The 72,089-nt window shown below is 36.8% G+C and overlaps 2 protein-coding genes, 1 long non-coding RNA gene and 1 pseudogene across 3 annotated transcripts; all 4 read left to right on the top strand.

Annotated features, from left to right (window-relative positions):
• The first annotated feature begins 29,686 nt into the window (after window positions 1-29,686).
• LOC107637927 (uncharacterized) lies at window positions 29,687-32,412 on the top strand. Its single transcript, XR_015880788.1, has 4 exons — window positions 29,687-29,831; window positions 29,931-29,984; window positions 30,073-30,210; window positions 32,351-32,412. It is a non-coding gene; the product is annotated as an uncharacterized LOC107637927 (long non-coding RNA).
• A 9,116-nt stretch (window positions 32,413-41,528) lies between these two features.
• On the top strand, window positions 41,529-43,364 carry LOC107636773 (protein FAR1-RELATED SEQUENCE 5-like). The gene is made up of 3 exons (XM_088484793.1): window positions 41,529-41,673; window positions 42,135-42,654; window positions 42,968-43,364. The coding sequence occupies exons 1-3, from the start codon at window positions 41,529-41,531 to the stop codon at window positions 43,362-43,364; spliced, it is 1,062 nt and encodes a 353-aa protein (XP_088340919.1).
• Window positions 43,365-45,125: 1,761 nt separating this feature from the next.
• On the top strand, window positions 45,126-47,164 carry LOC110271543 (zinc finger CCCH domain-containing protein 64-like). The gene is made up of 8 exons (XM_088484792.1): window positions 45,126-45,247; window positions 45,304-45,326; window positions 45,392-45,423; window positions 45,765-45,829; window positions 45,921-46,212; window positions 46,440-46,533; window positions 46,756-46,905; window positions 47,070-47,164. The coding sequence occupies exons 1-8, from the start codon at window positions 45,126-45,128 to the stop codon at window positions 47,162-47,164; spliced, it is 873 nt and encodes a 290-aa protein (XP_088340918.1).
• A 24,285-nt stretch (window positions 47,165-71,449) lies between these two features.
• Window positions 71,450-72,089, top strand: part of LOC148568830 (putative LRR receptor-like serine/threonine-protein kinase At1g74360) — a 1,125-nt pseudogene continuing 485 nt past the window's right edge.

Genomic DNA, 72,089 nt, shown 5'->3' with positions numbered 1-72,089 from the left:
TAAAAAGTTTCTTGAAAAAGAAATTATTACTTTAACCAAGTTGTAAAATATGCACAAAATCAAACATGCAAATGCAACAATGAACAAACAAAGAAAATAAAACATTGGTGTTGAGAAGAAGGTAACTAACCCACGGAAGTTGGTATCGACCTCTCCACACTTAAAGATTGCACCGTCCTCGGTGCATGCAGAGATGTACAAGTGGACGGGCTGCTACACTGATGCTCTTTTTGTTCCTTTCCTTGCTGGTTGTTTGGGAGTAGCTTTCTCTTTACCCTTCTTGGTGGCCATTCTGAAAAAGGAAAAAGAAAGTAATATGTAAAGCTAAGGGTTTGAGCAAGAAAGAGGATGGTATAGGTGATAATCAATGCACGGTAAAGAAGGATGTCGTTAACATATGGTCATGACTACATGTGAAAAGTTCATCAATGGAAATATAGCAAGTGCATGTGATGGCAATTAGATGCAAGGTGTTTATTGGCATGCCGGCAAAGGCATGAGTAGCATAGCTCAAGCATTAAATGCCCAATTTGATTATCAAGTCTCTTAAACTAACAATCTGTTTATATTGACAATTATATTTAATCAATAAAATGTAAAAGGGGTTTTGTGAAAAACAAGCATTAGAGTAGTGGAATAGAATAATTTAAAATAATGCACAATGCCATACGGTTTTTTCACAAACACTTAGCATGCATGGTAAATATGTTATTGTAAGTATTGAATTTTGAACATGCAAGCATCCCTAAAAGAATTGATAATTGTCAAACAACTCCACAATAACTCACAAGCAAATATAGAAGTAAATAATCATGGAATTAAATTTCTAACACCAATTAAAGGAATAAAAAGAAAAAAAGGAAAAGGAAAATATAGATAATGAAAGTAAGAAAAAGAAAAAGAAAACATAAATAAAAAGAATAAAGAAAAAGTAAAAAGTAAGGAAAGAAAGAAAAGAACCTTGATAATGGATGTGAAAAATAAGGGAGGAGGAAGTAAAAAGTGAGAAAGAATAAAGAAGGAAGAAGAGAGAAGAAAGAAATAAGAAGGGAAAGAAAAGATTTTGATTTGGAAAAGAAAAGATATGATATTTAGCTGATCTGGATAAGTTGTGCGTCGCATGTGACGCGGACGCGTGGGTCACGGGATCGCGTGGTGTGTGATATTTTTCAGGTGACGCAGACGCGTGGGTCACGCGATCGTGTGGCCTGATTTGTGCTATTGGCGCGAGTGCAGCCTCGCGTACGCACAGCTTTCTGTTTTAAATGCATTTTGCAAAAAATCTAGGTGACGCGTTCGCGTGGTTGACGCGATCGCATGAATGGCCATATTTTGAAAACGACGCGGACGCGTGGGGGACGAGTTCGCGTGATAGAGCTTGTGCTTCCAGTACTATTCCAGCCCAGCTCCATCATAACTTACTGCCATATATCTCTTTACGTCGATTTTGCAGGGCCACGCGGTCGCGTGGGTGACGCGCACGCGTGGGAGGCTCTTTTTCAAAATGACGCAGACGCGTCAGCGATGTGTTCGCGTGGGCATGATTGTGCCTAAGGCACGCCTCCAGCCACGCTTCCGCGTGACTCTCTGCTTCTTTTCTTCCTGTTTTGAAAGCACCTATGACGCGGACGCGTCAGCGACGCTTGCGCGTCGCGTGCAAATTTTTTTTTATATGCACTATGCAGATGCAAATGCAGAATGCAGGTGAATATGTAGAAATTATGAATGAACACTAGTAAAAATAAAATAAAATAAGATTAAGAATAAAAAAGGAACGATTATACCATGGTGGGTTGTCTCCCACTAGCACTTTTAGTTATAGTCCTTAAGTTGGACATTTGGTGAGCTCTTTGTCATGGTGGCTTGTGCTTGAACTCGTCTTGAAACTTCCACCAATGCTTGGACTTCCAATAAGCTCTATCAAAACCAAGTAAATTCTTCAACCTTTGATGGAGTTCTTCACAAGCTTTGAGCTCCCAAATTTGATCTTCATGTATGCCTGGATCCCAAATCTTGTTTCTGCACCCGTCTTCAAGTGGAACATGATGATTCCATTCGGGTAGTAAGCAATCCGAATTCTCACTACGGCATCCAAACAGCTTCCTAGACCCATTCAATCGAGCTCTACACCAATACTTGCACTTCAACTTGGAGTGTGCAACCGTATTGAACCTTGCAGGGCAACTCCTACCACTAACCATTTTCCTCTTACTTTTAATGTCACAAAGAGCTCTAAGTTGACCATCTGTCTCAAGTAAACCATATTCAAGTGGGATGAGAAAGCTAAGGGATATGAATTTTACCCACTTGAACGTTGTGAAGGATGATGGTGACTTAGGCGGAGAGGTCTCCAACAACTTTGGCAAGGTGATTTCAAGCTCCACTCCATTGTGCTCTTTGATAATTTCTACCTCTTTGCAAACTTCTTCAATTTCAACCTCTTTCTCTTGGTAGCTTTCTTCCAATTCAATCTCTTCTTCATTACTTACCAAGGGCATGGGAGGTTATGCTTCTTCTTCTTTGATCTCCATGTATAGTCTAATGGGAGAGGGTTCAATTGTAGATAAGAATTCCTCAATGATTGAATCCATCTCTTGATCATCCCCTTCAAAGTTTTCAACCATGATATGCCTTGGAGGTTGTACACCCTCCTCAACATCAATTTCAAATGTCTTGGAAGGAGGCTCTAGGACTTGACTTTCCCATGGAGGTTCAGCATTTCCTAAGTCTTCAACCGCTTCTTCCTCTTCAATAATTATGGCTTCCTCTAATTGTTCTAGTACAAAATCAAACTCCTCCTTGATGTCTTCCATAGAGGGTGGTGGTGCACCAGAGCTTGAGGGCAGAGTATTCGAGGTAGAGGATTGGTCCATGCGGGATATAAGAGCTTGAAGAGTAGAGGTGAGACTAGTGATAGAGGCAAGTGTGGTATGAAGCTCTGTTTGCCCTTGGTGAATAACACCAAGGATGTTGTCATCTAGTGGAGGTTGGGGTGGATACGGGTAGGGTCATATGGAGGTGAATGGTTGTAGGTGGCTTGTGAGTATGGTGGTTTAAAGCTATATTGAGGAGGTGATTCGTTGGCATATGATGGGGCTTGTTGGTAACTACAAGGGGGTCTACCATATCTATCTTCTTGGTACACACCTCGGAATGGCTCTTGACCATAGTAAACTAGTGGGTGTTGGTTGCCACGAAGAGGTCCATCATAACTATTGTCTTGGCATGCATTGTAGAATGGTCGTTGTCCATGGTATCTTGGAAGGTGTTGTTGTCGAAAGGGTTGATCAGATCCTCGTGGCTCCTTCCATCTTTGATTGTTTTGATCTTGATGCATGTTCCTGTTATAGCTTCCATTCCTTTCAACAACATTAGAACCAAACTCAAAGCGACGGGGGTGAGAACTCATAGTAACTGTTCATACCCTGGGTCGAGATATCCGACCTGGGATGATTGGGGACAAAGCGACCGACCTTTTCAAGTCAGGCTACCCGACCTCTTCTCAAAGAGGTCGGCCAAATCGACAGGAAAGCCCAATAAAGGGACCAAATAGAGGAACACGACCCAAATCCAAAGGCAACCCAAGCCTACAAAGATAAAGGCGGTTCCCTTGAAGATAAGATGACTTCACTTAAAATAAGATAAGATAAGATAAGATAACTAACTTATCTCATCGGAAAGGTCAGCCCACACTACTATAAATACACTGGAGCACCCAGGTATAACTCATACTCTGATTCTACATAAAACTTGTTTAATACCCATGCTAACTTAAGCATCGGAGTCTCTTGCAGGTACCCCCCACCTTCCGGTGGCCAAGGATCAGCAGTGCTGTAAGTCCAACAAGTCGGATACAACAGCTCTGGCCGCAATCAGTCGGCCGGACATGCTATCTCCGACCAGTACAGAAGATCTCGTCCGAGATCGACCTCCAGTTTCAGGTAACCCTCGGAACATTGGCACCGTTGCCGGGGAACCTGGAAGTCATCCCAACACCATGCGGACAGCCATGACAACGACCACAACTCAGATCTAGAAAACAGAACACCGCACAAGAACGTGGACACTACATTGAAGAATGCTCCGGAATCCAACGGAGACAAAAACTCACCAAATCCGGGAGCAATAGAAGCACTTCAAGATTGCTTAAAGCAACTTGAGAAAGAAACCCAACAACAACGGGAGATCGGAAAGGATCTGCAAAGAAAGGTACGCCGACATCGAGAATTGGAAGAAAAACTACACCAATTAGAAGCCGATCTCAAATCAAAAGCTCCTCGGACCACTCCTGAGGAAAATTCACGCAAAGAACAAGATCCATTCACCAGGGAAATCATGAAGACCAAAATTCCAAAAGACTTCAAGCTCCCGGATATGATTTTGTATGACGGCACCACAGATCCCAACCATCATCTCAGCAATTTCAGAAGCAGAATGTACCTTACTGATGCCTCAGATGCCGTTCGCTGCAAAGCTTTTCCAATAACTCTCACGAAGACAGCAAACAGATGGTTCGACAACTTACCTCCAAAGTCCATCTCAAACTTTGATGACCTGGCCAAAAAGTTCCTGGCCAGATTCTCCATCCAGAAAGATAAGGCCAAGCACGCCCCCAGTCCACTAGGGATCAAGCAAGGAGAACGGGAGAGCCTCCGCAACTACATGGAGAGATTCAACAAAACATGCATGGACATTCAAAGCTTACCAACAGAGGCCACCATCATGGGACTCATCAACGGCCTACGAGAGGGACCTTTTAGCCAATCTATATCAAAGAAGTACCCTACCTCCTTAGACGAAGTACAGGAGCGAGCAGAAAAATACATCAACATGGAAGAAAACGCTTGGTTGGGAGAAACCTCCAAATCTGGGGTCCTCTACCGAGATAAAGACAAGGAATCCAAAAGGAAAGAAGATCGGCAAGGGGAGAAAATCAAAAAATACCACAACTACACTCCTCTCAAGGTATCCCTAGTTGACGTATACAAAGAAGTCTGTCACACGGAGAAAATACCCCCAGCTCGGCCACTCAAAGGCAAAAGAGGGGGAGGAAATCGGAATGAGTATTGTGAATACAATCGAGTACGAGGTCACTCCACCAATGAGTGCTCCGATTTAAAAAACATCATAGAAAAGTTGGTGAGGGAAGGAAAACTAGATCGGTTTCTAGCAACCCGAGATGATGATCAAAGAAAGAGACGAAGGGACGAAGATACCGGACGAACCGCGCGATCACCTTGTACACCAGAAAGACACGTTCACATGATACATGGTGGATTTGCAGGGGGAGGAATCTCCAAATCATCTCGTAAAAGATATCTCAAAGAAGTATATCATGTCGAAGGAAAGGAGGAAGCACCCGACATCCCTGCAATCATGTTCACTAAAGAGGACGCATCTGGAATCATCTCGGGACACGACGACCCCATGGTCATTACCATCATACTGAAAAACGCCAATCTCCATCGTACACTAATAGATCAAGGAAGCTCCGCCGACATTTTATTCAAAACAGCTTTCGACAAACTCGGTTTAGAAGACAAGGAGCTTAAGGCATACCCAAATAGTCTGTTCGGACTGGGAGATACCCCGGTACAACCATTAGGATACATATCACTACATACAACCTTCGGGAAAAGGAACTAATCCAGGACCCTCAAAATAGACTACATTGTGGTCGACGTAAGTTCAGCCTACAATGCTCTAATAGGTCGGACAACACTCAATCAACTCGGCGCAATAGTCTCGACCCCACATCTATGCATGAAATTCCCAACTACAGAAGGGATAGCTACAATAAAAGTAGATCAAAAGATGGCACGCGCTGTTATAACGAAAGTCTAAACCTCAGAGGCAGAGGAGAAGAGTTTCATACAATTGAGCTTGGCGGAGTGCAGCGACGAGAGGAACTCCGTCCGCAGCCAGAAGGCGAGATAGAGAAGATTCAGATCGGAGACACCTCGGACAAAACAACAAATATCGGAACAATCCTAAGAGGAGACTCAAAAGAATTACTGATACAATTCTTACGCGATAACGTTGATCTATTCGCATGGAAAGCTGCAGACATGCCAGGCATAGACCTTAAGCTAATGTGCCACAAGTTAGCGGTCTATCCAGGATCTCGGCCGGTGCAGCAGAGACGAAGAAAACTTGGAACGGAGCAATCCTAAGCTGTGGAAGAGCAGGTACAGGCACTACTGGAGGCAGGATTCATAAGAGAAGTCAAGTATCCACTATGGTTAGCCAACGTCGTCTTGGTGAAAAAATCAAATGGGAAGTGGCGAATGTGTACTGACTACACCGATCTCAACAAAGCCTTCCCAAAAGATCCTTACCCACTCCCAAGTATCGACGCGCTGGTAGATGCCTCCTCCGGATATAAATACCTCTCGTTTATGGACGCATACTCGGGATACAACCAAATCCCCATGTATCCACCAGATCAAGAAAAGACCTCGTTTTTAATGCCGAAAGCAAATTACTGCTACATCGTGATGCCCTTTGGTCTCAAGAACGCGGGTGCTACTTATCAAAGGCTGATGAACAAAGTCTTCTCGGACCACATCAGAAAAATCATGGAAGTCTATGTGGACGACATGTTGATAAAGACACAAAGCGAACACACATTACTGTCCGACCTGACTCAAGTGTTCGACACTATAAGGAAGCACGACATGCGACTCAATCCTGCAAAATGCACCTTTGCGGTAGAAGCAGGCAAATTCCTAGGTTTCATGCTCACACAAAGAGGAATTGAAGCAAACCCGGATAAATGCCAAGCCATACTCAACATGAAGAGCCCCACCTGTGTCAAAGAAGTGCAGCAACTCAACGGGAGATTGGCCGCCCTATCCGGATTCTTAGCAGGGGCAGCGATAAGATCTATCCCCTTCTATGCTACTTTAAGGAAGGGAAAGCAGTTCGAATGGACGACAGAATGTGAACAAGCCTTCCAAGACTTCAAGGAGTTCTTAGGACGGCCGCTTATCTTATCTCGACCACGAGAAGGAGAACCGCTCATATTATATCTCGTAGTAGGAAGCCGGGCAATAGCCTCAGCACTAGTCAGAGAAGAGGAAAGTGGGCAACAACCCGTCTACTTCATTAGCAAAGCGCTACAGGGATCCGAGCTGAACTACCAGAAGATAGAAAAGTTTGCCTATGCTCTCATTCTAACATCTCGACGACTTCGCCCGTACTTCCAGGCTCACACCATTAAGGTTCAAACCGACCAGCCCATAAAAGGAATATTGCAAAAAACAGATTTAGCAGGCAGAATTTTACAATGGACAGTCGAGTTATCAGAATTTGACCTCCAATATGAAGCTCGGACGGCCATTAAGTCACAGTATCTGACCGACTTTATCGCAGAATTCACAGATGCCTCGGAAACCCCACAGAATAGAATTTTTACATGGACGGTTCTTCAAATAAGACTGGAAGCGGCGCAGGCGTGATAATAGAAAGCAACCAAGGAACCCAAGTTGAGCTCTCCCTCAAGTTTAGGTTCCCGGCCTCAAACAACCAGGCGGAATATGAAGCATTATTAGCCGGTTTGAAGCTGGCTACAGAGGTTGGAGCTCAAAAACTCAACATTTACAGCAATTCACAAGTAGTCACCTCGCAGATAACAGGGAGCTATCAAGCCAAAGATCCCACCATGAGAAAATATTTGGATAAAACCAAGGAACAGCTCGGACAACTCGGGGAATATAAGATATGCCACATACCCGCGAACAAAACGCCCGAGCTGACGCACTTTCAAAACTAGCCAGCACCAAACCATGGGGTAACAATAAAAGCCTCATCCAGGAAATGCTATAGAACCCATCAATTTCGGAAGAGAAAATCCTAGCCATAACAAGTCAGGACCAAGGATGGATGACCCCCATAATTAACTACCTCAAAGCAGAGACGCTCCCCACGGAGGAAAAAGAGGCGAAAAGATTAAAAAGGAAGGCACAGTACTACACTATTATAAACAACATCTTGTACAAAAGAGGGATCTCAATACAGCTACTAAAATGTGTGCCGACCAACAACACAAAGGAAGTGCTAGAAGAAGTACATGGCGGCGTGTGCGGCAACCAACTCGGAGCACGAGCTCTCGCCAAAAAAGTACTTCGAACGGGATTTTATTGGCAAACCCTACAGAAAGAAGCTATAGAATTTGTAAAGACATGTCCACCATGTCAGAAACATGCCAACTTCCACATCACCCCGCCAGAAGAGCTCATTAGTATAACCTCGCCTTGGCCATTTGCAAAATGGGGACTTGATCTTCTCGGACCCTTCCCCAAGGATCAGGACAAGTAAAATTCCTCATAGTCGGAGTAGACTATTTTACAAAATGGATTGAGGCAGAGCCTCTAGCCAACGCCACCGCTCAAAAAAGCCGGAAATTCCTATATAGGAACATTGTCACGAGGTTCGGGGTTCCATACTCCATCACCACAGACAATGGCACTCAATTCACAGATGCAGGCTTCAGGAGACTAGTAGCCGACTTGAATATAAAGCACCAGTTCACCTCCGTCAAACACCCTCAAGCCAATGGACAGGCCGAAGCTGCCAACAAAGTCATATTGGCTGGGTTAAAACGGAGACTACAAGATGCAAAGGGAGCTTGGGCCGAAAAACTTCCGCAAGTCCTATGGGCATATCGAACAACGCCACACTCCACGACAAATGAATCACCTTTTCAACTAGCATACGGAGTGGAGGCAATGATCCCAGTAGAGATCGAGGAAGGGTCACCCAGAGTAGTCCACTACAATGAAGAGGCCAACTCTCAACTTCAGAAGGAAGAACTCGACTTACTACCTGAAATCCAAGAAAGAGCTCGGATCAGAGAAGAAGCACTAAAACGTCGAATGGCTTCCAGATATAATCAAAAGGTAGTGCCAAGAAGATTAACGGAGAACGATCTCATCCTAATCCGAAATGATATTGGAACAACTCGACCGGGAGAAGGAAAGTTGGCAGCAAACTGGAAAGGACCCTACCGAGTTGTAAAAGTACTTGGGAAGGGCTACTACAGACTGTCCAAACTCGATAGACGAGAGCTCCCCAGATCATGGCACGCCTGCAACCTAAGAAGGTACTACAGCTAGAAAAGAAAAAGATCTCACTATTGGATGCACTCTTTTTCCTGAAAAGGTTTTTTAATGAGGCACCAAGTTGAGACTCAAACACTATTCGACATAAAGGGATGAAAAATTCCCACATGTATATATTTGCACTTTCCTTTGAATAAAATATATATTAAGATATTCTACAAGATTTCAAGACGCATTAATCTGAAGCATTCATCGTCCGACTATAAAGCAACAGATCGGCAGAAAGTGAAAAACAATTTCACTGCACGATCACGATAAAGATAACCGTTCGATAAAGGTGAAAACGCGATTCACCCAAAAGACGATCTAGAGATGACAACCACTTTCTACAAATCGGCAAAGATGAAGACAGAATAATGTAAGAAGTTATCGAAAGTGATCTAAAAAAGAACCTAACGAGGTCTTACGGATTGCTAAAATAATAACTTAAAGACTGGCCGACGTTAAGAAGTTGGACCAAGTCAACCCAAGTTATAAGTAAACCCTGGAAAGAGGTCTGGCCAACCCTATTAAAGAGGATTACTTTAACTTAGAAGGGCCCGACACAACAAAGTCAGCCCAAAATGAAAAAGTTATAAAGTAATTCCTGAAAGAGACCTGACAAAGGTCCAAAAAAGAGGACTACAAAAATAACTTAAAAAAGACCGACATAACGAAGTCGGACTCCTACTACCAAGAAGTTATAAAGTAATCCCTGAAAGAGACCTGACAAAGGTCCAAAAAAGAGGACTACAAAAATAACTTAAAGGAGACCGACATAACGAAGTCGGACTCCTACTACTAAGAAGTTATAAAAGTAATCCCTGAAAGAGATCTGACAAAGATCCAAGAAAGAGGACTACAAAAATAACTTAAAGGAGACCGACATAACGAAGTCGGACTCCTACTACTAAAAAGTTATAAAAGCAATCCCTGAAAGAGATCTTACAAAGATCCAAGAAAGAGGATTACAAAAATAACTTAGAAAAGGACGACGTAAAGAAGTCGCCCTACTACAAAGCAAGGTAACCCCTGAGAAAGACGGGACAAAGGACTACCAAAACAACTTGGAGGACCAACTTGAAGAAATCGGTTATAAATTGTCATAAATACAAGCAAGAGCGAGAAAACCGAAAAACAAGTCGGACCCACATAGCCATAACCTCAAAAGATCCAAGTTACAAACAATAAAGCAAATCCGAAGAGGACGAGCGGCAGGGTTCCAACATCCTCAGAAAACAAAAAGATACCAAGTTAAATGCAAAAGCATGATATAATCTACAAAGTTATAAAGCTTCAGAGGCCACCAGAATCTACCTCAAAAGGCTGGAAAGATACTTTTGTTTGTCAAAAACAAAAAGTTGCTAGGCAAGCAATGAGAAAGTACCAGCAGTTAACAAAACATAAAGAGTTTAAAAAGCCCACAAGCCAGGCCAACTACGTAAATATCTAGAATAAATGGGCTAAGGGTCAGAAGACTTTCTAGCAGCATCAGTTCGAGGAGACAGAGGGCGAGTCTGGAGAGGAACAGCATCTACAGTACAGTCATCCCGGTTTAAGATCTGACAGTCAGGATCAGAAGCGGGAGGGCCGACCTCGGCAGGAACAGCAGGAGTTGACACCTTGGCGGAGGACACAGGGAGAGGTTCAACATCATCATCATCCTCGTCATCAGGGACAATCCTGCCATCCCTGACAACGTTATCTAGGCTAAAGAGGGTCAGGTCGGCCTCGGGAGCATAACCCGAACTTGTTCCTTCAGGTTCTCATAGGCAGCAGTTACACTACCCACAAGATGACCTTGGAGTTCGGAGTAATTAGCTCGGGCATTCTCCAACTCCTCCCTCAGGCGCAACACCTCCCGGTAAGATGTAACATAACTATCCTTATGTCTCATAGCCGTGTCCTCGGCCAGCCTCACAGAAGCCGCCAGAGAGATGGAACTCGCCTTCTCATTCTCCAAATCTTTTTCCAACTTGGCCACCTTCACTTCAAGCTCCTCCTTCAAGCCTTTCATCCGATCAAACTCCTATTTGGCCTCCTCCATAAAAGCTTTAGTGGCATGGAGAGGAAGACTTTGAGCAGTTTGATATAGGGCCGCTCCCATGTGTGCCATCTTGATACTACTCCGAGTTATATAATCAAAATGATGAAGAAGCGACACGTCGTCCATAGGGAGGACACCATAAGGACCGACTTGTTGATCTACAAACTCGACCGCATCAAAGTTAGGAGCATCAAGGTTGAAAGGCTCAATTGTTTTTTGCTTCTTACTAGGAGGGGCACCAGAAGCTGCAGCAGAAGATTGTGGAGGATCGACCAGACGAACCCGAGGAATAGGAATTGCTTTCCTCGGTCCGGGAGAACTCGGCACAGGAGGCATCACTGGAACTTGAGAAAATCCCTCTCCGGCCACCTTGGCCGAGATGTTTAGAGCAGTAGTTGCTTTCTTCTCCTTCTTGTAGGCCTTCATAGAATCATTATTTTTCGACATCTCTGAAAATACAGAATCAACCACAAAAGACAAGTTACAACATAGGAGAAGAAAAGCTTAGAAGCAAGTATAAAAACAAGTCAGACAGTACCCAAAGCAGTTCGAACCAAAGATAGATCACTTAAGAATCTCTTCGTATCCAGATGGGGAGGTTTTCCCCACAAATCTTCAAGAACAACTACAAAGGCCCTCTCAACCTCATTAAGCATCTCCCATGTATAACGTGGCACTCTCACATTCTTTTGCCACTCTAGAGGAAAAGCGGGCTCATCATTTTCATCAAGAAAAAAGGGGCGGACCCCCTCAACAGCACGAACTCAGAAGAAATAGTTCTTAAAATCTTTAAATGACTCATCATACATGGCAAAAACTTTATGCCCCTGGGCCGATCTGAAAGAGACCCAGGAAGCTTTCTTTTTGGAGGAACTTCCGGGCTTGGCCGAGACGAAAAGATAAAGGAAAAGAGTTTCAGAAGGTGTTATGTCTAACTCTTGGCAAAGCAGTTGAAATATTTTGATAAAACCCCAGGAATTCGGGTGAAGCTGGGACGGAGAAATATTACATGACCACAACAGGTCAGTTTCAAAAGCAGTAAAAGGAAAAGTAACGTTTAATTGGCTGAAGAAGTATTCGTAAGCATAGAAGAAGGGACGCTCCCCCTCGATGGAAGTCGGAAAACAAACTCTCTCATCAGAATCAAGGGCAACAAGATCATAATCCCCTCCCGGGCACTGTTACCACAAATCCTATGGCGCTTCCTCAGCTCTGTGCAAAATTCAGCATCCACAACAGAAACACACAACAAGACAAGGGAGTCCAGCCAATCGGACATCCCCTCGGGAACTCTGGAAGACATCTCTATAATGTTATTGCGAGAAGACATGAGGCCAACTAATCCTACAAGTAAGAAAAGAAGATGGGATTACTAAAAACATCTCGGACAAGGGAGAAAACAACTCAATACGATACAGGCGAACACACAGAAAAGGAAAACCCCAAGACTCAAACCAAAATCCTGGGACATCCTTTGGAGGCAACAATAAAGCAAGGTTTCTAGTAAAAATATGCTTCTCGCACCCCAGCACCTCTCAAAACAAGAAAAGAAGGCTTCAAACAGCAAGCATTTTCCATCAGATTAAAACACAAAAGTCTTCAAAAAACATTGCCTTTCAGTCTAAGCCAGCAAAAACCATCCCCAAACATCAAGCACAAACAGAAACCATTAAAGATACAACCTTTTTCAGAATTAGACAAAAGCAACCGTCAAATAAAGCAAGGAACAGATGCGGACAGCGGTACCAGAATAGAAACAACAAGGAACATGCAAAGCCTTAAAAGCGTCAAGCAAAAACAAAAAGGATCATGCAGAAGGTGGAGAAACCCCTAGAACACACATTTCAACAACAATAAGGCACGATGGAAACAGAAAGATCCAAACTTTCTCTAAAGGAAAATCAAAATCAAAACCTCATCACAAAAACAAAAGCACGAAATGGGACTAACCTGGAGACGTAAGAAGCTTCGAGGAAGAAAAATAGAGGCGCAGAAATAAAAGCTGCCCAGAAAATCGCCAAACAAACGCCACAACACAAGAAAGCAGAAAGTGCAAACGAAAAACAGAGAGCGAAGAGAGTGGAGAAAAGAAGTTACGAAAAGGGCGAAGGAGAGAAACCGTTTCTGGGTTTTCAAAATCAAAATAAAGAGCCAAAGGGAAACGGGGCAATTAATGTTAAAATTAAATGAAAACATTAAACCCTCGCACATTCCCAAAGCGCCGATATAAAAGCGCGCGCATTTAGAGGAAAAACATTCTACATTCAAAAGCCTCTACAAAGAAAGCGACAAAATGCTTGAGTTCGGCTTCAAACGACCAAAGTCAAAGACTCGACCTCGACAAAAGACCGAGTTCAAGCAGGGGCACTGTTCATACCCTGGGCCAAGATATCCGACCTGGGATAATTGGCGACAAAGCGACCGAACTCTTCAGGTCAGGCTACCCAACCTCTTCTCAAAGAGGTCGGCCAAATTGACAAGAAAGCCCAATAAAGGGCCCAAATAGAGGAACACGACCCAAATCCAAAGGCAACCCAAGCCTACAGAGATAATGGCGGTTCCCTTGAAGATAAGCTGACTTCACTTAAAATAAGATAAGATAAGATAACTAACTTATCTTATCGGAAAGGTCAGCCCATACTACTATAAATACACTGGAGCACCCAGGTATAACTCATACTCTGATTCTACATAAAACCTATTTAATACCCATGCTAACTTAAGCATCGGAGTCTCTTGCAGGTACCCCCACCTTCCGGTGGCCAAGGATCAGCAGTGCTGTAAGTCCAATAAGTCGGATACAACAGCTCCGGCCGCCATCAGTCGGCCGGACACGCTATCTCCGACCAGTACAGAAGATCTCGTCCGAGATCGACCTCCAGTTTCAGGTAACCCTCGGAACAGTAACTAATAAAAATTAAAAACAAAAATAAATAAAAACAAATAAACAAGCAAAATAAAATATTTACAATAACTAATAATAAGACACACGTTTGCAATTCCCCGGCAACGGTGCCATTTTGACGATTGGATTCTTGCTAGTAAAGAATTTTATAAGAATAATCACGTTGTAGGTATAGTTTCTAAACCAACAGAGAATCCTTTCGTACAAAAATTTGGTTGTCACAAGTAACAAAACCCAATAAAATTTATGACCAAAGTATTTAAACCTCGGGTCATCTCTCAAGGAATTGTAGGGAAGTATGATTTATTATTGGTTATGAGAAAAAGCGTATTTTTATTTGAGGGCTTTTGGAATAAGGAGCAAGTAACTTAAATGGCAAGAAAAATAAATTAATAATTATAAAGACTCTTGGCTAGGTATGAGAATTGGAAATCCCATCCTAGTTATCCTTATCAGGTGTGATGAGAATTGTTATTGCTCCCACTTAGTTAACCCTTACTAAATAAAGGAAAGTCAAGTGGACCAATCAATTTGATCCTCAAGTCCTAGTCAACTCCTGTGGAAAGACTAGCTTTAGAGCGATCCAAATCAATCAGCAATTCCCAATTTTCAGTCAACTGCTGAGTTTGATAACTCAAGTGTTACCAATTACTTAACCAAAGCAAAAAGGGAATAAATCTTAAATTAAATTGAAATCATTATAAATAGAGTAAAACAATCATAAATCTAAAATACCTCAAATTATATTTAAATAGAATATTCAAATCTAACATGAAAAGATTCGTAAGCCAATTTGGCAACATAAATAATTACCAAGTAAAAGAATTAGAGTATCTAAAAGTAGAAGAGAAACATAAATTAAAGTTGGGAACATTGAACCTGGAATGAAGAAAACGAAGGAATCCTAATCCTAAATCTTAAGAGAGAGGAGAGAGCCTCCCTCTCTCTCTAAAACTACATCTAAAACCTAAAATTGTGAATTATGAATGTTGTATCTTTTTGTTTTTCTATTGATTTTCCCACTTTATAGCCTCTAATCTATGTTTTCTGGGCTGAAAACTGGGTCAAAAACAGCCCAAAAATTGCCCTACGTATAGGTCGTTGCAAAGTCACGCGGGAGCGTCGTCCACGCATTAGCGCGGATTGAGTTTTTGCCAGGTCATGCGTCCGCGTGATCCACGAGTGTGCGTCGCCTATCTTCGGGGCCGCTATAGAAAATTATATATTGTTGCGAAACCTTGGATGTTAGCTTTCCAACGCAACTGAAACCGTGTCATTTGAATCTCTGTAGCTCAAGTTATGATCAATTTAGTACCAGGAGGTCAGGCTAAACAGCTTTAGCAGTTCCTTCAATTTCTTGTGTTCCTTCCACTTTTGCATGCTTCCTTTCCATACACTAAGCCATTCCTGCCCTATAATCCCTGAAATCACTTAATGCACACATCACGGCATCGAATGGTAATAAGAGAGGTTTAATATTAGCAAATATAAGGCCAAAGAAGCATGTTTTCAATCATAGCACAAAATCAGGAAGGAAAGCGTAAAACATGCGAATTTTATGAATAAGTGTGAGAATAATGGATAAAATCCACTAGATTAAGCACAGGATAAACTCTAAAATAGTGGTTTATCAGTTGCATTACACAAGAAAACTGAACCAGGATACATGATGGTGTCAGCTTCTCTCTTCCCTGCTCTGTTCTGTTTTCTGATATTCATGAGACAAAAATAAATTGTCTCATAAATTTTCTGCTACTAAGTTCAAACAGAGTCAGACTAAAAGTTTACTTTAAAAGGGTAATCTCATTAAAGTAAAGAAGGTCATAGATTCAACTCCTCCCTTCTCTAAGCCTTCTACAAGCTTCAATTGGTATAAGGAACCTTGGTCTCAAGAATCAAGCTTCACCACTTGGAGCAAATGTCCAATGGCGAATAACTTGGGCACAACTATGGTTGCCTACACTCTAACTGAAGGCCAGTCAAGCAATAGGCGTCCCTTCTTCAGTGGAAAGAACTATGCCTATTGGAAAGAGAGGATGAGGATCTTTATCCAATCCATTGACTACAACATATGGAAGATTGTTGTGAGCGGTCCCAAGATTCCAAAAAAAAAAGTGTTGATGGAGTGGTGACTCCAAAAGAAGAAGCTGAATGGAATGATGATGACAAGAAGAAGATGGAGCTGAATGCTAAAGCCATCAACCTTCTTCACTGTGCTATCACCTTTGAAGAGTACCGAAAGGTGTCGAGATGTAAGACAACCAAAAAAATCTGGGACAAACTCCAGGTTACACACGAAGGCGCTAAACAAGTCAAAGAAACGAGGATTGATATGCTACGAAAAGAGTACGAGATGTTCAATATGAAGGATGGAGAAAGCATTGATGAAGTGTTTGTGAGATTCTCAATTATAATCAACAACCTTGATGCTATGGAAACAACCTACTTAGAACAAAGCTAGTGAGAAAACTCCTTAGAAGCCTCACAAAGGAATGGGAAACTGCTGCCACTATCCTAGCCAAGAACAATAACCTAAGCCCTATAACATATGATGAGCTAAAAGAAAAAATCCTTGCCTATGAAGCTACACACACAAACTCAGACTCAAAAAAAAAAGGAAATATCCCACAAGTCAAAAATAGAATCAAAAGAGAGTGAATCTAGTGAGGATATTTCAGATGATGAACTTATGTTTTTTGTTAGGAGACTTAGAAGGATAATGAAGAACAAAGATAAATACAAGGGTACAAGATCAAAGGATTACAAGAAGGACTTGAGCAAGGTGATGTGTCATCATTGCAAGGAGGCTGGACATTTTAAGTTCAACTGTCTAAAGCTCAAGAAGGAGGACAAAGGGAAGAAAGAAAAGAAGAGAGTGCTCATGGCATCTTGGGAGGAACTTGAGAATGACATGAATGAGGAAGAAGATTCTGAAGGTGAAGATAAAATCTGCTTCATGGGTGGTAATGATCATCTTGATGAGGTAAATTATTATGACTTGTCCATAGATTATTTACATGATATAATTGATTATCTTACACTAAATTCCTCAAAACTGTTGGATAAGTACACTAAATGCAAATCTGAAAAAGATATGTTGAAAGTTGAAAATGATTTTTTGAGAGAAAAGGTGAAGGAAACTGAATGTGCTTTGGATATTATTGAAAAAAACAGATTTCTAAAATCTGAACTTGAAAAATTAAAAAGAAAGCACATTGTGGATCCTTCTCAAGAGCTTACTGCTAAAAATAAAAGACTAAATGAAATGATTAAAAGGCCTAATGGTGACTTAGCAAAATTTGCTCAAAGTTCTCGTAACTTGGACAAACTACTTGCAAGTCAAAGACCTTTGTTTGAAAAATCTGGTTTAAGTTATGTAACCAAGGAAAGAGCAGTTTTTGATGACTCCTCTGTAAAATTTGTGGCTTCTTTCAATTCCAACAAACCTGGTCTTGGATATGCTCCCACACATGAGGAGGAATTTGATGAATTTTACACTAGTGAAAATGAGCCATCGTCAAAAACCGAACCTACATCAAACAGGTCAGGTCTGGGATACATTTCGAATAATGAGATTGCTTTCAAAAAATCACCTTTTTACAACACAATCTCACATTCAAAAGGTCCAAAAGCTTTCAAAAAATCTGGTTGGAATGCTTTTACAAAGAAGAACAACTACAACAAAAATCAGCTTGTGAAAAGAAATGCACCTCTTCAAAAAACCAGAAAAATTCAGTCCTTTAATCATTTCCCGCATAATAACTCATCTCAATTTCAGCGATATGCATCAGAAAATCATTGCTTTAACTGTAAGAAATTTAGTCACTCATATGCACAATGCTTCATTGAAAAAAAAATTGTAGGAAACCAAATTTACAATGTTGTTTGTGATTTCAATGCACTTGGGCAACCAAGATGGATTAACTTCAAAGGATCCAAATTAATCTGGATACCTAAGGTTACTTGAAGTTTTTCTATTGCAAATTTGCCTAGCATCCAAGAACAAAAGGGATATGTGGTACTTGGATAGAGGATGCTCAAGGCACATGACTGGAAGGTCAACTTTCTTCATCAAACTAAACAAGTGTGATGGAGGCTTTGTGACCTTTGGAGATGATGAAAAAGGTAAAATAGTTGTTGTTGGAAAAGTAGGTAATAATCATTCTACCTTCATTGATGATGTCTTTTTGGTAAATGGGTTGAAGCATAATCTTTTGAGTATACATCAATTGTGTGACTTAGGTTATTTAGTGACTTTCAAAAGGTTAGAATGTTGTGTTGTAAATGAAAAGATAAATGAAGTGTTGTTTGTTGACAAGCGTTGTAATAATGTGTATGGACTTACCCTTGATGAACCAAAGGATCAAAATGTAGCTTGTTTTCATTCTAAAGAATCTGAAAAGTGGCTATGGCACAAGAGATTGGGTCATGTAAGTATGTTTCAAATAAACAAACTTGTTAAGAAAGGATTAGTAAGAGGTCTTCCTTTGATAAGGTTTGACAAAGACATCACTTGTGATGCTTGTCAAATGGAAAAACAAACAAAGGGTTCATTTAAATCAACGAAAGACATCTCTACTAAAAGACCACTTGAGTTGTTACATATTGATTTGTTTGGTCCAACAAAAACTCAAAGCTTAGGTGGTAAACACTATGGTTTAGTAATTGTGGATGACTACTCTAGGTTTGGTTGGGTTTTATTTCTTGCACACCAAAATGAAGCCTTTTCGGCCTTTGAAATCTTTTACAAGAAAATTCAAAATGAAAAGGATTTAAAGATCTCTTCTATAAGAAGTGACCATGGAACTGAATTTGAAAACAAATTATTTGAATCCTTTTGTGAGAAATTTAGAATATCTCACAACTTCTCTTGTCCAAGGACAACACAACAAAATGGTGTTGTGAAAAGAAGAAATAGAAGCATTCAATAAATGACAAGAGCTATGCTTTGTGAGAGCAATGTTCCAAAATTCCTTTGGGTCGAGGCGGTTAACACATCTTGCCACATTTTGAATAGAACCATCATAAGAAAATTTTTAAAGAAAATCCCTTATGAACTTTGGAAAGGTCACTCTCCAAACTTAAACTACTTGCATATCTTTGGATGTAAAAGTTTTGTTCTTAATAACAAAAATAATTTGGGTAAATTTGATCCAAAGGCGTATAAGTGTGTATTTGTAGGATATTCCACAACTAGTAAAGCCTATAAAGTTTATCATCAAGATGCTAGAATAATTGAGGAGTCCATACATGTTACATTTTGTGATACTAACTTGGGTCAAAGTATTTTGGAAGACTGTGATGCAGGAAATCAAGCTCAAAAGGACGATGAAACTGCACAAGATAATGAAAATAAAAATTATGGACAAGCTAAACCAGAAACTGCAGCTGTTGAAAATCCAACAAGAGCCAATTCTGTTTTGTCTCATGAATCTAAAGAAAATCCAGAAACCACTAGTTCTGTGAATCCATTGGTGACTGAATCTGCCTCCAAATCTACCAGACCTCGTGAATGGAGATTCTTGAAGAATTATCCTGAGGAATTTGTCATTGGAAACGTCTCTCATGGTGTTAAAACTAGGTCTTCAACTAGAAAGGCAAACGAAGAATCAAACACTGCTCTTCTCTCTCAAATGGAGCCTCAAAATGTTAAGGAAGCTCTTAATGACCCTTCTTGGGTAAAGGCAATGGAGAATGAGTTTCATGAGTTTGAGAAGAACTAAGTTTGGACATTGGTTCCAAGGCCGAATGGAAAGAAAGTGACCGACACCAAGTGGATATTTTGGAACAAGCTAGGAGAGGATGGTAGCATTACAAGAAACAAAGCAAGGCTAGTGGCACAAGGATATGACCAAGAAGAAGGAATAGACTTTGATGAATCTTTTGCCCCAGTTGCCCGCATGGAAGCCATAAGACTTCTTTTACCTTATGCTGCTTTTTGTGGTTTTAAATTATATCAAATGGATGTGAAATATGCATTCTTAAATGGTGTGATAGATAGAGAAGTATATGTGGAGCAGCCACCAGGTTTTGAAAATAAAAAATTTTCCAACCATGTTTTCAAATTATCAAAAGCTCTCTATAGTTTGAGACAAGCTTCTAGAGCTTGGTATGAGAGACTTAGCTCTTTTCTTTTGAAAAATGGTTTTCAAAGAGACACCACAGACACTACTCTATTTATCAAGAATGCTAATGATTCTTTCATTCTAGTCCAAATATATGTTGATGGAATTATTTTTGGATCAGCCAATGAATCCCTTTGTTCTGAATTTGAAAAACTCATGACAAGTGAATTTGACATGAGTATGATGGGTGAACTTAATTTTTTCCTTGGGCTTCAAATTAAGCAATCTGAAAATGGTATGTTTATTCATCAAGAGAAGTATGCCAAGGAACTAGTTAAGAAATTTGGTATGGAGAATGCCAAACCCATGGGAACTCCCATGCACCCTAATTCAAAATTAGATAAGGGAAAAACTGAGAAAGATGTAGATGAGACTAGGTATAGAGGAATGATTGGCTCTCTTATGTACTTAACTTCCTCTAGACCTGATATTGTGCAAAGTGTTGGAATGTGTTCAAGATTCCAATCAAAACCTAAAGAATCTCATCTTTCTGCAGAGCTAAGTCTATGGTATTAATGAATCCACATTTGATGACATATTTTTACTCAAATTGGATGGATTCTAGCACATGAACTCACACTTAAGCACTCAGATAGCATACTTTTGTGTTTAATCTCTAAATTGAACCTAAATGTGAAAACATGTATTTTTGTGCTTAAATTAAGCAATATAATCCCACTTTTATTCCATTCGATGCCGTGATATGTTTGTTGAGTGATTTCAGGTCCTAGAGGCAAGAATGGTTTGGTAGAAGTGGAAGAAAGCATGCAAAAAGGGAGAACGCATGAAGAAAACAGAGGAGAAAAGCACAACCATGCATGCGTGTGCACAGATATGTGTGCGTACGCACAGCCATCAAATTAGAGCCACGCGTGCGCGTGAGCCGCGTTGCGCGTCCAGACAAGCATCGCCTAATGTGCGTGCGCACAGCTGCTTGTGCGTACGCACAGGAAAGGATTTTCGCAAAGTGTGCGGACGCACACATCTGTGCGTCTGCACAGGTCCTAGCGCGTGCCTCCATTAAAAAGTCACGTGCTGCGCAGTTTTGGGGGTCTTTAGGCCCATTTCTGAAGTGATGAAGGCTGGTTTGAGAGGCTATATTAAGGGCAATGCAACACATATGAAGAGAGCCATCTTAGAATAGGAAAAACACATAGTAGGAGTAGAAGTAGTGTAAATTAGGTAATTCTCTCTTAGGGTTTTAATTAGGGTTTGTAGCATTTTATACTTCAAGTTTGATTTTAGATTATAGCAATTGCATTGTAAGTATCTCTTTAATTTCTCTTTTAATTACATTACTTGTTCTACATTTTCATCTATTTCAATTTCCTTTGTCAATTTACATAGTCTTGCAAATTTGGATTCCTAGTTGTTTAATTTGATGTTGATGGCTTTTATATGTTTGCTTGAGTTGTCTTTATTGATTTTGATCATTTATGGTTCATAGCTTTCATTAATTTACCAATTTTGTCATGTTTTGTGAATATGCATACTAGGTGTTTGATGAAATGTCAACCCTAGCTATGGGGTAAATTTTCACCCCTTGGCTTGGGAAAAATGAGTCTATTGATTACTAGAGCCATAATGTCCAACATTTAGCGATAATTCTTGGGAAGTTAGTTGATTCTTGTTTCCATTAAAGCTAGCTTTTTATCAACTAGTTTGGTAAGTTAGTTAGGACTTATGGATTAAGGTCAATTATGCTTGCTTGACTTACTCCTCGATGGTTGGGGTTAACTAGGCAAGATTAATTCATGATAATTATCATAGTTGTGATTGTGGCAAGGAAGGGATTCCATAACTCATCCCAAGTCAAGGTTTCATTTACGATTTAAACCACTTTTCCATCAATTTTGAGTCTTGTTTATATTTCATACATAGTTCTTGTATTCCTTTATTAGTTTATTAATTGCAATTTTGCCTAGTTCTTTTATCTCTTTATTTCGTTTGCCTCCTTATAATTGAAAACACCCTTTGTTTTCCACAATCAAAATTGTATGCACTTGTCACTAGTTCCTAGGGAGAACGACCCGGGAGTTTAAATACTCTCGATTAAATTGGTTTGAATTGTGACATTATCTTGGATTGAACTTTGATTGAGAGGATCCATTGCCGGTTTGAACTATACTCACAACAGAATTACTTTGATTGAATTGATGATTTTTCTGCAGTTGGTTATTGTGATGCAGATTTTGCTAGTGATAGAGTTGATAAAAGGAGCACATCAGGCTTATGTTGTTCCCTTGGAAAGTCCTTGAATGTTTTGTCAAGTAAGAAGCAGTCAACAGTGGCTTTATCCACTGCATAGGCTGAGTATATAACTGCTTCTTCTTGTTGTTCTCAGCTTATGTGGTTAAAAACACAGCTTGCTGATTACAAATTAAATGCTGAAAATATACCCTTGTTGTGTGATAATATGAGTGCCATCAATATTTCTAAAAATCCAGTTTTGCACTCTAGGACTAAACATATTGAAGTGAGATTTCACTCAATAAGAGAACATGTTCAAAAGGGGATATTAGCATTCAATTTGTTAAATCAGAGGAGCAATTAGCTTATATTTTCACTAAACCACTAGCTGAGGACAACTTTTGCATGCTTAGGACTACTCTAGAAATTTTAAGCTATGTTTCATTGTTTGAAAGTTGCTGATGTGTTTGTTGGAGCTTTTGTCTCATAAACAGGTATGAGACAATTCTAGGCAAATGAAGAACCTTCTCTCCAATCAACATTCTCTAGCCTTGTTGCACGTGCAGAATCATCTAGGCCAACCTCAAAAATCTAAACATGGGTGGTCCAATATGTTTCCTTAAACCAAACTACCTCTAGGCCCAATATGAATGCCACATGATTTTTTTTTTTTGCTTGTTAGCTTGTTTGTTTTAGTTTATTTCTTTTTGTCTTTAAGTCCAAAAAGTTTCAAATTTTAAAATTTAATTTCTATTTAATTTTTTTAATAAAATCAAATCTTTTTCTTTGTGATGTCAAGTCCTTTCAAGTCAAATCAGAGGTGATGCAGTTGCATGGTTTAAGAAAATTTCTTTTCGGTACGGTTACCAATACTTCTTCTTCTCCCTCCATAACTCCTCAAACTCTTTGGTTTCTTCGACTACCTTTATTGCTTTTCTTTGTTCAAAACCAGAAACCAACCAAATGAGGAAGAAAACTATTTCACAAAAGCCCCCTCCTTAAAAGATCTTCAAGCTTCCTGCAAAACAAAAACCTTCCACTCGCTCTCAAGACCAAACCTTCACTCCATCTCCTTCTCCTCCTACCTCACCTCCTCGGTCGGATCCAATGGCTTGCACTAAGAACCCCTCAAGGTTTCCACCTTTAGCCAAGCAGACGCCACCACCAAAGGAACCTCCATCTAAACCTGGTTCGTCGAAGCCGAGTTCATCGAAAGGGAAATGCCCAGCTGCTACCGAACCTACCTCTGAGCCCACTCAACCTAAGACAAGGTCTGTTCCCTTGTGTTCTCAGAGAGGTAAACCTCGACTTCCTCTTAAATCTGTTAGAGAACCAGACTTTGATCCCTTTGCTCATAAATCCCACATCATGACATCTCATTCCGACTATAACACTTACAGATTTAAGTCTGCCATGAATAATGACTTTTATGAAGGGGTTATTAAGTGGGATGAAGGAGTTGGTATCTCTTTCAATGATGCTTTGGCTCATATTTGTGAACATGTTTTTCTGATTGATGGCATCACCCCTACTCATAAAGCCCTGGGTTATGAACGTGCTCAGTTGCACCGTGGTATGCGAAATTGTTACTCAAGTTGTGAATTGTTGTTCGAAATTGATTCCCTAGCAATGGCACCAAAAACGGATGCACAGAACCATGGTCTAAACATATCTTCACAACTTCGCATAACTAACCAGCAAGTGCACTGGGTCGTCCAAGTAATACCTTACGTGAGTAAGGGTCGAATCCCACGGAGATTGTTGGTATGAAGCAAGCTATGGTCACCTTGTAAATCTCAGTCAGGCGGATATCAAAAGGTTATGGAGTTTTCGAAAATAGATAATAAACTAAGGATAGAAATACTTATGTAAATCATTGGTGAGAATTTCATATAAGCGTATGGAGATGCAATCGTTCCTCTGAACCTCCGCTTTCCTGCTGTCTTCATCCAATCAATCTTACTCCTTTCTATGGCTGGCTTTATGCAAGGGCATCACCGTTGTCAGTGGCTACATCCCCTCCTCTTGTGAAAATGGTCCAAGATGCCCTGTCACGGCACGGCTAATCATCTGAGGTTCCCGATCATGCTGGAATAGGATTCACCCTCCTTTTGCGTCTGTCACTACGCCCAGCAATCGCGAGTTTGAAGCTCGTCACAGTCATTCAATCATTGAATCCTACTCGGAATACCACAGACAAGGTTTAGACTTTCCGGATTCTCTTGAATGCCGCCATCATTCTAGCTTACACCACGAAGATTCCGATTAAGAGATCTAAGAGACACTCATTCAATCTAAGGTAGAACGGAAGTGGTTGTCAGGCACGTGTTCGTAGGGAATGATGATGACTGTCACGATCACCACATTCATGTTGAAGTGCGAATGGATATCTTAGAAGTGGATTAAGTTGAATTGAATAGAAAGACAGTAGTACTTTGCATTAATCTTTGAGGAACAGCAGAGCTCCACACCTTAATCTATGGAGTGTAGAAACTCTACTGTTAAAAATACATAAGTGAATAGAGGGTAAGCATGGCCGAATGGCCAGCCTCCCATGGAGGTCTAGAGATCTAAAAATGATCCAAAAGATGTCTAATACAATAGTAAAAAGTCCTATTTATAATAAACTAGCTACTAGGGTTTACAGAAGTAAGTAATTGATGCGTAAATCTACTTCCGGGGCCCACTTGGTGTGTGCTTGGGCTGAGCTTGAATGTTACACGTGCAGAGGCTCTTTCTGGAGTTGAACGCCAGGTTGTAACGTATTTCTGGCGTTCAACTCTGGTTTGTGACTTGTTTCTGGCGTTTAACTCCAGACAGCAGCGTAGAACTGGTGTTCAATGCCCTTTTATGTCATCTAAACTCGGCCAAAGTATGGACTATTATACATTGATGGAAAGCCCTGGATGTCTACTTTCCAACGCAATTAGAAGCGCGCCATTTTGAGTTCTGTAGCTCCAAAAAATCCACTTTGAGTGCAGGGAGGTTAGAATCCAACAGCATCAGCAGTCCTTCTTCAACCTCTGAATCTGATTTTTGCTCAAGTCCCTCAATTTCAGCCAGAAAATACCTGAAATCACAGAAAAACACACAAACTCATAGTAAAGTCCCGAAATGTGAATTTAACATAAAAACTAATGAAAACATCCCTAAAAGTAACTAGATTCTACTAAAAACATACTAAAAATAATGCCAAAAAGCGTACAAATTATCCGCTCATCACACCGCATTGTAAATCACATCATACTTCCTCAGAGCAGTTCATATCAAAGGGTATCTTATACTGACACTCTTGTTTTGTATGCCCTGCTCACTAAAACAGAAATTTCTTTTGCTTATTTGATGGTTAGATACATGTTTGACTCTGTTAGAAGTGAGAAAGACAAAGTCCTTCCTTATGGCATGTTTCTAACTTATATTTTTGAGCATTTTGGTGTTGACTTGTCCAATGAGGATTATGAAAACAGACATTCATATCTAAAAAGGGGTGCTTCAGTGAAACAACATAAAGGACCTACTCGCTCTGATAGGGTGGTTCTAGATGATGAGTTCATTCCTGATGATTCTCCTCTTCCTTCCACTGAAGGCACTTCCATCTCCACTGGACAAAAATTTGCTATGTTTAATGTTGTTCAAGATGTGGTTCAAGAATTTGTCTCCCAATCCAATCATATGATTGCCATGAGTAAGGAACAAAGAAAGCTAGCAAGCAAGCATGAGAATTTTCTCTGACAATCAAGAGATCGAGTGGCTGTCTTCATGAAATTCATTAACAATCTCCAACAAGATGAGGATGCTGCCACTGATGCTGAAGAGAAAGCTGATTTAGAGGAAAATGGTTCAGATGCCTAGATTTGTCTCATGATGCTGCTGCTGTCTACTCGTTTTTGTCTCATTAAAAATGTTTCTCTTGTTACTTTTGAACTACTTTTTGTTATTTCGGATGACTGTAATACTTTAACTACTACTGCATTTACTTTAAATTAATTTGGTGTTTTAGACTGTGCATTAACACTTTCTTGCAAGTTTTAAGGTGTGGATTTTACTTGATCTTGCCTACTTTCCACCCTTGATGACAAAAGGGGGAGTAGTAGCCGTGTAGTAGCCATGTTGTGAATTTTTAGTAGCGTTTTTAGTAGTTGTGTTATGAATATTTGCTGTGATTTTTATTACTGCTACTATTATTTTTTGCATGAGAATTTGATTTACAAATCTTGCTACTGCTGTGAGTTTTTGGCATGAGATTTGGAACTTGCTTTTATGATATGTTGTTTTTTTGCCCTTGTTAGTCTTAATGCTCTGTTTTGGTTAAAGCATGATAAAATTGTGAAATGGTTTTTTTTTTTTTTTTGTTAAAAGTGCTGACATGTCAAGTCCAATATTGGGCTAGATTTGTATTGTTGGTTGTTTAAACTCTCTTAGTCAAGTTGAATTATGTGTAGCTCTTTATTATGCTCTTTATAAGTATAATGTAAATAGGAACGAAAAGAAGAGCATAAATCTAGGGGGAGCTACTCTTGAAAAAGAAAGGGGGAGCAACACAAAAGAACGTAACATCATTCAAAGGAAAGTTTCTTAACTTTACTCAAATTCAATTCCTTTTGGTTAATGTTTAATTATGTTTTTCATCAAGGGGGAGATTGTTGAGTTAAGAAATTAACTAAATTAATTAATGATGACAAATATTATTTTATTAGGCAATTATCTAATTAATGTTAAGTGTTGCAAGGTAAAATTCATTGTTGTAGTAGCCCAATACAAAACAAGCAGAATCTATTTTAGTGGGCCACAAAAACAATAGAAGCCCAAAGGTGATGAATAGAAAGCAAACAGGCTGAACTTGTATAGAACCAACATAAGCCCGATTTGATATCACTAAAGTTGATCCCTCCAAGTTGCTTCTTTCATAAGCAACGTTCACTTTTTCCTGTCTCAGTCAGAACTCAGAGAAAGAGAGAGAGAAAGCTTAGCTCCTAAGCTGTTCACCAAAGAAGCAAGAAAGAGAAAGTTTAGCAAAAAGGTTGAAGTCTAATCACCCACATCAAACTGTATCAAGAGAAGTCAGAAGTTAAAGGTGATTTATTTCCTTCTACATGCATCTCATTTTCTTCTCTTCATCTTCAACTCTCTGCCACTCCAAATTGGGATACATGGAAAAGATGATCTCTGTTCAACACTGCTGTGAATCTATGGTGAAAAGTGTGTCTTGGGGACCAAGTAGTATTTTAATAGCTAAGATCTGGGTTTACCATTAAAAATATTTGTTTATGCTGTCCTGTGGCTTTCGGTCAACAAAGAAGGTCAGAGTCAAAGTTCCTATTTTGAGGATTAACTAGAAAAATGAGATGGTGAGTTGGTGAAGCACACAGCTCGAGGGTTGACCTAGGAGAGAGCAATTCAGTAACATGCAAGGAAATACAAAAGAAGATTTTTCATCATTCAAAAAAAAAGGGAGAGATAACCAGTGTTTTTGAGGTTTTGTTCTGAGAAAAGTTCTCCAAAGAAGTTCATCAACTTGGATAGTGCTTCCTAGTCAAAGGAACATTCCGCTAGAATGAGGAACTAAATCAGAGGCAAGTAAATCTGGTTTATCACATAGCAAAGAGGCTGTTGAAGTATCAATCTCCTTCATGTTTTACAGATTGTAGTTTACTTTTTAATATTTATCTTTCTGTAATTTCTTGAGGTAAAAGGCTGAATGAGAGAGTCATTGAAATAACCTAAGAGTAGAAAGAGGCAGAGAGATACACTTGAGTGAAAAGTCTAGAGTGATTTCAGATTTCTTTAGGTTGATTTTGTGTTTTGTATCTTGTATCAATGAAGTACCCCTTTCTTAGTTGGGTGAGCACTAAGAGTGAATTTAGGTATTAGCATAACCAAGTCAAGTTAGGTTAGAACTTGAGAGTGAAAGGATTGTATCAATTCTGTGGAATTGGTGTATGTAATACTTTAACTATAGTGCAAATTCCACCACTGTTGTGGTGGAGACTGGATGTAGGTTGCATTGTACAAGGCAACTGAACCAGGATACATGATGGTGTCAGCTTCTCTCTTCCCTGCTCTGTTCTATTTTCTGATATTCATGAGACAAAAATAAATTATCTCATAAATTTTCTGCTGCTAAGTTCAAACAGAGTCAGACTAAAAGTTTGTTTTAAAAGGGTTATCTCATTAAAGTAAAGAAGGTCATAAATTCAACCCCCTCCCCCCTTCTCTAAGCTTTCTACAACCTTCAAAGAGTTTCAAGCTAATTTCGATATTAAATTTTTCAAGGTAATAACAGGAATCCAAGATAAAATTAGAATATTTTTCAATACTTCTAACCATTAAAGATGAAGAACGAGACTCAATCTTGAAAAAGTAGAAAAACATGAATCAAAATAAAGAAAACACTTACATTACTAATCTATAAAATCAAACAGAGTACCTAACATTTGACAAGAGAAGGTTTAGTTACTCATGGTATAAAAGAAAATAACCTAAGACTAATGAGATGATGGATGGATCCAGTTATTGTTTGATGATTCCTCTATGTGAACTTTATTCACTTATTTTCTTATAAATTTTATCCTGATTTACTTAAACATGTCCTGAAATCACAATCATTCTAAAACAACTTCAAAAATATGATTTGTCATAAAAACTTTACTAAAAACATAAGAACTTTAATTCAAACCTATGAAAATTATTCAAAAAGAAACCTAAAAACAACTAAAGATACCTAGACATCAGCAATTTAATAGTTAACTTTAGTCAGTATTAACTTTCAAAAACTGTTTATATTTTTGTCCAAAAATTTTTTTTTCTTTATATATTGATAATTATTATGATTCACGTAAAGTAAACGCCTAATTCAATTCTTGTCTATTTTTTTGAAGAATAAGGTGATCTCTGTCCAAAAAAGGGGATATTTCGCTTCTAATAAAATTATTTTGGGACAAGACCATTCTCTTTTAAAAAATCTGTTAAATAGTGACAAAAAATAATTTTGTGGAGTTTAAAACTCCAAAAAGTTCTATTATTGCACAATTGAAGCATTAGAGGTAAAAGTTGTAAAGCCCGCTAAAATCGGTATATAATTAGTCAATAAATCAAATTTTCAATAGGAAAATTAAATATGCAAAACTAATATCAAAATAGGATAGAGCTCGGCAAAACGAGAATTTTGATATCACTTTCGAAAAATTTGGCCTAAAATTGAGCCGAATGGGCCAAACCGGTTGAACCGGGCCCAAACCAGGCCCGCGGGCCCAACCAGCCCAGTATATAAATGAGCTAAAGCTCATTTTCTGCCTTAGAACACAACATAAGCAGCGTAAATGCATGGAGAAGAAGAGAATGAATTCCAAAACCTAGCTTGATCTTCTTTCTTTGATAACTTTTGATCCGGAGCTCCGATTGACGAGCCGTTTGCGGCCACGCGTCGGACTCGTTGAGTTCTTCAATTCTATTCAAATAAAACAGTAAGTGAATTGCTTTTTCCTAGCTCCATTTCTGCTGGTATATGAATTTCAGGTTTAAGGTTTGAGAAACTCAATTCCTTGATGATTTTCATGTTTTAGGGGTCCACTAGACTTGATTTCTTGTGGGTATTGCCCAAGGATCAGTGGGTAAAGGTAAGAAATCTTAAACCCTAATGAAATTTCTGAATTTAGGAATTTGGGTATTGAGTTGTTATGTTTTGATGTGTTAATTGTGGTTTAGGTAGTGTGTATGTGAATGTTGATGCTTGTTGGAGGCTTGTTGGTGATCAAGCTTGGTTTGGGGCTGTTTGATTGAGCTTGGAGGGGCTGTAATTTTGAGTTGTGAGGCTGCCTTGGGTGAATTAAGTGATTGGCCAAGGTATGGTTTAAGTTTCGCACGTTTAATATTTACGGTGTTGTGAAAACTTAGGTTAGAGGAACCATAGAATAAGTTGGATTGTTTGTTGTATTTAATGATTAGCCTTATAATATTGTTAGAATAGATTTTTTAGTGAATTTATATATTAGAATTATGAGGTGTGAAAGTTATTAATGGTGTGCTCTTATATTTATTTATGATGGATTAGAATTGGTGTTTGTTAATAAGGATGTAGAGTTGTGTTGTGGTGGTATTGTATATGCTGTAACTAATTATGTAATGATCGGAATTGCATGAGACCAAGTTTGGGCTAAATTTGGGAATATAAGGAACTAAACTGAAAAATTTGGGACCTTTTTGTTAAATATACAATTTATGGCAAATTTTTAAAGTTAGGTTGTTAAATCTGTCCAGCAGCAGAAAAGATCAAACAGGGCAGCAACTTGTTTGTCTTGCTGCGACTTTTACGAGTTGAGTTTTGGAGTGAAACCAATTTTTTTATAAAATTTGATTAACTTTATTTATTTCTCTAAAATTTCAGAATTTTAAGAGTTGAGGATTGGGAGCTGTGAATTTTTGAATATTGGTGGGCAAAACTGAAAAGAAACGGATTTCAGCAAGCTATGCATCAACTTCCAATGCTTGTAACTCTTAGAATTAAATAGAAATTAGGTTGCAACTAAGACACACTTGTTTCTGGATGAGCTAGGAGTTCTCAAATCAAAATTTAGCTTAATTGGAGTTTTGTAATAAAAGTTATTCCAATTGAAAGGTACTAAGCTTGTTGGTTTTTAAAACAGATTTTGTCTCATTTTTACTTAACTTCCAGGTAATGTAACTTTTTCATTAAAAATGGTATTGACTCAGAACCAATTGAGAAAGAAACCTGGATGATTAAAGTTTAACTACATTAATTTTCAAAGTCATTGGATTTAACTCGGATTTTATATTGAATTTTTAATATCACATGCTGCTGCTGTTTTTCTGGTTTTATGCACTGCAGAGCAGTCACGGTTTTTCCTTTATTCCTGAGGCTAGAAAAATCAGAAAATTATGATATTTAGTTTGTTAGAAAGCTTATTTCAATATGAACGTCTGGACATAAAGTTTGTGCAATTCTGAATTCATTTGCTATATTAGAAACAGAAAAGAAAATAGAGTGTCGAGGATGTCTTAGTGATAGTCATGAGTTCGAGAAGTTAAAGTTCAATCCTCGTGTGATGTGATTGATTTAATGTTAGAGTTTGGTTGATTTTAAGAGTATTCGATATTAAGAAGGATGAGAAGAGTTTGATAAAAAGTTTGGTCAGGACCCGAAAAGGGTAATCAAGATGAATTATAAGGGAATGACGATGAAAAATGTGAAAGGGAGGTTGTTAATAAAAGGAGTTAATATGCCATGGCTTGATGAATGATTAAATAATGATTATGACTATGAAATGGCTTATGAATAATGCTATCTGAGATACGAGTTCCCTGGGTAAGAGCCGTGGCTCGCCATCACGTGTTCTAGGTTGAATCTCGATACTCTGTTGACCCTACGTCGTAAGGGTGACCGGGCACGTATAAATTCCCGGGTATGGATAGCCACCATTGAGTGGTTTTATGAAATATGAATGTGAACTCTATGCATAGACTCTTGGGGACGCACGACGGGGGACAGTCTAAGGTTTTCGGACTTGTCGGGTTGGCTGGATAACCGACAGATGGGCCCCATCAGCCATAGGACAGGCATGCATCATATGCATTTGTTTGTATTGATTGCTATGCATTTTCTGGGTATGCCTAATTGATATATATTACCCGCTATTTGTTATACTTGCTAGTTGTACTATTTGATCATTACTTGTGCGTGAACTTGTTTGGTTGCTTGTTTCTGTTGCATTCTGAATGATGAAAGGATGGAGGAAACAGAGGAAATGGTTTGGTGTTAGGTTAAGCTTGAACTTGAGTAAGTTAGGCAGATTTAGAATACATACCCCTGTTTATGGCTTCTGTTTAGTACTTAAGTTGGATAATTGAATAACGTAGTTCTAGGATTGCCTATGGCATTCTCAGGACCGTATTTCTTATGCGCGTGGCACTTTTACCATGCTGAGAACCTCCGGTTCTCATTCCATATTGTATTGCTGTTTTTCAGATGCAGGTCGAGAGGCTCCTCGCTAGACGTCTGGATCTTGGGAAGCGAAGTAGTCCTTGGGTGTATTTTGGTTTTTTGGTTGTATATATGTATATATTTGTTTAGCTTACTCTCCAAGTAACTTGTGTATGCTGCTCCTCTTAGAGGTTGAGGGAGAGATATGAGTTTATTTTGGTATTTTGGTATATTTTGGGATACCTATGTATGTTCATATGTATATATATATATATATATATATATATATATATATATATATATATATATATATATCCTCTGGCCAGCCTTAGCTTCGCAGGCTAAGTCAGGGGCTAGTTATGCTGTTTCCTTGGATTTCCTTTATTCTTTTGCTTAACTTTATCATGTTCCTATTAGGTTTCTTAGCACGCAAGTAATCCTTTCCTGAGTGTTGCGCTTTTTGTTTTGCGATTTTGTTTTACCCATTTTTCAAGGCTCCTAGTTAAGTATCTTTTCTCTATATATATATATATATATATTACTATTTTTAGAGGTCGTAATACCTTACTATCTCAGTCTTATGACTTAAGCATAAGATTAAGTATGGTAGGGTGTTACAAAAGTTATAATAATGATAATAAAGAAGATGGTAGTAGTAATGATGAAAATTGGTTCTATTATTGAAAAGAATTTTTTGGAATTTAAAACTCCTATAAATTATAAATAAAATTTCACACTATTAATTTCTATTATTATTCAACGAATTTTTTAACAGAGAAATTATATTGTCCCAAAATAATTTTATCAAAAAAAAAATAACCAATCAAATAATTAATCCAACTAAAAAACACAAGAAAATAAACTTCACCTTTCCAAAACAAAAGAAGCTAAAAAAATTCATATAAGTTAGTTTAAAATACCACCAAAAACGAGATATCCATCATAAAATCCTTGAACTTATGGGAATATAATCTCATAATTCCCAAAGAAAAAGGTCTCCAAGAAGCAGAGTATTCAACACAATAAAACAACATAAATACCATTTCAATCCACCTGACCAAAAAAAAATCATATTAGCTTAGATAACTAGATATAATCATTTACTTGTTAGTTGTGACCACTCTTAATTCTTTCTTTTCTGAAAATATATATAGATCAAATAATACTATTACACTATCTGATGAATATTCTTAATATTGCTGTGTTTTATCTACATCATAACTATTCAACAATATTTTTATGTTGGCTAACAAAGCTTAATGCAATCTTCTTCTTTTATCTGGACTCAAAACAGATTATGTTAAAAAAAATGCAACAAATTTGACATAGAAAGAGTTACAACATTACTACCATAAGCATCACAAATTCACAACTTGTTAGTGAATCCAGTAAACCTAAGCTTATTTTCTTTATATTTCAGTTGCAGTCAACAATTTTTCAAATAACTTTTTTTTTTCTTCTTTTGTGTTTGAGTATTGCACAAGTATTTTGCAATTGAATGTAATCATCATTCGAGTTTATATCCACATTATGTGGCACCATTGTGAGATTGACTTAAACAAATGAAAACTACTTTTATTATTAGTGGATACTTTAGTTCCATATGTGAGTCAAACACATTACCCTTCCCCACATTGTAAATTATTTATACATTTTTATAAATGACAAGTAACTAAACACGCTTATCGATCCTTCTAGTGACGTTGGAAAGACCCTGTTACTAACATCCCAAAGAGCACAGAAGTCATAAGAGCATGTAAAATGAATATTGCAACCTGCCAGAGAGTAGCGATACTATTTTAGATTTTTTTTTTTTTAGTTGTTCATCGTATTCTTTAGCTCAGCAAATTAAAGACAATTCTGTTGCGGATCTGATTTTTATTTAAAGGTCTGTTACTGACTAATAAACTATTGTATATACAAAATGAGATTCGAACTCTCGATACTTACTTAATTGAACAAGTGAGCTGAACACTCAACCAACTCAAATTGATTGACATTGTTTTAAATTTAATGAGGTGGGTTAATCTTTTTTTTCTTTTGGTCAAGTGTGGGTTAATATTTTTGTATAATAAGCCAATTGGTTTGTTGAGACACTTTCTTGGCCATAAATGTTGAGGCACATATTTTGGTCCGGATAGAAAATGGGTTAGATCGCTTGGAAAATTGGAACAAAAAATTGTTAACAGCTTAAAGCTTTGGTGCAAACTAATTTGGATTAATACAGTAATTAGTTCATTAGTTTATTTAAACAAATAGTAAAAATTCTAATTCTATTTATGTATGTAGTAATTTATTAACTAACAATAAATTTTTAAATAAAATTTAAATCTACAATAAATTAATTTTTAGTTTACAGGAATAAAAGATACAGTAAAAAAAAGTTTGGTACATGTTCACTCAAAGCCATACACTTTAATTTGGCCATTGCCACCGTATAGTCACCATGGACATCAACTAATCTACAAAATTTAAGAAATGGGGAAATAACATTTTAACGTGAATTCAAAGTATGTAAAAATATCAAAGTATATAGAATTCAAAATTCATATGTTGTTAGAAAGAAGAAGAAATAAAATGTGATAAACTGGTAATAAAACAAACACATGCAAAGTAAAAAATCTATGGAAATGATGATAATGAATAAGCTTTAATAACAAAGTAAACAATACTTCACAAAATTTTAAAGTATTACAAAGTTTCAAATAACCTTTGCAAAAATTCGAAGGTTTGTAACAATCAAATTAACAAGAAACAAAAAAAAGTAACTTTGTAGAAAAGGAACGGATTTTTTTAAATAAATAAGATAAATATTTTAAGGGTTAAGTATGATTTTGATTTCAAAGATATAGGCCAAAAAATTTTTTGTCTCCAATCTTTTTATGCATACGGAAATAGGTAATTTGTAGAGTTTTTACCGATTTTTGTAAACTTACTTATCTCATTTACAGTGTAAATGAAATCAGTATAGTCGTATCTCATTTACACTATAAACGAGATAAGACACAAACTCACCTACACGTATCACGTTTGTACACGTGTTATGTCACGGGCCTTATCCCGTTTACAGTGTAAACGAGATAAGATTGGAGTGCACCTATAAATGAAACTCGTTCATAGCGCCCCCTCACTCACTCTCAATCCTCCTTAACCCTCATTTCTCTCTTTCTCGCACATTTTCTTGATATTTCTGAGTTGTCCGAACGTTATGGTGCACGGATGCATGGGATCCTGACATCAACCACCTGAATGGTAGTTGGCACATTGCAAGAGCGATCAAATAAGAGGTTAGTATTATTTTCGTAGTTTAAATTAATAAGGGTATGTGATTATAGTTAGGATACTTTTATAGATTTAGTGTTTTAGCACATGAATAGGATGGATTATAATTAGGTAACTCAAAAAATATCCAAGATTATGTCGTAAAGCAATACGAAAACTCCAAGGACAACTATCAGTAAATTGCCAGCAACGCACGTTGTACTTTAACCGATCCGATTCCACAACTCGATATTCAGCACTTCTCCAAATTTTGTAATTCTTCACGCCTTGCAGTACGGCCTCTCTGCTTCTGAATCTGTGACCAACCCTAAACTCCACACCACCATCAGTGCTGTAATCATCTGTCCCCATATTGGAAAATGAAGTTACCTCATGCATCACGTCCAAATTCAATGTATGGTAGTGGCTGAGTACAGTTGATAACTCAAAAATTGGTTACGGAGTAGGCAAAAGGTATCAAACTGATCCACCAATGGGAGTCTCTGGTATGAACTCATCCTCGTCATCATCCTCAGAGGACCCACTTTCATGGCTATCAGCAACGTACTCTTCGTCGGACTCCTCATTGTCAACGTCCATATCTACCACTGGACTAGCACAGTGCAAAAGTCGTGGTGCAAGAGGCGGGTCATCCTGTACAATGTTCGAGCTAGCAGAAACACCACTACAAACATCACGAACCTCTGCATAAAGCCTATTACTTGTTCAACCATGATTCTCCTGTGCACATCAAACATTATGCCAACATCCTCATCGCCATCGAGTCAAAACAGACAAAACTGAAATACACCATTCTCCATTGGTGCTAGCAACCTATACCCAACTCTTTCAATCTCATTTCTCTCCCCACCACCAACGTGCGTCAATATCAGACTCTTTAACTCAACGAATTTGCTCTATGAGTTTGTAGCAGCGCAGAATTCTCACACTCAAATATAACTCCGATGTCACTGTTTCTCATCTGACAGTTAGGATACACCATCACTACAAAGAAACCACTACCACTAGACATTTTTACTAAGTTTTTCGATGAAAAATGGAAGAGAAAAAGGATTAAGGGTTTTGTGGAAGAATACCAATGGTTGGAAGATCCTTTTATAGCTGATTGATTTTTGTCATACTATATCTCATTTACACTGTCAACGTTTTAAGTCACCACGTATCTCATTTACAGTGTAAACAAAATAAGATAGTCGTATCTCGTTTATAGTGTAAACGAGATAAGTAAGTTTACAAAAATCGGTAAAAACTCTAAAATTACTTATTTTCATAATTAAAATATTTATTTTATTTATTTAAAAAAATAGAAAAGTAAAATGTAGAATTTTAAAAATAGAAAAGTAAAATGTGAAAAGAACCCTACTCAAAATTTAACTTAGAACAGAACACAATAAGTCGTTAGTATATACGAGTTTTTTTTTTAACTTTTCTGATACAATATTATCACACATTAAAAAAATTGATAACCATATTAACTTATTCTTATTTTATTTAACTAAATACGTAGGACCATGTGTACACGTTCATAAATAAAATAAGGTGTTTGTTTTGATACGATGATGAATTCATACGTACCGGTACCATAAAATCATGGACAAATTAGAACATATGTGGATTATATTTTTCACGTCAGTAATTAATTTTTCTTTTTTTAAATATATATCATATCAATACTTTTACTAAATCACCCATATACTTTAATAAAAATAAAAAAATTATTAAATTTTTTAAAAAAGACTTAAAGATCCTTTTTCTATATTAGACAAAAACTACCCTAATCTTTTTAATTTAATCAAAATTCAAATTGCTTTAGTTTTAAAATTTTAAATTTGAATCAATTTAAAAATCAAAAACAAATTCATTTCATTATTCATATACACTAAAAGATTGCTTCGTTTCTCATGAACTCTAATCTAATCTTTCCTACCCCCATTCATACCAAAAAGAACACATCTGAAAAATTGTTCTTCATCATTGTATACCAGTCTACCAATAAAGAGCAACCTCACCCCTAATCCCCTACCTAGACAACAACAATCTATTCTCACCCTTTCCCTTCCTCGTAGCCACGCTCCCTTCATGCAATATCAGCACACACCAGCAGCCTCCTTGTTGTTCTCCGTCGGTCTTCACGCAGTAGCAGCACGCACCAGCAACTTCCTTGTCATTCTCTGTCGTTTTGCTCTCCGTCTGGACAAAGAAGAAGAAGAACCTAGTTCCACCAGCAAATATTTTTCTCACGGCACCGTCGGCTCCGTCGCCGTTGCAACTCATGACACCGCTCTCGTTGTTTACTTGCATTTCTTTGCCAACACCATCCAGGTTCCTCAGTAAAGACTTTTTCTCTGTTAATTTATCAAATTATTTCTTAATTTCTTCGTGCAACCTCTACAAAATATTGAATTGCAAAATAATTTCTCATTTTGTTATTATACTTGAATTATATCCATTTTGGTAATTCACTATTCAGCTGCTTTTCTTGTAATACTCCAAATTATTCTCTTTGAAAATTGCGGTCAAGTCTGGATGATTTGCTTAAGTTCATTTTGACTTTGTTTAGAGTATATTTAGGTCAAAATCATCTCCACGTTGTTGATATTATAGGTTGTGTACATGTGTTTAAGTTTCCAAACAATTCTAGTTGTTGGTTATGGTTCTAGCTGAGTTCTTGTGAGAAGTACCTAGCAAAGCATTAGTAATCTGCATTGGCTCAATGCTTATGCCCGAATTATATGAACAGGCTTCATTGACATAATAAGTAAACTGTTCCAAAATTATTGTAGTTTATTACTTTTAAATGCTCAAAGAAAATTTTTTGAATTTACTATTGACTTATTTATACTAATTGAAAGGAATAGAGTGTCAAGTTACTTATTAATGCTGAAGCCTGATATTATATATATTAATTCAAGTACCTATCGAAACTTTATACTCAGAACAACAAAAGCTTATTCAATAGTATCAAATGAAGTTCATGATTCGAACATTCAGTTTAACAAAAAATTGTGCCTTTAGTTTAGCAAAATTGGAGCATTATACATTCACAAATCAGCATACTACTTATGATTGTACTACTTATTTATGCATTGTTTATGGATTTTAGCCTTGGTCATTTTCCAAGTTTCATGTCTAATCATTTAATTACTTCTATTGGTGATAAAAATTTCTGGTTGTCTATATTTTGGTTATGGTATATATGTAGACAGATACATATTTCTATCATTAGTATGCGTCTGCTGGGAAACTTATGAGATTACATTTACTGAAGTTCTGAAATTGATGTGATAGTTTGTTGAGTTTTATGATCCAGTTGCTGGGCAAAATTTTCTAGATGAAAGGGATTTAAAGTTATATAATTTGAGATGATTGGGGGTAAGCATGCCATATTTGTTTCTCTCTTTCTATGAAGTGCAAAGTGGCAGACTGCCACAAAAATTAGGTCTGGGGTATTAAATGAAAATGTCAATGACACCTTCCACAGTCCCCAGTAGGATGGTGGCTCCTAACTATCACGTAAATATAAAGTACATGTAATAAAAATGAAAGGATTGGATTCCATAATTGCATAATTTCATAATTGAAAGGTATTGATGTAATGCATAATTGCATATCCATAATCCATCATAATAATAATAAAAATGAAAGTATTCGATTCCATGGACAACAATGAGCGGTGACTAATAAACGCCAATAACTAAACAGCCAGCTTAGTTGGTGGCAGTGACAGTATGGTCCCCCTCCCCTTGCTCTTCATTTCTAAGCTGCCCAAATCCCTATCTCCTCTCCTCCAATTTAACTTACTCCTCATTTTGGAATGGTTTGCCAAGTTATATAGGAAGCATTTTATGACCTACAGTTTACATTTTGTAATAGACATTTAAGCTATTTAAATTGATACCTATGATTTAGTGAATTAGTTAAATTCAATTTATTGCTTAATTGTATGCTAATTTTTTCCTCTTTTAATGTTCAACTCAGGTGCAAGAATTACACTTTATTATACCTGATTATTTCTTTTGAGTGGGGTAGTGATACACCCTCTTTTTTATCATCAGGTTAGTACAATGTATATTAAGACTGCACATTCATGTATATTCTGATATACTAGAAACCATGAGAGTAGACTGCTAATTATTTCTTTATTAGGCATATATATCAATTTTATAGATAAAGATGATGCTCCTAGCTAATAAGTCAAATATATTTTATTTGAATACATTGTATCCTTGTTTTTAAAAGAAATAATGTAGAAAGTTAACAAGTCAGAGAATTTTTTCCGTAACTCTTGATTGTCATAAAAATAAGGGATAAGTATTGTTTTGGTCCCTAATGTTGAGGGTCAGAATCGAAACCGTCCCTGATGTAATTTTTTATTTAGAATCGTCCTTAATGTTGCATTTTATTTTAAAATCATCCTTTCTAATAAATTTTTTTATAAATGACGAAGCTACCCTTTTTTATAAAAAAATTATAAAATTAAAAAAAAAAGAAAAGACACGAGGGGGAAGGGAGAAAGGGCAAGGGGAAAGGACGCGCGAGGGGGGAGGAGAGGGGGAAGGGGAAGGGGAGGGGGGAGGGGACGCCGCCGGTGACGCTTGGAGCTACCGTCGCCGTTGCTGTTGCGAGCCAGGGAGAGAGCTTCTGCTTCTGCACCGCTGCTCCTCACTGCCGCGTTCTCGCCACTGCTCCTCGCCACCTCGTCGCTACTCCTCGCCGCCTCGCCGCTGCACCTTGCCACTTCTACTTCTTGCTTCGGCCTCTGTTTCTGCTTCGTCTTCTGCTTCTTGATTCTACCTCTGCTTTCTGTTTCTGCTTGAGCTTCTGCTTCTGCTTCTACTTTTAATCTGATTTTGATTTGTTATTTTCTAATTTCATCATTGTTGTGTATTGATTTGGTTGTTGAATTTAATGTTGTTATTTATGGATTTGAATAATATTTTAGTTGTTGGTGTTGTTGAATCTGATTATTATTTGTTGTTGAATCTGATCATCATAATCCCTAAATTCCTAATTTTTATTGTTGGTTTTGTTCTTGTTCTTATTTCTGGATTTTTAGATTGCTGTTGCTTTTTTGTAGATTTCTGGATTTCTGGATTTCTGTTCTTGTTCTTATTGTTGGTTTTGTTCTTATTCTGGATTTTCCTAATCTGTTCTTATTTCTTGTTCTTGTTCTTGTTTCTTATTTCCCTAATGGAATAGGAGCTAGGAGGATTATAGTGACAGGTCTTCCCCCTATGGGATGCTTGCCACTAATGGTGACAATAAACAGCTTCTTACTAGGCCCAAATTGGTTAAAACATTTGTGTAATCCAAAACAGAATCAACAATGTGAAGCCTACAACACCAAGCTTAGCTCCAAAGTTTACTCACCCCTTTTGGATATGGTGTAAAGTCCTTCTTATTTCTTGTTTTTGTTCTTGTTTCTTATTTTCCTAAATTTATAGATTTTTTATTTTTGTAATTGAAGATGAATTTGGGTATTTTTAATTCTTGTAATTAGATTTTGTTAACTGTATTTAAAAATTTGAAATTTTGAGTTTTGTTAATGGAAGAAGAATCTGTTCTTCTGGAAGAAGAAGAACAAGAGAATTTGTTCTCCTAGAAGAAGAAGAACAATAAGAATGAAATGGTGGGAAAAGGGTATTTTTGTCATTTAGAAAAAAAAATTATTAGAAAGGACGATTTTAAAATTAAATGCAACATTAAGGATTATTCTAAATCAAAAATTACATCAGGGACGGTTTCGATTCTGACCCTCGACGTTAGGGACCAAAACAATACTTATCCCTAAAAATAACATTCTTATGCAATAATAACTCTTAGCTTTCATAGAATTTGATTGACTAATAATTTTTGTCATAAAAAATTGAGCTCATTTTTGCTTATTCCATTCTCCTAGCATTTAAGTAGTAGTTAACATGTTAAAATTTTAAGTTCAGTTATGGAGGATGATGGCAAAGAGTCGTATAAAGATGGTGATCACCCTGAGGATTTAAATTTTGAGTATGAAAGCAGTTCTGATGAAAGTGATGATATGGTGGATGTAATTATAGATAAGGCAGAGGCTGATACAATTAATTTTGATGGTTTTGAAAAGTTGATAACTGATTTGACCATCGAAGATATATAGAAATTGGTGTTTGATACGGAATCTCAAGTTGGGAGTTTTATGCCAATTGCCAAATATGCAAGTGCTATGGATTTGTGTCCCAAAAAGACTTGAAGACGGTACATGCTAACGGCAAAATTAATACAAGACAATTGGTTTGCAATAAAGCAGGAGAAAGACATTGGAAGCACCTTAAAAAGGACAATTGGCAAAGATAGCATAGGGCAATTACTCATGTTAATTACAAGGCTAAGATTCATTTTATTCATCACTATACGAGAGGTAAGTGGAAAGTCAGTATCTTTGAGAGTGAACACAATCATCCACTGTGTCCGCCTAAATACAGACATCTTATTGTTGTGAATCATTGGCTTGACGCCGATAAAACACAAGCAGACAGCTTACGAGTATGTGGTGTTAAAACCTGTCACATAATAGGTTATATGGTTTTCCAAAAGGGTGGATACGATAAAGTTGGATTTACCAACAAAGACCTACATAACCACATTAGTAAGACTAGGCATGGCAAAGTGAAAGACGGTGATGCTTTTGCTGCGTTGGCCGATCTATTGTCCAAGTTAGACAGTGACCTGTTATTTCTAGAAAAGTTCACCTTAAAAGATGGTAAGTTGGATAATTTGGTGTGGGTTGATGAAGCAAGCGTTGTTGATTACGAATGTTTTGGCAATGTACTGGCTTTTGACACCACATACAAGAAAAATGTCTACAACAAGCCCTTAGTCATATTTTCAAGGACCAACCACCATGTCAAAATAACTATCTTTGGAGGTGCCTTGCTTTCTGATGAAAGGTCTGAAACATTCAAGTGGACACTGAAGGAATTTTTGGAAATCATGTCTGACAAACTACTCGGAGACATTGTGACAGACGAGGACCACGCTATGAGAGACGCCATCTTAGAATTATTTCCTGATATACCACACCGCCTTTGTGAATGGCATGTCCATCATAATGCAGTACAGAATATAAAAAACAAGTATTTTTGGGATGACTTTAATGTATTATTATATAAACAGTTTATTGCAAAAATATTTCAAAAAAATCAAGTGAGATCATATCGAAATACGGACTTGCTGAGAATGAATGGGTCCACGGGTTTTATAATGACAAAATGAAGTGGGCTACGACATATTTGAGGGAGCACTTTTTTGGCCCATAAGAACTACATCACAGTGTGAGGGAATTCATTCATTATTGAAGAACTATGTTGACAGTAAAACCAGTCTCTTTGAATTCATGCATAAATTCAGTGAAGTACTAAGGTATTACCGAAACAACCATCTTACTGTTGACTTTGATACCTTTTATAAGTTTCCTGTTTTGACTACGTGCTTGGAAAGTTTTGAGAAAAAAGCTGCTGAAATTTATAATAGAAATATTTTCAAACTTGTAAAAGATGAGATAGAAACAGCAGGTGCATTAAATGTGACTGAATGCCCAAACAGTGGAGATATTGTTGAGTACAACATGAGTGAGTATTTTAATCAGCAAGGGCTATTTAAAGTATCTTACAATAAAGACAAGGACCTGTTTGTGTGTGAATGTAGGCTATTTGAGACTCGTGGATTATCGTGCTCCCACATCTTTGGGGTCTTGAAGCATCGCAATGCAAAATGCGTCCATTCATCTGTTATCCTTAAAAGATAGACAAGAGATGCAAAGAGTGATTTTATATGCTCAATTGGAGAGCAAGACTCCGCTGATGATATAGTGCACATACTTAGATGCAGTGCAATGGCATCAATTTGTTGGAAGTTCTTTGATATTTCTTCAAAAAATTCAGCCGACTATAGGAAAATCTCAAGTGAGTTACTTAAACTAATTTCAAAGGTGGAAAAAAAAAGCGGTGCACAAGCAAGGCTTTCCCCCACATCAATGCTAATAGGTGATCCAGCTATAGTAAAGTCAAAAGGTGCTCCAAGAAAAGTTTCAAAAGGCCAAAAGAGGCGAAGATATTCACATTGTAAGTCAAAAAGGCATTTCATTAGGACATGTCCATTACTCGTCAACGAGGACTCACCCGTTGAATACTCAAATACAGAAGATGAACTAATGGTATTAATATAATGCTTTTTTTATGAGTTACTTTATGCTTATCTATTATTTTAGTGTCTTTTGTAGAACTAATAAATAATGCTATATTTTAATTAAGTTTTTATTTTTTTAGCAAGTTGAGGAATGTAATGCTAGCAAACAAACTTGCTCTCAGGATACAAAATCAGTAGAAAATTCACCCATGAACAATAACAACAATTTTAAAGTAAGCTCTTATCTATGTTATACCATGTATCAAATTTATCATCATTTCAATTCAAATTTACAGCAGATTATTCTCGTGGTGCTTATATTATTTCTTCTCTTGTCTATAACAAAAAATTCAAGGGTAGTGAAAGCAAGAAGTTTGTATCTAAATTAAAAGCTACACCAAAAATTAGAGCAAACGGTAAAAAAGGTCGACAGAAGGTAACATTTCGCATATCTAATCATTTATATTAGGGTATTCAAGAAGAAAAATTATAGTCTTATTTTGACTTTAGATCGTTTCAATCCAATAGTATAAGTGCAACTGAGAAAACAAGGGAGAGTGAGATCAAGACTTTTGAGAAAGTCTTACTTGTCTCTACCTTGTCTTACTAGTTTCTTTTTAAAATTTTGTATCGTAATTGTTTGAAAATTCTGATTTATGTTCAGACTAAAGAGATCACTCTAACTCAAAGAACGTTAAAATAAAAGACCAACACATTAAGAATAGAAGTGTCGGACGTTTCAAGTGCAGCCACAACCAAGAAACCAAGATTGCTTCAATATCCTATGCATCATTATCTAATGGTCCATCCTTATCAATCTTATGGTGGAGCCCTCCATATTCCCTTTCATCCTGTTCAAAATGGCACGGCGTACTTCAACCATTATCCTTCTACTGCCGAAATTGCATCATATCCTCAGTTTTCCCATGTCTCACCGTAGTCTAGTGGACCCAGTGATAGGAATACATGGGTTGGACTTTTGAATGATGTCATCAACAACAAAATTCCATAGGATCTATATATTATATTTTAAATTTTCTACATCTTTTATGGTATAGGATCTTGAATCATAGATGTTTTTTGTACCTTTGCTACTTTAATTTCTAAACATATTCTTTTGTGACATTGAAAGGAATGGACATGACATAAGAGACTATTTATTATGGCCGTTCGTGCATGTGTTCAAATTATTGAGTAGATGTAGAAATATATGAGTGGCTTTTGTGCTAGCTATGATTTAAGTTATGATGTAGTTGAGGAATTTGTTTTCTTTTCATAATTCTTAGTTTGCCTACTTAATACCTATAAGACTGATACAGAAATTATTGTTTGACATGATGAAAATAAGATTGCAGGATGAATGGATTGACTGAGTATGAAAATGCAAAAATCTTTTGAAGCATTTGTCCCAGAATCTGTATATGGTGATGCCTGTAATTTGGTTGAATATTGCAGTTTTAGATTCTTGTCACGAGATGTGCCGATATTCATTCTTCCCTTAAGGTTAGTCTTTGTTTTTTGTTTCATTATAGTTTTATTTATTATTATTTTGTTTGCAGCTACCATATTACAGGCACTAAAGGTATATACTATACCCGTGAAAACCATATTCCAATGTTGATGTTGTGCATGTGACTCGTTTCATAGGGCTTGCTTCTGTTGGAAATAAAGATAAGCAGGTCTGGCCATTTACTTATTCTTTCATTGTCTGTCCTTCATTTTGATTAGTTGTTCCTCCATGATTCTTCATTTGGTCATATTTGTGATAACTTTCTTGGCTAGAAAATGTCTTATTCTTTTGAGGAATGTCCCTAACCAGCTATGCACAATTTATTTGTGTGTATTATTACTTATTAGTTACTCTCTTTAAAAGGTTAATTGCTTTTTAATATTATCAATTTCTTCACCTCTTTTCAGAAATTTATTCATGCACTTTCTCCCACTCCATCATCTACCATGTCTTCTACTGAGATTGCCATGGAAATCACATATAGCACCTTATCACCATACACACTTTAAGCACAGTGTGCAGAATGAAGGCGATATGCCTCCTTCTAGGCAGCCTGGATTTGAAAATACTAGGTCTTACTCCTCATCTTTATTTACTTGATATCTTTCTTGTTCACTCGGAATTTCATTTTTTAGCCTTTTTGTTTGACAAATCTTTATATTACAACTGCAGATCAAATGAATATTGGTTTTGCTTTTCAAGCCCCAATGTGGAGTCTCACTTGATCATAAGTATTAGTGAAAATCACTACTTGGCACTGGCTAAAGGTCCACTTGTTGAAGACCATGTGCTGATAGTACCAGTTGAGCATATGCCAAGTACCTTGTCTCTGTCATCTGAATTTGAAGTTGAGCTCTGTCAGTTTCAGAATAGTCTTCAAAGGTATTGCAAGAGCCAGGGAAAGGAAGTCATCTTTCTTGAGTGGGTTTTCATACGTGCCACTCATGCAAATCTTCAGGTAAAATAAGTAATAGTAGCTCTTTGCTTGACGTGAGGTTGCCTCTCCTCCCCTAACTTTCTTCTTGTCCCTTTTCTAGTTCTATGATATGTTGACTCCACTGTAAATCTCCATTCTGTTTATCTTTTTGCCCTTTGGGTCAGCTATTTTCTGCTTAATAATACTAGTATTATGTCAAATATGTTTGAATTTCATTTTTATTATGTGATTTCTGCTCTTACATGTAGGCCATTCCTATTCCATCTTCCAAAGCAGTTATAGTTGAAAAGGCATTCAATTTAGCTTCACAAAAGATGGGATTTAAATTTGTGTCCAAGAATTGTAAGTATTAATCTTCTGGTCATGCTTTCTATTTCATTTTTTTGTTCTATCTACTTCTAACTAACCTTTCTTCCCCCTCTTTGTAATTTCTTGTTATTAGTCCTAACTTACTATTGACATGACTTGAGAAATCAATTCCAATTTGTTTATTCTGGAAAATGATCTACACTTTGATTCATTTTAGAGTTTATATTCATTCTTATGTTCTTTATTGTGACAAAGTTGATAGCATTTCTGATGGAAGAAAATTTCTGAAGACACAAGCTGATGAGGAGTCAAGTTTGTCCTATGCCGAAATCTCAGGAGGCATCATTCTGCTGCACCATGTTGAGGAGAAAGTGAGATTCCTTGCCCAATTTGGATGTGAGGTAGGCATTTAACTGATGGAATGCTATGCTAATATAAGGATGAATAATATACTTCTTAATCAGGTTTTTTTTCCAAGAGGACATCAACGATTATCATTCTTTTACTTATAAGGAAAATTACTCTTGTACTCATCAGTTTAAGATTGGAACTTATAAATTTGACTCAAGTCCTGGCAGGGTTGCTCAATATGGAAGACAATGTAGACTGGAGGAATTGCAAACATAACAAAAAGGAAGAAATGAAAATCGTAGAAAATTTGTGATAAACCCCAATTTTTTGCTTTATCTTGTATTTAATTTGGGAAATTTTATCACCTTTTCCCACATTTCTTCAATAAAATAGCATGATTTTGTAATTCTCCCTAAATTTGTGCTTAAGTATGAAAACATGCTTTTTAGGCCTTAAAATAGCTAAATTTAATTCACCTTAATTCCATTCGATGCCTTGATATGTTTGTTAAGTGATTTCAGGTTTAGAAGGCAAAGATTGGATTGAAGGAATGAAGGAAAAGCATGTAAAGTGGGAGGACTCATGAAGAAATGAAGGAATTGCTAAGATGTCAATCCTGATCTCTTTGTACTAAATTGACCATAACATGAGCTACAGAGGTCCAAATGAGGCGGTTTCAGTTGCGTTGGAAAGCTAACATCCGGGGCATCAAAATGATATGCATTTTTCCATAGTTACCTTGCAGTTAGATAACGCGCATGTGTCGACCATGCGTGCATGTTGCAGGATCAGCGTGGGCCATTTTTAGCAACTCATGGCCAACGATTTCTAGCTCATTTTGGGTCCAATCTAACTCATTTCTGATGCTATTGAACCTAAGGATTGAAGGAGGATGAAGCAAGTAGTCATAGTTGAGTTTTTATCATGTTTTAGATTCGAATTCTAGAGAGAGAAGCTCTCTCTTATCTTTAGAATTAGGTTAGATTAGATTCAAATATCTTCTCAGATCTAGATTTTAATTCTTGTTTTCATCTACTTTTTCTTTCAATTTCTTGTTGCTACATCTTTGTTCTCTTAGTTCTTCTTGTTAATTTCTTCTATTTTGCTACTTTCATATCTATGAGCACTTTGTTGATTTTAATTTCCTTTAATGCAATTTCATGTTTTATGTTCCTTTATTGTTTAATTGCTTTGTTATTGTTATTTTCTTGCATTTGGTAGTGTTAGATTTTATATTTCTTGTCATTTTATTATGCTTTCCTTTTATGCCTTCCAAATATTTGATAAAATGCTTGGTTAGATTTTAGAGTAGATTTTGCTCCTCTTGGCTTGAGTTGAGTAATTAGAGACTCTTGAGTTATCAAACTCTTTTGTTGATTGATAATTGGAAGTTGCTAGTTGACTAGAATGCCACTAAAGCTAGTCTTTCCTTAGGATTTGACTAGGACTTGTGAAATCAAGTTGATTATATCCACTTGACTTTCCTTCATAGTTAGAGGTTAACTAAGTAGAGCAATGGACAATTCTTGTCACAATTGATGATGATAATGAGTATAGGACTTCAAATTCTCATTCCTTGCCAAGAGCTTTCTTAGTATTTAGCTTATTTCTTTTGCTATTTACATTTCTTGCCCCTTATTACAAAAACCCCAAAACATTCCTTCATAGCCAATAATAAAGCACTTCATTTTAATTCCTAGGGAGAACGACCCGGGATTAATACTCTCGGTTATTTTTATTGGAGTTGAACTAGTGACAACCATATTAAATTTGATGTGAGGATTCATTGTTGGTTTAGAACTATACTTGCAACGAGAATTTATTGTGAAATTCTATACCGGCCAATTTTTCTCTCATCAAAATGGCGCTGTTGCCGGAGAATTGCAATGGTGTTATGTTATTGGCTATTGTGATTATGTTAATATTGTGAATATCTTACTTTTTTGTTATTTCTAGGTTTTGCTAGCAATTAGGAGTTTACTCTTTCTTTGCGTCTTTGATATTTTTATTTTGATTTCCTCTTTTCCATATGAATTTTCATCCTTGTGGTTTTGGATATGGTTGTGACTATGTTGTAGGCAATGGAAACTTTAATGATGGCTCACATTATGGGAGAGAAGAATTCTTGAGAAGGGAGCCATATCCATATGAGCAATCACCATGGCAACCTCCTCAACCAAGCTACTATGATTGCAACCCCTCCTATGATGCATATCATTCCAATGGATATGATGGTTCTTATCATGATTATGCTACTCAACCACTATCATTCCATGCACCATACTCTCAACATAGTCCTCAAACACCATCATTCCAACCACCATACTCCCAATCTACATCCTATTTCCATCAATCGCCTCCACACAATCCTTATTCATATCCTCCATATGCACACACTTATAACCATTATGAACAAGCACCTATGGAACCATCACCACTTCAACATCATTACCCTCACAATCCTTTTTTTCCTCCAACCAAGCCTCTATGGATGATACACTTGGTATCATTTCTCAAGAGCAAGAAGAGTTCCAAACCACACTCACCGGCTTCACCTCCGCCCTCTAAGAGCTTATATCCCGTATACCTCTATCTTCTACCAACAACCAAAACACCTTCCAACCTCCAAGCTTTGATGAACCTCCTTTCCAACCACATGATGAATTCTCCTTTTCATCACAATCCTCCATGGAAGAATATCCATGTCCATCAATCCAAGAGCAATATTATCCTACTTATGTTAGCGAAGTGGATCGCCTCAAGGAATCAATGGATCGGCTTCAAGCAACCGTCTGTCAAAAGTTGGACTTATGGGATTCATACCACAAGCAAAACAAGACCACGGATAATTATGGAGAAGCAACCGAAGAGGGGAGTACGAGGGAGATTTTAGAGTCTCAACTTCAGAACAAGGAAATGAAATGTGTTTTACAACAAGTGGAAGGGATGGAAATAGTTGAAGAAGAAGAAGTGGAAGAAGACCTAGGGGAGGTTGAACAAGAAGGAAGCTCCATCATTGAAGACAACTCTACACCAAGTGACAATAGTGATCTTGTTGAAGCTTTTTCCATTGAATGTGAAACCAATATTGATGAGGAATGTATACACCCTCCAACACACATTTTGATTAATGAGAAAGAGTTGGAAGGAGTTAGAAAACAAGAGGAAATTGAAGCTAGGAAAATGAGGAAATTGGATTTTTGTGTTTTAAATAAGATTTTAGACTTCTAAACCTCTATTTTCATCCTTTGATCCATAAAGTATAATACTAAGTCTAGTAGCTAGCTGAAGCTATGGAAATAGGATAACTTAGGGTTGAAGAAAGAGGTAAACATGATGAGCTATAAGAAAGAGATGTGGATGTTAAATGAAGTTATGAGGCCATGGCTTTGATGAATGATTATATAATGATTATAAATATTAAACGGCTTATGAAATGATGATATCTGAGATACGAGTTTCCCTGGATAACAGAATCATGGCTTGCCATCACGTGTTCCAGGTCGAAACTCGATACTCTGTTGATCCTATGTCATAAGGGTGACCAGGCACGTATGAATTCCAGAGAATGGATATCCCGCATTGAGTGATATATAAATGAATGAATGATTAAATGATGAATGAATGAAAAATCTATGCATAGAGTCATGGAGATGCGCGATGAGGGACAGTCTAAGGTTTTCAGACTTGTCGGGTTGGCTGGATAATCGACAGATGAGCCTCATCAGCCATAGGACAGGCATACATCATGTGCATTTGTTTGTTTAGTCTGCTATGCATTACCTGGGATTGCCTAACTGAATATATATCATGCTACCTGTTATACTTGCTACTTGTACTATCTGTTTCCTACTTGTGCGTGACATTGTTTGATTTCTTGTCTCTGATGAATCAATGGTGATGGAGGAGCGGAGGAAGGGTGGATTTGTTTAATGTTAATGTTAGGATTTAGAGTAGGCAGGTTTAGAATATTTAGGTCACCTAACCCCTCTTATGGCTTCTACTTAGAGTATAAGTTTTATAATTGTATGCTGGAGTTCTAGGATTGCCTCTGGCATTCCCAGGACCTTATATGTTATGTGTGTGGCACCTTTACCATGCTGAGAACCTCCGATTCCCACTCTACACTGTGTTGTTGTTTTTAGATGCAGGACGAGAGGCTCCTCGCTAGGCGTTTGGATTCCTAAAGCGGAGTAGACTCTGGGATATTTTGAGTTTCAGTTTGTATATATATATGTACTTAGCTTTCTCTCCAAGAAACTTGATTATTTTGTTCCTCATAGAAGTTAAAGGAGAGTTAGGGCCTTATTTCTGTATTTTGGGTATTTTGGGATGCTTGTATATATATATATATATATATATATATATATATATATATATATATATATATATATATATATATATATATATATATATAATCTCCAACCAGCCCTGGCTTCGCAGGCTGAGCCAAGAGCTAATTTTACTGTATTCTTGGCTCTCCTTTCACTCTTTCGTTTATTCATATCTTTAACCTATAGATTTCTTAGCATGCAAGTAATTTTGTTCTCTGAGTGTTGCGCTTTTTATTTTGCGATTTTGCTTTACCCATTTTTCAAGGCTCCTAGTATATGATATTTTTCCACTATTATACGTATGTATTTAGTGATTAAAGGTCCGTAACACCACACTACCTCTGTTCTATGACTTAAGCGTAAAACTCTATGTAGTAGGGTGTTACATTATGGTATCAGAGCATTTCATTCCTATAGAGCCTGAGGACGGACTGATTATGCTCTTGTGCAATCTCTATGTATGTGTCTATGTGCTATTAGGATATCTAACTAATATGTGTAGCATACATGTTCGTGAGCATGCATTTGGGACTCTTAAGCACTAAACTTGAGATATTGAGACTGATCACCTTAATATCAATTGTTAGGTGTGAACAGGGACCAAATGTCTTCTCGCGGATCCGAGCGAGGTAACCGGAGGGAAAATCTTAGGACCGAACCGATGCAAGGACCTCGAGATGGAAGCTCGGGTGCTGGTGCAAGCAACGTAGGTCAATACTATATATCTATGACCCTTACTGATTTCCTCAAGAGTAGTCCACCTCAGTTTAATGGAAGTTCCAATGCGTTGGAGGCTGATCGGTGGCTTCGAGACGTGGAGAGATTTTTGTACACGCAGCACATTCCTAAAGTACAGTCGGTGAAAATAGTGACCTACATATTGAAAGGAGATGCTCATAATTGGTGGCAGGAGTTATGTCATACCTTACAGGTGGAGTTAACAGATGTCCCTTGGAGTAGATTCAAGACATAATTTTACAAGAAATATTTCTTGCATGCACTTCGCACAGCAGAGGAGTTGGAGTTAACACAGCTGAAGCAAAAGAATATGTCTGTTGCTGACTATACCCGTGAATTCGACAATCTGTGCCATTTCTCAAAAGTTTGTCAAGGAAATCCAGCCGTCTATGAGGAGTGGATGTTAGCTCAGTCTGAGAAAGGACTTAGGAGAGATATCTTTAACTACGTGTATCCTTAAAAGCTAACGAATTTCACTGAATTGGTTAAGAAGAGCCAATTTGTGAAAGATTACTCCCTAAAGTTGGCAATGCTACAGGAAGGCTATGGAGAGACTGCTCCAGACGAGCCGCATAGGGCCAAGCTAGGTGTATGCTACAAGTGCGGGAAGCCGAGGAATATAGCTCGAGACTGTCCACACAGGGTATTTTGGGAAATATATTCTCCGGCCAGTCTTGGCTTCGCAAGCTGAGCCAGGAGCTAGTTTCACTGTATTCTTGGCTTTCTTTTCACTCTTTCGTTTATTCATATATTTAACCTTTAGGTTTCTTAGCACGCAAGTAATTTCGTTCTCTGAGTGTTGCGCTTTTTATTTTGCGATTTTGCTTTACCCGTTTTTCAAGGCTCCTATTATATGATATTTTTCCACTATTATACGTATGTATTTACTAATTAGAGGTCCGTAACACCACACTACCTCTGTTCTACGACTTAAGCGTAAAGCTCTGTGTAGTAGGGTATTACACGTATATCACTAGAAAGTTTATATGCCCACAAGAAAACAATAAGAACAAAAATAACAAAAGAACAGAATGTTATAAATCTATTCTTGTGGGAATTCATCATCATCACGATGGTAATTATTATTCATCTTTCTAAGATTTTCAAAGACATTTCTTTTGACCCTATACTCGATCATATTATGATTCTTCAACACAAGTGAGACTGCAATCTTCATTCGATTTCCATCAGTAACCTAAAAAAATATTAACATTTAAACATTAGGCTTAACTACCTAAATATCAAAGAAAGAGTGAAGAAAAAAAATAGTGTATAATATTAACTTTATGTTAAAATTATCATCTTCAAAACAAGCTATCATCCAACTCGCAACCCACACACCCGCGTCATTCCTGCATATCGAGCAAAATATATTAGAGAGTACTATATAATTGCATAAATTTCATACCAATAACTACTAATTATATTATCTTACGATCCAGCTTTGAGAGTGGGAAGGCCTTCTGGTTCTTCAAATTCAAATTGTGAAAAAATCAGATTTGGAGTGCTCTCAAAGTTGTAGAATGAACTATTTTTCAATACTTTGTCTAAAAAAAATGGTCTATTTATGTGTATGTCAAAGTTTTCTTTTTCAGTCATATATCTAGATAATTAACGAAAAACAGAAAATATATTTACTAATTTCAAAGCTGTCCTCTTTTGCTTGAACTGTTTCCCAATGGAAAACGGGTCTAGCAAAATGATTTATCTTTTAACACGATCGATCACTATGAGGTACCAGTGTTCATGACCTTCGTCAGTAATTTCAGATATAGGGATAAACACCTAATCAAGAGAAATTCATGTTAGTTATTATAGTTTTTATGTATATTAAAAATAAATGCATTATCTTATGTTATATGATGTAAGCAACAATCCTTACTCTTTTTAAGCAGTCAACTTCCCCAAATAAATATCTGTGATATAATACTCCATGCAGCTGGGATCTATCTTGATCTTCGCTACCGCCTACGTTAATTTTGCCGCTTGTTTATTTGCACAATACAAATAAAAAATACCAGTATTATTTTAACATACACTCCTATATACTTACTGCAAAAGATGGAGGTACAAACCAATAACCACTTTCTCTTTTCAACTCTGTGGTCATCATAACTGCTACTAAGAGTAGCACAAGAGAATCAATTTCCTTGTCTGACATGAAACTCCTGAATACTATATCCCTAAAAATACTATATCCTCCTAATCGCTACCAAAGATAAATTAACATAAATAAAAATAGCTAAACAAATCTACAACACCGTTAAAAAATAATAAGCTTATTAAGTTTACTTATCCACTAATAGATCACCATGCAAGTATACTGCAATTGTAAGTTCAGTATCATCCAAACCCAATGAAGTTGTTGGTCTAAAAGATACGTATACCCACTAAATATAAAAAACAAACCTATTACTATAATAATAATAATAATAATAATAATAATAATAATAATAATAATAATAATAATAAACTACTTATTACTTAGTACTCAAAATAAGTAGCTCTAATCCAGAAACAGTAATTGGAGCAAGTGAGTCACTTTTCCTTTTTTTAGCAATAGACAAATCCATCTTTGCCTTCTCAATAGAGCATAGCAACACTAGATTACTCAACGCACTACCTTGTTGAGTAAGAGTATTAAAATTGGAACCAAAGACCTTAAACACTTTAGAGAGGGAGCTAGCATTATTTTTCAAATGTTGAACAAGAGATTCGAGTAGTTGATTCAATTGACCAATTGAATTGGCTAATGAATCCAAAGTCACTTTTTCAAAATGTTCCTGTAACATTAAAAAAAGTTAACAAGGAGGTAAAAATAAAGATAAAAAAGAGATATTAATCAAATGACAAATTTAAATTCACAATAAACACCCAAATCAAGAACATAAAAAATCATTCATCAAATTACAAATCTAAATTCACCGTAACCAAAGTCTAGATATGAGAGACGAGTCATTGTCACCCCTTGGAACAGACCCAGGGACGTGTGCAGCTATGTGCGCAATAGGGTAGACTGCTGAGAACACAACGAACGGTGGCAGCGCAACGAACTACGGTAAGGCAGCAAGGCCGAAAAGAGAGTGAATCTATGAGAATAAAGAGAACCAACGTAGAGAGGAAAACTATGTACAGCTATTTATGAAGTCGATCACACAAAGAAGACACAGGCGACCGACAGAGAGAATGGTGGCGAAGGACAAACAACAGAGGCACATAAGGTAGAACAGTGATAGAGTGAGAGTGAGTGAGTCATGACGGCGGAAAGTGAGAGAAGAGTGAGTGACCAAACTCTAAACCATTTTTGCTTTTATGCTTTTTTTGCCAAAATGCATAATCATATCATATATGCTGATATTTTTATTTTATAATTTTTAGGCATTCTCATTTTTTTACATTTTTATATGGTAGAATAATACCACGCACATATTTTCAAATCAAAGAATTACAGAAGAACATTGAGAACAAATTCATAAAACAAGAAAAATAAAAATAATAATTATTATGTACCTGTTTAAAATTTTTTTTGGTTCTTGATGGTTCTTCATGTTAGGAATAGAACTTGCCTCATGATGAACGGATAATTTATACGCTTTTTGGCATTGTTTTTAGGTAGTTTTTAGTATGTTTTAATTACTTTTTATTATATTTTTATTAGTTTTTAAATAAAAATCACATTTCTGGACTTTACTATGAGTTTGTGTATTTTTCTATAATTTCAGGTATTTTCTGGCTGAAATTGAGGGACCTGAGCAAAAATCTGATTCAGAGGCTGAAAAAGGACGGCAGATACTGTTGGATTCTGACCCCCTGCACTCTAAGTGGATTTTCTGGAGCTACAGAAGTCCAATTGGTGCACTCTCAATTGCGTTGGAAAGTGGACATCCTGGGCTTTCCAGCAATATATAATAGTTCATACTTTGGCCGAAATTTGATGGCCCAAACCGGCGTTCCAAGTCAGCATAAAAATTCTGGCGTCAAAACGCCAGAACTAGCATAAAAGCTGGAATTAAACGCCCAAACTGGCACAAAAGCTGGCGTTTTTAACTCCAAAAAAAGTCTCTACACATGAAAGCTTCAATGCTCAGCCCAAGCACACACCAAGTGGGCCCGGAAGTGGATTCTGCATTATTTACTCATTTCTGTAAACCCTAGGCTACTAGTTTTCTATAAATAGGACCTTTTGCTATTTACAGACCTGATGACACTTTACACGTTTCATATTGTATTTCTGACGGCATGAGTCTCTAAACCCCATGGTTGGGGGTGAGGAGCTCTGCTGTGTCTCGATGAATTAATGCAATTACTACTGTTTTCCATTCTATCACGCTTGTTTCGATTCTAAGATATTCACTCGCACTTCAACTTGATGAATGTGATGATCCGTGACACTCATCATTATTCTCACCTATGAACGCGTGCCTGACAACCACCTCCGTTCTATCTGCAATAGCTTAAGTGCATATCTCTTGGGTTTCTAATCTAAGATTAGAACCTTCATGGTATAGGCTAGAATTATTGGCGGCCATTCCTGAGATCCGAAAAGTCTAAACCTTATCTGTGGTATTCCGAGTAGGATCTGGGAAGGGATGACTGTGACGAGCTTCAAACTCACGAGTGCTGGGCGTAGTGACAGACGCAAAAGGATCAATGGATCCTATTCCAACATGAGTGAAAACCGACAGATGATTAGCCGTGCGGTGACAGCGCATTTGGACCATTTTTAATGAGAGGACGAATGGTAGCTATTGACAAAGGTGATCCACCAACATACATCTTTCCATGGAAGGAGCCTTGCGTGCATGAAGAAGAAGACAGTAGAAAAGTAGAGATTCAGAAGATAGAGCATCTCCAAAACCTCAACCTGTTCTCCATTACTGCAAAACAAGTATTTATTTCATGTTCTTTTACTTTTTACAATTAAATCTGAGAATTATTGATATCCTGACTAAGAGTTACAAGATAACCATAGCTTGCTTCAAGCCGACAATCTCCGTGGGATCGACCCTTACTCACGTAAGGTATTACTTGGACGACCCAGTGCACTTTCTGGTTAGTTGTGCGGAATTGCAAAAGTGTGATTGTGATTTCGTGCACCAAGTTTTTGGCGCCGTTGCCGGAGATTGTTCGAGTTTGGACAACTGACGGTTTATCTTGTTGCTTAGATTAGGAATAATTTATTTTTGTTGGTTTAGAGTCACTAAATTTGAGTCTTTTATTTGAGTTTAGTTTTATATTTTAAGTTTGGTGTCAATTGCATGCTTTTATTTTCTTTCAATTTTTCAAATTTGCATGTTCTTAGTTCTTTCTTGATCTTTAAAAATTCTAAGTTTGGTGTCTTCTTTGTGTTTTCCTTTAAATTTTCGAAAATTTGTGTTTGGTTTTCTAAAAATTTTAAGTTTGGTATCCCTTGTGCTTTTATTTACTTAAAAATTTTTCAAAAAAATTTATTCTTGGTGTTCATCTTGATCTTCAAAGTGTTCTTAGTGTTCATCTTGACATTCAAAGTTTTCTTGTTTGTTCTCTTTGTTTTGATCTAAAACTTCTAAGTTTAGTGTCATTTTGTTGTTTTTCTCTTTCCTCATTAAAATTCAAAAATTAAAAAATATCTTTTCCTTATTTTACTCATAAATTTCGAAATTTTGCATTAAATTAGTCAAAGATTTTCAAAATCATATCTTTTTTTTAGTCAAGTCAAAATTCTAATTTCAAAAATTGATCTTTTCAAATCTTTTTTAAAAATCAAATCTTTTTAATTTCTTCAATCATATCTTTTCAATCATATCTTTTTAATAAATTACAATCATATCTTCTCAATCATATCTTTTTTCAAAATAATTTTCAATCATATCTTTCTGATTGCTAATTCCAAAATCTTTTTAATTAATTAATTAATTTAGTTTTCAATTTGCTTTTATTTCATATTCTTCTAATTTTCAAAACTTTTATTTTATCTTCCATTTATTTTATTTTGTTTTATTCGGTTACTTTTAATTAAATAAAAAAAATTTAAAAATATAATTTAATTACAATTCATATCAATTCTCTTTTCTCCATCATGGAAATAAGTGGAAGTGACCAGTCCAGAAGGACTCTGGGATCATATGCTAACCCCATTACAGCTGCATATGGGAGTAGCATCTGTATACCTCCCATCAAAGCAAGCAGTTTTGAGCTAAATCCTCAGCTCATTATCATGGTGCAGCAAAATTGCCAGTATTTCGGTCTTCCACAGGAAGAACCTACTGAGTTTCTGGCACGGTTCTTACAAATTGCTGACACAGTACGTGATAAAGAAGTGGATCAGGATGTCTACAGATTATTACTGTTCCCATTTGCTGTAAAAGATCAAGCTAAGAGGTGGTTAAATAACCAACCCACAGCAAGCATAAAAACATGGAGACAATTATCAGACAATTTTCTGAATCAATTTTACCCTCCAAAAAGGATGACACAGCTAAGGCTGGACATCCAAGGCTTTAAACAAGAGGATCATGAATCCCTTTATAATGCCTGGGAGAGGTACAGAGGGATGCTAAGGAAATGCCCTTCTGAAATATTTTCAGAGTGGGTACAGTTAGACATCTTCTACTATGGGCTTACAGAAAGAGCTCAAATGTCTCTAGACCACTCAACTGGTGGATCTATACACATGAGAAAGACGATTGAAGAGGCTCAAGAACTCATAGATACAGTTGCTAGAAATCAACATTTGTACTCTAGCAGTGAGTCCTCCATAAAGGAAGAGGCCAGGGCAGTAACTACTGATCCTAATCCTCAAGAACAGATTATTGAGCTTAATCAACAATTACTCCTTATGAAAAAACAATTAGCAGAATTTAAAGAGATGCTCCAAGACACTAAAAATGCTAACAAGAATATGGAAGCACAATTGAATCAGATAAGACGGTAGCTATCTAAATAGATAACAGAAGAATGCCAAGCTGTTCAACTAAGGAGCGGGAAGACATTGAATAATTCAGCTCAAAGTAGAAGAAAGCCAAAAAGGGAACAACTGACAGAGGATGACCAAACCACTGTCTAAAATCCCTCTGAGGAAAGAAAGAGCCCAGAGGGGAATAATTCTGGCGTTCAAACGCCAGAAAAGGGTGAAAAATTGGCGTCAAACGCCCAGTGGATGCCCACTTCTGGCGTTCAAACGCCAGAAAAGGGAGAAAAGTTGGCGTTGAATGCCCATTCCATGCCCAGTTCTGGCGTTCAAACGCCAGAAAAGGGTGGGAAGCTGGCGTTAAACGCCCATCCAGCACCCAATCTTGGCGTTCAAACGCCAATGAGGGATCAGACACCTGCAAGTGCTGATAGTAACCCCTCTAAGAAGGCTTCTCCAACCACCTCTGTAGGGAATAAACCTGCAGCAACTAAGGTTGAAGAATATAAAGCCAAGATGCCTTATCCTCAGAAACTTCGCCAAGCGGAACAGGGTAAACAATTTGCCCGCTTTGCAGACTATCTCAGGACTCTTGAGATAAAGATTTCGTTTGCAGAGGCACTTGAGCAAATACCCTCTTATGCTAAGTTCAAGAAAGAGATCTTAAGTCATAAGAAGGATTGGAGACAAACTGAAAAGGTGTTTCTCACTGAAGAATGCAGTGCAGTCATTCTGAAAAGCTTACCAGAGAAGCTTAAAGATCCAGGAAGCTTTAGGATACCATGCACATTAGAGGGTGCTTGTACTAAGACAGCTCTATGTGACCTTGGAGCAAGTATCAACCTAATACCTGCATCCACCATCAGAAAGCTTGGCATGACTGAAGAGGTCAAACCAACCCGGATATGTCTTCAACTTGCTAATGGCTCCATTAAATACCCATCAGGCATAATTGAGGACATGATTGTCAAGGTTTGGCTGTTTGCCTTTCCCACTAACTTTGTAGTGTTGGAAATGGAGGAGCACAAGAGTGCAACTCTCATTCTAGGAAGACCTTTCCTAGCAACTGGACGAACTCTTATTGATGTACAAAAAGGGGAAGTGACCCTGAGAGTCAATGAGGATGAGTTCAAGTTAAATGCTGTCAAAGCTATGCAGCATCCAGACACAACAAATGACTGTGTGAGCACTGATATTATTGACTCTTTGGTGGAAGAGATCGATATGACTGAACGTCTCGAATCAGAGCTAGAGGACATCTTTAAAGATGTTCATCCTGATCTGGAGGAATCAGAGGAAATAAAAAAACCTCTGAAAATTCCTCAGGAAGAGGAGAAACCTCCTAAATCCGAGCTCAAACCACTACCACCATCCCTGAAATATGTATTTCTGGGAGAGGGTGACACTTTTCCAGTGATCATAAGCTCTGCTTTAAATCCACAGGAAGAGAAAGCACTAATTCAAGTGCTAAGGACACACAAGACAGCTCTTGGGTGGTCCATAAGTGATCTTAAGAGCATTAGCCCAGCAAGATGCATGCACAAGATCCTATTGGAGGATGATGCTAAGCCCGTGGTTCAACCACAGAGGCAGCTAAATCCAGCCATGAAGGAAGTGGTGCAGAAAGAGGTCACTAAGTTACTAGAGGCTGGGATTATTTATCCTATTTCTGATAGCCCCTGGGTGAGCCCTGTCCATGTTATCCCTAAGAAGGGAGGAATGACAGTGGTTCATAATGAAAAGAATAAACTGGTTCCTACAAGAACAGTTACAGGGTGGCGTATGTGTATTGACTATAGAAGGCTCAATACAGCCACCAGAAAGGATCATTTTCCTTTACCATTCATAGACCAGATGCTAGAGAGACTAGAAGGTCATGAATACTACTACTTTTTGGATGGCTATTCAGGATACAACCAAATTGCAGTAGATCCTCAGGACCAAGAGAAAACAGCATTCACATGTCCTTCTGGAGTATTTGCCTACAGAAGGATGCCCTTTGGTCTGTGCAATGCACCTGCAACCTTTCAGAGGTGCATGCTCTCTATCTTCTCTGATATGGTAGAAAAATTTCTGGAAGTCTTCATGGATGACTTTTCAGTATTTGGAGACTCATTCAGCTCCTATCTTGACCATTTAGTACTTGTTCTGAAAAGATGCCAAGAGACCAACCTAGTTTAAAACTGGGAAAAATGTCACTTTATGGTGACTGAAGGAATTGTCCTTGGGCATAAAATTTCAAACAAGGGAATAGAGGTGGATCAAGCTAAAGTGGAGGTAATTAAAAAATTACCACCACCTGCCAATGTTAAGGCAATCAGAAGCTTTCTGGGGCATGCAGGATTCTATAGGAGATTTATAAAGGATTTTTCAAATATTGCAAAACCTTTGAGCAATCTGCTAGCTGTTGACACACCATTTGTATTTGACACAGAGTGTCTGCAGGCGTTTAAAACTCTAAAAGCTAAGCTGGTCACAGCACCAGTAATTTCTGCACCAGACTGGACATTACCATTCGAACTAATGTGTGATGCCAGTGACAATGCCATTGGTGCGGTATTAGGACAGAGGCATAACAAACTTCTGCACGTCATTTACTATGCCAGCCGTGTTCTAAATGACGCACAAAAAAAACTACACAACCACAGAAAAAGAGTTGCTTGCAGTGGTTTATGCCATTGAGAAGTTTAGATCCTATTTAGTAGGTTCAAAAGTGATTGTGTATACTGACCATGCTGCTCTTAAATATCTACTCACAAAGCAGGATTCAAAACCCAGGCTCATAAGATGAGTGTTGCTTCTGCAAGAGTTTGATATAGAAATAAGAGACATAAAAGGGACAGAGAACCAGGTAGCTGATCACCTGTCCCGGATAGAACCAGTAGCAGGGGCATCCCTCCCTCCTACTGAGATCTCTGAGACCTTTCCGGATGAGCAACTCTTTGCCATTCGGGAAGCACCAAGGTTTGCAGACATTGCAAATTATAAAGCTGTGAGGTTCATACCCAAGGAGTACAGGAGGCAGCAAACAAAAAAACTAATTTCTGATGCAAAGTACTACTTATGGGATGAACCATATCTCTTTAAGAGATGTGCAGACGGAATGATCCGCAGATGCATGCCCAGAGAAGAGGCACAGAAGATCCTATGGCATTGCCATGGATCACAATATGGAGGATATTTCGGGGGTGAGCGAATAGCCACTAAGGTCCTCCAATGTGGGTTCTACTGGCCTACTCTCCATAGAGATGCCCGAGAGTTTGTGCGTAACTGTGACAGTTGCCAGAGAGCTGGTAACTTACCTCATGGTTATGCCATGCCTCAACAAAGGATCTTAGAGATTGAGTTATTTGATGTATGGGGTATTGACTTCATGGGTCCTTTCCTACCATCATACTCAAATACGTACATTCTGGTGGCAGTAGACTACGTATCTAAATGGGTAGAAGCAATTGCCACACCCACTAATGATACTAAGACAGTGATGAAGTTCCTCCAGAAACATATCTTCAGCAGATTTGGTGTTCCCAGAGTACTCATCAGTGACGGGGGCACTCATTTCTGCAATAAACAGCTTTACTCTGCTATGGTCCGATATGGAATCAACCATAAAGTAGCAACTCCATATCATCCACAGACAAATGGGCAGGCTGAAGTCTCTAATAGAGAACTAAAAAGAATCCTGGAACGGACTGTAATTGCCCGTAGAAAGGATTGGGCAAAAAGCTTGGATGATGCTCTGTGGGCATACAGAACAGCATTCAAAACTCCTATAGGAACCTCTCCATACCAGCTTGTGTATGGAAAGGCCTGTCATCTGCCCGTGGAACTGGAACATAAAGCCTACTGGGCAACCAGATTCCTAAACCTAGATGCTAAGTTAGCTGGAGAGGAAAGATTGCTCCAGCTGAATGAGCTAGAGGAATTCAGACTCAATGCTTTTGAAAATGCAAAAATTTATAAGGAGAAAGCAAAAAGGTGGCATGACAAGAAACTATCATCTAGAGTCTTTGAACCAGGACAGAAGGTTCTGCTGTTTAACTCTAGGCTCAGATTATTCCCCGGAAAATTGAAATCCCGGTGGAGGGGACCATATGTGATTACAAGTGTGTCACCATATGGATATGTTGAACTTCAGGATATTGACTCTGACAAAAAGCTCATTGTTAATGGACAGAGAATTAAACATTATCTTGAAAGCAATTTTGAGCAAGAATGCTCAAAACTGAGACTAGAATAAAGCTCAGTCAAGGTCCAGCTAAAGACAATAAATAAGCGCTTATTGGGAGGCAACCCAATGTTCTTTAATTATATATATTTATTGACCATTGTTATTTTATATTTTCTTTAGGTTGATGATCATGTGGAGTCACAAAAACAACTAAAAAAGCAAAAACATAATGAAAAACAGCATTAAAAACAGCACACCCTAGAGGAGGAGCTTACTGGCGTTCAAACGCCAGTAAGGGTAGCAGAATGGGCGTTAAACGCCCAGTCTGGCACCATTCTGGGCGTTTAATGCCAGAAAAGGGCACAAGACTGGCGTTTAACGCCAGAAATGGGCAGCAACCTGGTGTTTAACGCTAGGATTGGCACTCAAAGGGGCGTTTACACGCCAGAATGGTGCAGGGATGAGAAATCCTTGACACCTCAGGATCTATGAACCCCACAGGATCCCCACCTACCTCAACTCAACCTCTCTCTTCTTCACACATTCCAATAACACCCTTCCCAAAATATTCTTCCCCATCACCTCTTAACCACTCACACCTCTCCATCTCCTCCATTTTATTCTTCTTCTCCTCCCTTCTTTCTTCTTTTGCTCGAGGACGAGCAAACCTTCTAAGTTTGGTGTGGAAAAAGCATTACTTTTTGTGTTTCCATAACCATTTATGGCACCTAAGGCCGGAGAAACCTCTAGAAAGAGGAAAGGGAAGGCAAAAGCTTCCACCTCTGAGTCATGGGAGATGGAGAGATTCATCTCAAAATCCCATCACTAAGAAAAGGATGGAACAAACAAGAGAGCCCACTCATGGACCTCAACAAGAGCGTCCCACTATCCTCCATGAAATTAGAGAGGACCAAAAGGCCATGAGAGAGAAGCAGCAAAGGCAAGGAAGAGACATAGAGGAGCTAAAGCACTTCATAAGATCTTCAAGAGGAAGAACAAGCCGCCATCACTAAGGTGGACCCGTTCTTTAACTTCCTTATTCTTATTTTTTTGTTTTTTTTTATTTTCTATGCTTTATGTTTATCTATGTTTGTGTTTTTATTACATGATCATTAGTGTCTTGGTGTCTATGACTTAAAGCTATGAATGTCCTATGAACCCATCACCTTTCTTAAAATGAAAAATATTTTCTGAAAAAGAAAAAGAAGTACGTGAATTTTGAATTTTAAAATAGTTTAATTATTTTGATGTGGTGGCAATGCTTTTTGTCTTTCTGAATGAATGCTTGAACAGTGCATATTTTTGAATTTGTTGTTTATGAATGTTAAAATTGTTGTCTCTTGAAAGAATAATGGAAAAGGAGAAATGTTATTGATAATCTGAAAAATCATAAAAATGATTCTTGAAGCAAGAAAAAGCAGTGAATACAAAGCTTGCGAAAAAAATAGAAAAAGAAAAAGAAAGAAAAAGAAAAAGCAAGAAGAAAAAGCCAATAGCCCTTTAAACCAAAAAGCAAGGGTAAAAAAAAAAGGGATCCAAGGCTTTGAGCATCAATGGATAGGAGGGCCTACAGGAATAAAATCCTGGCCTAAGCGGCTAAGCCAAGCTGTCCCTAACCATGTGCTTGTGGCGTGAAGGTGTCAAGTAAGAAGCTTGAGACTAAGCGGTTAAAGTCGTGGTCCAAAGAAAAAAGAGTGTGCTTAAGAGCTCTGGACACCTCTAATTGGGGACTCTAGCAAAGCTGAGTCACAATCTGAAAAGGTTCACCCAGTTATGTGTCTGTGGCATTTATGTATCCAGTGGTAATACTAGAAAACAAAATGCATAGGGTCACGGCCAAGACTCATAAAGTAACTGTGTTCAAGAATCAACATACTGAACTAGGAGAATCAATAACACTATCTGAATTCTGAGTTCCTATAGATGCCAATCATTCTGAACTTCAAAGGATAAAGTGAGATGCCAAAACTGTTCAGAAGCAAAAAGCTAAGAGCCCCGCTCATCTAATTAAGACTGATTTTCATAGATATTTTCGGAATTTATTGTATATTCTCTTCTTTTTATCATATCTTGTTTTTAGTTGCTTGGGGACAAGCAACAATTTAAGTTTGGTGTTGTGATGAGCGGATAATTTATACGCTTTTTGGCATTGTTTTTAGGTAGTTTTTAGTATGTTTTAATTACTTTTTATTATATTTTTATTAGTTTTTAAATAAAAATCACATTTCTGGACTTTACTATGAGTTTTTGTATTTTTCTATAATTTCAGGTATTTTCTGGCTGAAATTGAGGGACCTGAGCAAAAATCTAATTCAGAGGCTGAAAAAGGACTGCAGATGCTGTTCGATTCTGACCTCCCTGCACTCGAAGTGGATTTTCTGGAGCTACAGAAGCCCAATTGGCGCGCTCTCAATTGCGTTGGAAAGTGGACATCCTGGACTTTCCAGCAATATATAATAGTTTATACTTTGCCCGAGATTTGATGGCCCAAACCGGCGTTCCAAGTCAGCATAAAAATTATGGCGTCAAAACACCAGAACTGGCATAAAAGCTGGAGTTAAATGCCCAAACTGGCACAAAAGCTGGCGTTTAAGTCCAAGAAAAGTCTCTACACATGAAATCTTCAATGCTCAGTCCAAGAACACACCAAGTGGGCCCGGAAGTAGATTCTGCATCATTTACTCATTTCTGTAAACCCTAGGCTACTAGTTTTCTATAAATAGGACCTTTTGCTATCGTATTTACAGACCTGATGACACTTTACACGTTTCATATTGTATTTCTGACGGCATGAGTCTCTAAACCCCATGGTTGGGGGTGAGGAGCTCTGCTGTGTCTCGATGAATTAATGCAATTACTACTGTTTTCCATTCTATCACGCTTGTTTCTATTCTAAGATATTCACTCGCACTTCAACTTGATGAATGTGATGATCCGTGACACTCATCATTATTCTCACCTATGAACGCGTGCCTGACAACCACCTCTGTTCTATCTGTAATAGCTTAAGTGCATATCTCTTGGGTTTCTAATCTAAGATTAGAACCTTCGTGGTATAGGCTAGAATTATTGGCGGCCATTCCTGAGATCCGAAAAGTCTAAACCTTATCTGTGGTATTCCGAGTAGGATCTGGGAAGGGATGACTGTGACGAGCTTCAAACTCACGAGTGCTGGGCGTAATGACAGACGCAAAAGGATCAATGGATCCTATTCCAACATGAGTGAGAACTGACAGATGATTAGCCGTGCGGTGACAGCGCATTTGGACCATTTTCACTGAGAGGACGAATGGTAGCTATTGACATAGGTGATCCACCAACATACAGCTTGTCATGGAAGGAGCCTTGCGTGCATGAAGAAGAAGACAGTAGGAAAGCAGAGATTCAGAAGATAGAGCATCTCCAAAACCTCAACCTGTTCTCCATTACTGCAAAACAAGTATTTATTTCATGTTCTTTTACTTTTTACAATTAAATCTGAGAATTATTGATATCTTGACTAAGAGTTACAAGATAACCATAGCTTGCTTCAAGCCGACAATCTCCGTGGGATCGACCCTTACTCACGTAAGGTATTACTTTGACGACCCAGTGCACTTGCTGGTTAGTTGTGCGGAATTGTAAAAGTGTGATTGTGATTTTGTGCACCACCTCAACAGAAGCAGTCCAATTATTTTTACTTGTTTTTTACTATTGTAATTAACTTATGATTTTATGTGTTTCAGAAATAAATACATAACAATAATAAAAGAGAGTCGCTATTATATATCAATTTAAGGTGAATTTATATTAAATATAAATTCAATCTAATTATTGACAATCTTATTAGTGTTATAATTAAAATAAATTACACCAATTTTATTTTTAAATAAATTATATATTTAGTCAAAATCAATATTATATATAAAAATTACAAGTTTAAATGACAATATCATGTAGACTAATAATAAGTTTGAATATTGATATCTACCGTAAATAATTTTTAGATAAAATAATAAATTTCAGTTATATATAATTTAAAAACTATATATTTATTATTAAAAATTATGTTTTTATTATAACGTAAATTTGAATAATAATATATACTATGAATAATGTCTAAATAAAAATAATAAGTTTTCAATAATATATAATTTTAAAAATATAATATAGTTATTATTAAAAATTATATATTTATTATTACGAAGAATAATAATAAGTTATGAAAATAATATCTATTTCAATATTTTTAAATAAAAATAATATTTATTTTAAATAGTAAATTTTTTTGAATTACACTCATAAAAGATGCATATGATATAACATAAATATAAAATAATAAAATCTTTTTAAAAGAATTTCTCAAAAATAAAGAACGAGCAAGTAAAAATTTGAACTATATATAAAGACATATTTAAACATGTCATTAGTAAATTATATTCACAATATTATTCTAATTGTGTTACATATATGCTTGGGTGCTTGACATGAGTAAGTGAGAATCATTCGGACCACCTCAACATAGCGAGAAAAAAAAGACACAAGAAATGTTAGTATTAATGTTATTGATAACCAACTTTTACATATCCGTAATTCAACCATATACCTCACATATCTCAATATTTCTATTCTATGTACCATTATTTTTATACTGCTGCAGTATATTCTAACCAATCTCCGACAACCATGCATCCATCACTATACAACCTATTCCTACCATCATTTATCGTAAGTCCAACTGTCACAAATTTTTGGCCTCCTACTCCCTTATATCCTTTTCAATCTACTAATCCAAGAGATACAGATAAAATTCTTAAACTGATAAAGTCTCCACAGCATCATCAGTCTGACTCTGGTACAAACAAGAAAGCATCAAAGCATACAAGTGTACACGATAAGAAGGTATCTACGGCCAAGAAAAAAATTGTCTGGAATTCACATTTGTCTGAGAATATGGTTGGTGTGAATACTGTCTCTATTAAAGATAAATTTTTAAAAAATAAAAAATTACACTGAGAAACTCACACAAATCTCTAACCAAAGAACAAAAGGAACTCTTAAAAAAGAGTACATCAAGTGGATATTCTATTAGCATGTGTTCCCTAAACAACAAAAAGGCCAAGCACAATAAACAGAGAATTAATAGCCATATGTAAGTTTGCATATCACAAGAATTCGCGTCAATCATCTAAGGTTACATAACTTAGTAATCTCACCAATTTTTTTATTTTGCAATGGATCCCGGTTTGATTTAAGCCTCCTACATACATGGATTTGGATGACTTAAATATTAAAATGGCAACCTATGTGCTTGCACCAAATAAAAGAAGGTTACATATCTCATTATATATCTATTAAAGCTTTAAAAAACGGTGCAAGATTAACGTGTTTGATGTTTGTAGTGATGAGGTATTGGCGACAACAAACAAGTTTAGCGAACTCATTACAATTTTAAGTCATTAATTCCCAAAAAATGGGTGCATGGGGATGTAAGTGCATAATTAAGTTACTATCTCTAGCATACTTTCAATTCTTAATAAATTTATTAATTACCACATAGGTGTTGGATTTAGTAGCTACGATGCTAACTATGCAGGAGACAGGAATATGATGTCAAACACATTGGTATTTGCCAGCTATGTTTTCTGCACGCCATCTCTTTTTCAGGCTTGTTACTGTTTTTATTTATTTTATCTTATTATATAATTATTGTCACTGACTTTACCCCTAACTATTAAATTCAGCAATTCATACTCAAATGTGATACCAAAATTAAAGTTTTGTTGAAATATTATCAAAAAGAATTCGTGAATAGAGTTTATGAAGAGAAAAGGTATATGATTTATTGTATATTTTATTTTTTTCATTGTTTAATGGCTTTTATCTTTATGAACTAAGCTATACTTTTTATTTTTAAAATTTTTTATATCTAGTAATATTCTAATACATAAAAGTTAGTACTAAATTTTTTTACCTGTCAACAAGAACAACATGCATTGGTATCTAGTTGTTTTTTATCTGTGCAATCATCAAATAATTCTGCTAGACTCCCTACCGATTGTTTCAAATAAAGAGGAAAAGAGATCGACTATTGTAAAACTGGTAAATTAACTTTTTTCTATTTTTTTTAAATTATGATATTTTTTTAGAAGTTTCAAATATCATCATTTATTTATTTTTTTCCTACATGAATAGGCCAAATATCTAAAAGATATGCTCAAGTATGACTCGTTCTATAATTACAACACTCTATTTAGGCTGTGGATACTTAAATTTGCATTTGTAGATATGTTAGAAATAGGAGAACAAGTTCTTGGCTCGTAAGGAATATCTGTATTTGTATTTTTCTCTTTGAAATATTTTTCTGCATAAGCTAACTGTGTCTTATTTAACATAGTAATGATTGTGGGGTATGGGTGGCAACTTGAATGATAAACTACATGAAGACATATAGTTATACAATAAATGTAAATTTTTTTTGCTTGAAAAAAAAAAGATAAATAGTACCTCATTTACTAGTGTGCATGGTTTTGTTAGTAACTTAAAATATTTATATTTTTTTAGGTTAATGACGCTACAAGGATGCGACTTACTTTAGATTTGATTCTAAGGCCCCACAACTTAATGCTGCATAATGTCATTGACTCTGTTACCAGGAATTACAATAAGTATAAGCAAAAAGATTCAAACAAAAATTAAAAATCTATAATTGTCATGTAGTCGTGTTTGGTTTATATTTAGAGTTGTTAGTTTAATCTCTTTTACTTAATATCTATATGGCTTCCTTCCTCTAAAAAATTTAAATCTCTGCTAGCTATTCATTACTTTTGTTTTTTTCCCATTAGTATTGATCATAATTGATAACTTATGACTTTTCCATGCCAAGACAAGTGTATATTTTCTTGAAAATTATTATCAGTTAGAATCCTTGCCAAATGACATATACTCGTAGATTACTATACAATCTAAAATCAACTTTACTGGTATTTCTTAAATTAATTAATGACATTTAAAAGTCACAAATATTCAACCAAATTTAACTTTTATTTTGTTCTTTCTCAAACTTTTGATGCTTTAGCATAATTTAAGATCAAATTTTAGTAAGATATTCCTTAAAAATTAAACTAAATCCATAACTCTTTTCATAAAAATCAATAACTCCATCTGTTTCATTCTTACACGTGATAACACGGTAATATTAAATGAAAGCCTCACCCAAAATTCCAAACTAAAATAGATACAAACAAGCGAAAAAAAAAAGATATTATCTTCAGAGCAAAATTAAATCCTAGTAGAGGGCCACCATCAGTTCTCAATAGTATGATGCCATTCTCAAGAAGCAAACAGAGTTCTCCCAACAACTTGGTCAAGATCCCTTCGTCCATTTAACGTTATTCTCCTACCTCTGAAATACAAAAGGAAAAAAAGGGAAAAATTAGCATACAATTAAGCAAAGCATCATGGTTTCTCATGCCAACGTCAGTTTAAATAACCATAGTTCGAGTCGCACAATACCAAGTTTCCAAAAAAAATTTATATAAATAAATAAGAGCTTTAAAAGTAGTAGCTATTCAATAACTGCTACTACTTTGGTCTGCTCAGTAGCTCAGTGCAGTGAATAAAACAACAGCATAAGAAGAAGAAGAAGAAGAAGAAGGCTGCATTCATGAGATTCGATTCTCTTTAAAGACTGAACTTGTAGCATTATTTTATATAATTATGTGTTTATTTTAAGTCGTTTGGTCTATGTAACTAGATTTTGCTGTTATTTGTTAACATTTGTAAATAGTATTTATGTTCCTAGTTCATTTTCTACCCTCAAGTATTTTTTGATTGATAAGAGATAAGAAGAGAATGAAATCGAACCTCCTTGAACCTACGAAACTAGTCATCTTGTTAAGGAACCTGGATGATTTTGGCAAAGAAATGTAAGAGTTAAGAGTGAACATGTGTTTATCATAAAAATGTACTCAACCTGGTAGAGTCACAACCCCATTAGGAGTAGCCGATAATCATTAAATCTTTTTTCTGTAACTTATAAATAATATTAAAAGATACAATCAAAAGTTTACCATATCTTAGAACCTCAATAAGAACTAAAAATCTACTAACAACATACTTTTCTATCCTAATTAAATGTAGGAGATAGAGTCCTTAATAACCACACGAAAATAAATACCACATTGTACATAAAACTAAGGGTTTTATTGCATTTCTGTCAGTGATTATAGGTGGATAAATAGAAATAACATGCAGACTACACTAATCCATAAATAGAAAAAATGTTCTATTTAATACACAATAAACCAATTGAATGTGAAGCATGAGCTTCAGAATCCTAAAACTCAACACAAACATCAAGCCTAAATTTGATCAAATGAATAAAATAACTAGCCTATGGTACACAACAAATTATAACATCAATTTCAGAACTTTAGTAAATGTAATCACATAAGTTCTCCAGTAGAAGCATCTAATGATAGAAACATGTATCTATGTACATATATACCATAACAAAATATTGACAACCAGAATATTTTATCACCAATAGAAGTAATTAAATGATTAGACATGAAACTTGGCAAATGACCAAGTGATTTTTGGGAAATTTAAGCAAGTTAAGTTTCTTTTCTTTCAATCAAATTCCTACACTGGAGGATTGCTCACATCAAGAATTTTCTCATTGACAAATCTTTGCCGATTAGATCTAAGCTTCAACAACTTTTCAGGTCTATTACCTCTTGAAATCTCTCAATTGTCAGGTCTCACTTTCTTAACCTTAACCTACAACAAGTTCAGTGGACCAATTCCAGTTGAACTTCGAAATTTGACCAACCTTCAAGCACTTGATCTTGCCTTCAACAATTTCAATGGCTCAATCCCTCCAACCCCTTGAAAAATTGAGTTCATTGCTATGGCTAATGCTTTCGAATAATTTTTTAATCGATGAAATCTCACCAGAGTTGGAAAATTGCTCTAGCTTGTTATGGTTGAATCTTGCAAACAACAAGCTCTCTGGAAGCTTACCTACAGAATTGGCCAGAATTAGAAGAAATGCAATGGCCACATTTGAATTGAGCAGAAGAAAAAGTATTGGCAAAATCATTTCTGGAAATAGTGGATGTGC

The sequence above is a fragment of the Arachis ipaensis genome, chromosome B4 (genome assembly GCF_059453495.1).
Source record: "Arachis ipaensis isolate K30076 ecotype BB chromosome B4, ASM5945349v1, whole genome shotgun sequence".
Classification (NCBI taxonomy): domain Eukaryota; kingdom Viridiplantae; phylum Streptophyta; class Magnoliopsida; order Fabales; family Fabaceae; genus Arachis; species Arachis ipaensis.
Note: the sequence above shows the minus strand (reverse complement) of the source record. Positions and strands in the feature narration are given on the sequence as shown.

Bases quoted from the DNA above. Each gene is read 5' to 3' on its own strand.
- LOC107636773 (XM_088484793.1), top strand. From the start codon at position 41,529: ATGGAGGATGATGGCAAAGAGTCGTATAAAGATGGTGATCACCCTGAG. The intron at 41,674-42,134 runs GTTTTGAAAAGT...GTCACATAATAG, and splicing joins TGATACAATTAATTTTGATG to GTTATATGGTTTTCCAAAAG. The intron at 42,655-42,967 runs GCATGTCCATCA...GCATAAATTCAG, and splicing joins CCACACCGCCTTTGTGAATG to TGAAGTACTAAGGTATTACC.
- LOC110271543 (XM_088484792.1), top strand. From the start codon at position 45,126: ATGCAAAAATCTTTTGAAGCATTTGTCCCAGAATCTGTATATGGTGAT. The intron at 45,424-45,764 runs GTCTGGCCATTT...ACACACTTTAAG, and splicing joins TTGGAAATAAAGATAAGCAG to CACAGTGTGCAGAATGAAGG. The intron at 46,213-46,439 runs GTAAAATAAGTA...TCTTACATGTAG, and splicing joins CCACTCATGCAAATCTTCAG to GCCATTCCTATTCCATCTTC.